The sequence below is a fragment of the Aedes albopictus genome, chromosome 3 (assembly GCF_035046485.1).
Source record: "Aedes albopictus strain Foshan chromosome 3, AalbF5, whole genome shotgun sequence".
NCBI classification, from domain to species: Eukaryota; Metazoa; Arthropoda; class Insecta; order Diptera; family Culicidae; genus Aedes; species Aedes albopictus.
This window is the reverse complement of record NC_085138.1, coordinates 436,438,672-436,510,760: the sequence shown is the minus strand read 5'-3', so window position 1 is coordinate 436,510,760 and position 72,089 is coordinate 436,438,672. Positions and strand designations below refer to the sequence as shown.

General features: G+C 40.3%; 3 protein-coding genes across 6 annotated transcripts; 1 reads left to right on the top strand and 2 right to left on the bottom strand.

Annotated features, from left to right (window-relative positions):
* Positions 1–33,921: 33,921 nt before the first annotated feature.
* Positions 33,922–50,135, bottom strand: LOC109426030 (protein pangolin, isoforms A/H/I/S-like). Of its 4 annotated transcripts, none has more exons than XM_062856566.1 (3): positions 49,995–50,135; positions 42,748–44,042; positions 33,922–36,044 (listed from the first exon to the last, which is right to left on the bottom strand). In XM_062856566.1, exons 2-3 carry the CDS (start codon positions 43,983–43,985, stop codon positions 35,948–35,950), a joined length of 1,335 nt encoding a protein of 444 aa, XP_062712550.1. In that variant the 5' UTR covers positions 43,986–44,042; positions 49,995–50,135; the 3' UTR covers positions 33,922–35,947. The 4 variants fall into 4 exon arrangements, with proteins under 4 accessions (XP_062712550.1, XP_019557013.3, XP_062712549.1 ...); XM_019701468.3 differs by having other exon boundaries at positions 33,923–36,044; positions 42,748–44,064; positions 49,995–50,127; XM_062856565.1 differs by having other exon boundaries at positions 33,923–36,044; positions 42,748–44,061; positions 49,995–50,127.
* A 5,032-nt stretch (positions 50,136–55,167) lies between these two features.
* Positions 55,168–56,124, top strand: LOC134291060 (uncharacterized). The gene has a single exon (XM_062858340.1). It carries the CDS (start codon positions 55,168–55,170, stop codon positions 56,122–56,124), a length of 957 nt encoding a protein of 318 aa, XP_062714324.1.
* Positions 56,125–57,486: 1,362 nt separating this feature from the next.
* LOC134291059 (uncharacterized) lies at positions 57,487–59,520 on the bottom strand. Its single transcript, XM_062858339.1, has one exon. It carries the CDS (start codon positions 59,518–59,520, stop codon positions 57,487–57,489), a length of 2,034 nt encoding a protein of 677 aa, XP_062714323.1.
* Between the last annotated feature and the right edge of the window lie 12,569 nt (positions 59,521–72,089).

The window sequence follows — 72,089 nt, the reverse complement described above, 5'->3', positions numbered from 1 at the left end:
CCCATAATCGCATAGTTGACGTAACCACTATTGACAATGTCAGCACTCACAAGCTAATATCTATCAAATGTGCATAATTGAGACTAGTTTTATTCAATAGATCACAAGATCTAATCACTAGCTAGATATCAACGTGAAAAAAAATCATAAACTTTTCATTAATCATTGTTCAATTTTAAAAGTGTGGTAAAAACTACAGTGGCGCTTACGTCAACTATGTAATTATGGGCAGTATACATATCAATCAAAATAACCTTACAAGTAGTAAAAAACAGTATGCTACAAATTAGAATCACTTAACGATAGGTCTTATCTGCAGAAGAAAGGCCATCTTCATTTCCCTTTTCTTTCATCGAAATCACACTAATTCATTCAGATTATGATTTGTTCCTTGCTGAAATTTTTTGTCAAATTTGTCGTTAATTATTTTGTTTTGCAAAAATGGCTTGACTTTGACATGCAATAATCGGGAGGGTAAATAATAACGAAAGTATTTCGTTTTTGTGATATGTTAGCTTTTAAAAGCAGGCTCAATTTTTTAAACAGTCTTGAGCGAAGCAGTTAGTTACATTTTTCATTGAGTTCTTAAAAGAGGTTTGTAATCTGTATTAACGAAATTTTAACCCTTCCGAAGAAAGAACTCACATTTTGCGAGTTTGTCAGGATTGGGATTCGATCCTATGTCCTCGGCGTAAGCGTCACGTGTTTCAACCATCACACTAGGTCCGTTTCACAAAAAAAAAATTAAAAAAAGTCTTACGAATCCTAACACACAAGTAGGTATTTGTATTAATCAATAGTTGACATGAATACTGAAAAAATGTGAGATTAGAAACTGCTGTAAAAACTATCAAGTGATGTATTAAGTAGACACAACTTAAGGCGAAACTGGATCCATTTCCTCACTTTTTGGATTTTGATTTTTTACAAAATAACGAAGCAATATTTTCAAAATCGGGTTTCGTGCACATGTAGAGTATGGATCAAGGTATCTCCTGAATTTTTTTTTTCAGATGGAAAATGTTTTTAGTTTTTGCCGAAACCATTTTTAAACAAAATTTCACAAAAAAATGGCCTTAACACAACAAGTTTCTCACTTCGTTAGAAAATTTGCCTACCTTTAGGTGTCAAGTATGGATTACAGAATTTAAATATTAAAAACTTCAAGAGTGTCAAACAGTATTTAATCGAAAAAAAAATAGAAAGAAATCAATATTTACAAGATTACTGTACTCTTTTGTACTCTTTTATCAGAATTCTTGAATGTACTCTTTTCATGTGTGAACAATATGGTAACCCTAATGTGACTGCTTCCTCGCCCTCCAATGGGTTTATCTCACGTTCGATTTCATAAGGGCGTCAACAAGTAAAAATGCTCTTGGTGAATGCTCGTCTGTTCTAAATAGTTGTGTCAAATAGACAGGTAACTATGAAATTGATATTTAGGACACAGGAATAGTCTTTCAGAAACTGTTTCTAAATTGTGTTCAGAAGACAACAATTACCCGAAAACAGATATAAGCGACTAACAGTCGATCATTGCAGTTATGCCCTTGTGATATCGAGCGATAGATGCACACAGAAATTGCTGAGTCAAGCTCAATGTAGAGGGCCAACATCGAAGGACAAGTTTATGTCAGACTCTACGTTTCGTCTCGTGAGGATACTCATTAGGAAGATTGGCATGTTGGAGTTATGCCCTGATGCCATACAAATTAGCACTTTTGCAAGTTGATGCGAATGTCACATTGTTGATCAATGTTTTACAATGTTAATGTTCATTTTGATATTTTTTTATTCAACAATTTACTAGAATGAGCTAATACTACTAAGAATATTAAGGATTTGGATATTTTTGTGTTACTGAACAATGTTTGCTTAAGGTCTGGAAGAACAACGCTTGTGAATCTCAGAAATTTTGTAAAATAGTAACAGTTTTAGTAAAGTTTTCAAATGCTGATTCAGGAAATCAATCATCACCAATTTTCGCAAGTTGGTATTCCCAATCATCGAACTATGCAATCTTCGCAATATTCCAATAGATTTTCATCGCCCGTCGTTCGTCGGTCGGTAGTGTTTATGACGAGGACGACCAAATAGTTGATGTATAGTCGAAACGAGACCCGACTTCGACCCAACCTTCCAGACGGAGGCGGCATGAAGCCGGGACGATCATGATGAGTGTGTTTGAGTGATACGCTTCCGGATAGATGAAACTGATGCTGCTGCTGTCGGCACGCTGTTGATGGATCGCCGCCACCACCCTGCAGCCGTACCACAAGCGCAGCATCTGCCTATCCGCCTGTCTGTCTGTCTGTCTGTGTGCTCTGTTCGGTCGGGGATTTGTTTACATGTTGATGATGGAAATCTGAAAGTCTGATGTGAAAAATCCCTTTTGGCACTTGACCGGAAGCGTTGTAACGATTTTCAAGTCGCGTTGATAATGAGCGATGGTGGAGGGATGTGGTGCTACGAATATGGGTATTATACGAAGAGGAACGAATTTGTTTGCGGGCTTCGGGATGAAAGGAATGGTAGGCAAATAGAAGAAAATTAACATTTACCCAAATCTATGCTTCATTTTTGAATACATTATTGAGGCCATATTCTTAGCCAATTGGTGTTTATGACGTGGAAATCCAGAAATTAAATTGTGTGGGTAATCTATAGTAGTAGCATTTATGAGAAACAAATTCTATTGAGAAATTGGAAATCCGTCCAGAAGGATTAGGCTTGTTTTATATTAGATTCTAAAGTAGTTTCAGGATTCCAAAATTGTTTAAATTCAAAGAATCGTCTTAAGAAGGATATGAAATGTCCTGGCCCTCAGAGAATAGGTTGATGCATCGAAGTTACTGACGTATTGTATAAACTTAACTAACTTTCTATTTTTGATATTATGAATCACATTCCCGTAAACTTCATATTTTGAGTTTTTCTACACAAAAACATTTCAATTCGTCAGCATTGTAAAGTAAAGTTATATGTGATTGTATCCTCGTGCTGGATTATGCCACATTTGAGCGTGGAAAAATAGCGGTGTACTTGGCCAACAAAAACAAACCCGACACAAACGTCGTCCTTTCTGACGAATGTATCAGTTTTCCCGGAAACAATCGAACATCTCTTTTGCGCTACGTTACAAAATCAAGAGAGCCATCCTTTCTTTTGGTCTGCGGCGGCGGCAAGTAGGTTACCCGTGCTTCAACACCATCAATGGTGGTCCACCATATGGTTGGCAGTTGGCACTGGTGGTAGGTTAGGTAGCACTCGGGTCCTCCTCATCAAGTTGGGTTTGTTTGGCCTTTTTCCGTTTCGGCTTTTCCAGCTGAACCTTGTTCGCTAGCTAGCTCCGCACCCAATTCAGTCTCATTTCGGTAAACTCAAAGACAACGACAACAGGGTGCGTCAAAATGAAATAGAATATGGATAACCCTAGGTTCTCGTTTTAGCCATATTTTGTTTTTAAATGCATTTACTTTTTAGTTTTTCAAATTTTTTTCTGGGCTGGACACTTTATATATTTCTATGATAGAGCTTGATTAACTAAACTATATATTTTTATCACGTAATGCAAAACCAAACTGTTTTATAACTTCCAAGTAAAACAAAACTAAGTAAACTCTTCGAATGAGTGTAATCAGTTTCGTACCTTTTAATTTCGCCCTAATTGACAGTTACGCGTATTTCGACTACCACTTGTAATCTTCCTCAGTGTCAGTTATCCACTGGATAAGCAATTAGGGCGGAATTAAAAGGTACGAAACTGATTACACTCATTCAAAGAGGGAATTCTGCTTAGAGGGTTCGAAAAGTCGGTACAAGAGAAGTAAACTCGTTTTTGCCTTTCTCGTACACCAAGGTGTACCGAAAGGCTATATGTTCACTCCAAAAACGAAAATTTGATAGAGCCCCCGGAGGGGTCAAGTGTTATATACCAATCGACTCAGCTCGACGAGTTGAGGTGATGTCTGTGTGTATGTATGTATGTGTGTGTGTGTGTATGTGTACAAAAAGGTCACCTCATTTTTAGATAGTAAATATGAACCGATTTCAACGACCGATGGTTCATTCGACGGGGTACATTGTCCCATTGTTTCCTATCGAAAATGGTTCAGATCGGTCCAGCCGTTCCGGAGTTATGGCCATTTAGGTGTTCCGGACCGGTACCCCAGGAAGGGGCCAGATATGAAAATGCAACAAACCCATGCATGCGACCCATCAAACTACGGCATTTTCGATTATCTGATGAACGGGAAGTAGGAAAATAGTCTCTGACTATATCTGAACCGGTAGTGTTCCGGAACCGGTTCCGGATGTCCTGTCGGAAGTGGCCAATTAAAAAAGTGAACCAAACCCAGGCATGCGACACATCAAAGAGCGGCTTTTTCGATAACCAAATGAACGTTAAGCAGGAAAATAGTTTCAAACCCCGTTTGAACAGGCAGTGTTCCGAAACCGGTTCCGGATGTCCTGCCGGAAGTGGCCAATTAAAAAAGTGAACCAAACCCAGGCATGCAACACATCAAAGAGCGGCTTTTTCGATAACCAGATGAACGGTAAGCAGGAAAATAGTTTCAGACCATATTTGATCCGGTTGTGTTCCGGAACCGGTTCCGGATGTCCTGCCGGAAGTGGCCAATTAAAAAAGTGTACCAAACCTAGGCATGCGACACATCAAAGAGCGGCTTTTTCGATAACCAGATGAACGGTAAGAAAGAAAATAGTTTCAGACCATATCTGAACTAATTGTTTTCCGGAACCGGTTCCGGATGTCCTGCCGGAAGAGGCCAATTAAAAAAGTGAACTAAACCCAAGCATGCGACACATCAAAAAGCAGCTTTTTCGTTAACCAGATGAACAGTAAGCAAGAAAACCGATTCCGGATGTCCTGCCGGAAGTGGCCAATTAAAAAGGTGAACCAAACCTAGGCATGTGACACATCGAAGAGCGGCTTTTTCGATAACCAGATGAACGGTAAGCAGGAAAATAGTATCATACCGTTTCTAAACCGGTTGTGTTCCGGAACCGGTTCCTGGTGTCCCGTCGGAAGTGACCTATTAAAAAACAAACCAAACCCATGCAGGCGAAACATCAAATCAACAAAAATGTTTGTTAACCAGATAAACGGACAGCAAGAAAATAGTCTCTGACCACACTTAAGATTACGGGCAGTGTTGCAGAATCAGGATAGGATCCATTGCTGAAATTACGTAGGTGAACAAAATCGATGCAAGCGATTAATATGTGTAAAAGAACAAAATCTTAATAAAAATATAAGCGATCTTGTCAAATTACACCATTTTAGATTCCTGAGGATCAACGTTGTAAGGAAAAATTTAAATTTTATAGCACCCATCCCCTTTTGCGAACAGTTTTGATGCACCTGGTTGAGCCCACGCGCTCTGTAACACGGTTGAAATTTGAATGGGCTTTAATATGGGAAATTTCGCTTGCTTGCACTTTTTTTGTTAAATTTCACATGAATCTTATAGGGGGATTAGGGGCATAATGGACACCCGGGGCGAAATGGACACCCCTGTTTTTGCCGAAACCGTTGACCTTTATGTTAAACTTTGAATGCATAAGTGTAAAGGAACAAGTTATTGTTCTATTTTCCAAAAGTACCATTTATATTGCTTCAAAATAACCAAAATATCATTGAAATTGAAGTATGTTTTTCATATGGTATGGTGAAATTCTTATAATTTCGAAGCAGCAGCAAATAAGGTATTACGAGTGTTTGAGTGTGTCCATCATACAAACAAGTAAATTGTTAGCTTATCTACATGTATACGCAGATTTGGAAATGGATGAAGTATTATATTTTTGATCAGAACTTACTCAAAATAGCAATTTCAATGTTGTAGTCGATTCGGGGCGAAATGAACACTCGCAATTATGAATGGATGTACGTCCATTGCATACTGTTAGGCGTTTTAGAGAGTTTGGAAAAAATCAATCCGATTATGTTAGCCTAAAATTTAGTTAATTAACTTTGATGTTATGTAAACTCGTCTAAGATGGAGTATTATATCTGTGGTATTGACCTCCGTAGGCAAATTACTTAACTGGTCGATATTATCAAAGATACAGCATAAAATATGCAGGGGTGTCCATTATGCCCCGATGGGTGTCCATTTCGCCCCGTACCTTTCCTGCCAGCCCCAAAAAACATACGGTTTACAATTCACTATTTCTTCACAATACCGACATTCTACGTGCTGTAAATTATTGAAATACGTAGGAAATAAGTTAAAGTTGTAAGCCAACTGATAATTTGTTAAGTTTTTGTCTGTTATACAGGCCTAACATACTCATTTGCTTAGGGTGTCCATTATGCCCCTAATCCCCCTAACTAATGATAATAAAATATAGGCTAAAGTGCGCAGAAAAAAAAATTGCCGAAATGTCTTGATACGGATCGGCATCCAGTGCTAGTGAAGGTGGTCAATCAGTCAACTGAGAGATTTGATATTTTTCAGCTCGGCCTATACGTTTAACATAGCGTCGGAATATGAGCCATCAATAAGTTTCCAAATTCAATTATGGCTTTGATAAAATTCTTGCTTTTCTGAATAAGGCTGACACAAATTTCGATTTTCTCTTATGTCCAGAGGGGTCCCCCTTGGAAATTTTGGTAGGAATTCAACATTTTGAAGAAGGGCACAAATAAATAAACCAATTTTTTTCAATTTTAAAGTGAAATTAGAGTCTTCCAGGAGTTTTTTTTTTATCAAAACCGATGAGTTAAGTGGTTTGGCTATTTTTTTAATTTTTTTTTTAATAATTACATTTATTAAATATCAACTCCACCCCCATTGACGAGTCAACCAGCACTGTGACAAAAGAAGAAAATGAGATTTATTCCGTTCTAGAGTATTCTCAGGATTCAGGAACACTTCGGCTTATGGCCGGAAAAAATGTTGAGTACATATTTGACGAGAAAGGCACTATCACCACTAGGTTGATTAATCTGGGTTTTTTTTGTACGTGTCGTCTTTTTACTGTAACCTAGTCAATTTTAAACAAATTTACTTGATTTTTCGTACAAGTACAGTACGGCAAACCGCCGTTAGAGCTATATATTGAACCCTTGACGTTTAGCCATAGGAGCCTAATGAAAAGGGTTCACTCCTCATATAACCAGGAGTCGCATACATTGGCGTAAATAGGGGGTGGCCAGGGGGGGCCTGGCCCCCTCCAGAATAATCCATTTCGGAAAAAAAATCATGCAATTCAGGCGAAAAGTATCGTTTTAGTATAAAAAACCTATACCGACATGGCTTTGGCCCCCCCTAGATCTATGGCCTAGTTACGCTTATGGTCGCATAAAGATACATGCATTAAATCTTATGAAATACTATTTTAAGCCACTATCGCATATATGTAGGGGTAGGCGGGGCAATATGGACACCCTCAATATTTTGAAATATGCGAACTTTTTTGAACTTTTAATGAATGGAGAATATAGTCCATTTGTCTAAAACGTAGTTTCAGGAAAGAATCATTCGAAATTAAAATTATACTTGATTATACACGAAAAAAATGCGTCCTCCGTTTTTTTGTGCATGGAATTTATAATTTTCACACCATCCAAAAAAAGATTTAGTGATTAATTTATTGCAGGTCGATTAAAACCTGATATTTCTAGAACACATGCAAGTAGTTTTGCTGTATCTACATGCTTAACATGTTTATATTTTCTTCTTTATTATATCAAAAATCAAGTTTGAAAATATCTTCTGCTACCGGGGCAAAATGGACACTCACCTTTTTGAAAGAAGCGGCAAGGAAAAAATATAACCTAAATCACAAACCAACCGAATTCTTCGATTTCAGTATATTTTCGGTTAAATGTTCACTATAGTAGACATAGGGTGAAACAAATTGGTCAAAAAAACGACAGCAGTGGAAAATAGTTGTTCTAGGCACAGCTGTACATGCCGACAAAAACGAAGCTTTATCCAAAACAGCATGAATTTAAATCAACTGTACAAAAATGAACTAGTTCGGCGTATTATTCATCCATAATAGTTGTTTTGTAATGAAATGACTTTATAGGTGTAAATAATGTACGAAATTCGTAAAAGTCTCATGGTGTCCATTCTGCCCCGTATGCTTGAAGACGGTCATGAAAAACTAACATTTTTCATAACATTTTTTGAAGTGGATAAATCATTTTTCTTCGTGAGCATTCTTATACAATAGATGCTAAATAGACTTTAAAAGGATACATGTAGCAAAAAACTAAACTTTTTTGACATCTTGCCAGGTAAAGTTGGCGAAAACCTTAGGGTGTCCATATTGCCCCGCCTACCCCTAAAGCGGATGGAAATGATCTAATTTTTTTGAACAGTAAGGAACGGGAGGTACAAAGTACCTCGCCTTAAAGAGAGCATTAGCTAGCTGGTAAATCATAGTGCAGGTAAAATAGTTAACGCCTAAAATGTGTTACAATTCAAGTTTTCAAATAAATTGGTTATTAATAATCAAGCAACAATTGGCGAATTTTTAGCCGTGCAACAATTGGAAAATTACCCTAGTTACATTCTGATTTGTAGAGATACAAGACAATTTTGAACGTATGAAAAAGATAACAACCACTAAAAAAAATGGAAAAATTACTGGTAGATTACATCACGGCTTACCAGAGAAATGTGTATCTAACTTCAACAGACAACTCTCTATTTTTTTTCTTACGCTTACACTCTTGTCTGATCTAATAAACTTACTTTTTTAGTGAGACCATGCTAATTGGCTTCTTAAACGGTGTTGAGATAATTCAATATTCTGAATCTGCATGTCAAACTGAGCCGAGATCTAAATTTTCATGAATTTTGATGCCGGGGAACCTATTTAAAAATCAATTTTAAGTTTGTATGGGAGCGATTTGATGGATCACCCCTCGTCGGATTTTTTACTGGGCGGAACTGTCACACAGTTGTCCAGCTGTCAAAAGGTGTTTTGAAAAAATCTCTTTGAAATTTATTTTAGGTGTCAAAATAAAGTTCTAAAAATCAGAAAAAATCATAGTGGCTCAGAAAAAGGTGCTTTCTCGTTTAAACATATAAAACCATTGAATTTTTCTAGATTTAAAAACCCAATTGTATCTGGGTTTAATCCCCTATCGGTCCAGGATCTTTTCGTAAGATAGAATTCAAAAATAACGATGCATTTTTCGTTAATTTTGACATTCTCTGCCCTTTGTAGCAAATTTTCCCGTATCTAACACAACACATAGTTCGTTGCACTATCGGAAAATCCTCTTCTCCTTCACATGGAGTAATCCTCGCAGGAGTCCCGGAAATATTATCTGGAGTAATCCAGTCTTAGAAAAAATATCGGGAAAAATCCTAGGAGGAATATCGCAAGGAATTACAGGAGAAATCCCTCAAAGATATTCGGAGAAATCCTTGGAAGAATTCCGGGAGGAATCATGAGAGGAATCTTGGGAGGAATCGCTGGAGTAATCCCTGAAAAAATTTCAAGAAAACCATCTGAGAGGACTTCTTGAAAGCATCCTGGGAGGAATTCCAGGGAAAGAAAGGATCCCTGTAGAATTCATTAGAAGAATCTAAAAAAATCCCTGAAGGAAAAAAAGATAAAAATACCTGTAGAAATTTTGGGTAAAATCTCTAAATGAAATTCGGGTAGAATCAATGAAGGATTCATGTAAGTCTAAAAGTCTCTAAAAGAATACAAAAAAAATCAAGAAAAATCATGGCAGGAATCCAACGGCGTAGCCAGCTTTTTCTTATTTCTTGCTCACTCTTCTAAACAAACACGAGAAAAAGAAGGATGTAGAGAAGGACCATTCGCTTCCTGGTTTCATACCGCTCTTTGTTTAGGAGAATGAGCAAGAAATAATAAAAAGCTGGCTACGCCGTTGAAGGAATCCCTAAATAAATCGCTGAACTAATTCAAGGAGAAATACTTGTAGGAATTCTATAAATGATTAATGCAGGAATGCTGGAAATAATCCTGAGGGAAATCTCGAGAAAAAATACCGAAGAAATCCATAAAACATTCTCGAGAGATATCAATAAAGAAATCCCGGGAGGAATTAAAGAAATCCAAAAAAACAGAAGGAATTACTAAATGAATCTTCAGAGATACGCTGGAAGGAGTTTTGGGAGGAGCCGCTGCAGAATTCAGGAAGAAATCAATGGAAAGTATCGGAAGAAATCTCTCAACTCTTTTGGACGAGCGCCGTACAACAGTACAACACTTGAAAAAAACCTCGCTCGTTGTATACAACGCGACCGCGGTGCAGTTTTAGGTATAATCAAATGGCACGCGTCCTGAAAGGTTAAGGAACCCCCGGAATAATCATTGAAAAAAAAAATGTATGAATGAATGTTGGGAGAAATTTATCAGGTAAACCTGATAAAAATCTGTGCAGAAATATCGGGAGGTATCAATGAAGAAGTTCTGAGCAAAATCCTAAAGGAGTCCTGGGAATATCCTGGGAGTAAACCTAAAAAGAATCCTAAAGAGATGCCTGGTTGAATCTCAGGAATATTCCATGAATGAATTCGGAAGCAATCCCGGGAACAATCGCCAAAGGAATCCCGGGAGGAATCAATAAAGGAATCCCTGATAGTGCCGGGAAATATCCCTGAATGATCTGGAGAAAACGTCTAAGTATTCCAGAAACTATGTCTTAACGGAATTTCAGAAACAAAAAGAATCATTGACAGAATCCTGCAGGAATCCCTAAAAGAATCTCAAGAGAAATTTCTTATGAAAACCCAGGAAGGACCAATGGAGGAGTCCCGGGGCAAATCGCAGTCGGAATCCCGGAAAAGTCCCAGAATAGGGGAGCGCCCTTGGATGAACCAAACGTCAAAACCACTTTTTCTTTTCATAGAGCCTCTATGAAAAGAAAAAGTGGATTTAACGTTTGGTTCATCCTAGGTGAACCACTTCCCCTCGAAAGAATCCCGGAAATAATCAGAGAAGAAATCCTTAAATAAATCCCGTTATAAATGAATGAAAGAATCGCGGATGTAATTCCTGTAAAACCTCGGGAAAAATACTTTCGGGAAATACCAGGATGAACTTCTGAAGGAATTCCGGCAGCGATAAAGTGTGACTAATAATTATTTGCGCGCCGCACACGCTGCTCTCGGTAAAAACGGGAAACAAGCACTTGAGATATGTATCAGTAGATCAGCTACAGAGGCACATTCTCCTCCATTTGAAACTTTTCGCAGCGCACTGTGCATGCCGACAATCTCTGAGTCCCGGTAGGAATTCCTGGAGGAATCATTAAAATAATACTTGAAGGTATGTCATCCTGAGTACAACACTGAAAGAATTTCCACCAGAAATTCTGGGATGGATCTTTACAGGGTTCTCAGAAAGAATTAAAAGATGAAACCTGGTATGCTCATGGAGAATCATTGGGTAGAATAACTGAATATTTTCTTAGATAAATCAATGGAAGTTTTGCGGTTTACCCCGGTTTTTCGTCTAAAGACGAATTTCGGCTTGGCAAAACTACGCCAATGGTCTCAGAATTTTGGCCTATCATGACGCCGTCCACAAATTACGTTACGCTTTAGGGGGAGGGGGAGTATAGTCGAGCGTTACGGCCCAAACAAAAATTTTAGGGTTTTCATACAAAAAAGCATTACGGAGGGGGAAGGGGGGGGTTATTTTAGCGTTACGTAATAAATGGATGCTGCCTATCAGAATTTTGGCTAGGATGGGACACAACCGGAGCATTATTGGTGGACTCGAGCTATTACGAACCTGCGCCGCGCTTGTCTACGGGCTATGGAACGGATTCAGCGAGCACGTTCCGATGAAGCCTGCAGTGTCGTGGTGGCTAAGATACGAGGTGTAATGGCTCCCACTGAGCAGTCTCAAGATACGCTGGAGATGATATCATCGAGGGATTTATGCCGCATCATGATCCCAATTCTTGGCCTTCTTCCGTAGGACCGCTGAGAACTGGAGTGGGCGATAAAGGGAGGGTCATTGATGATGAACTTGTGAAGATTGCAAAATTTAGCGTATGAAAGGCTCCAGCTCCGGACGGAGTATTTCTTTGGCATTTCATGTTCATAGACTTTAACATTTGCTAATTCATCAAACTTCGGACTGAGTTCCGAACCTGGCCTTGAAAGCAGTCATTGTAGAGGATCCCAAGACGTACTAACTCGAAATAACTCTGCAGCGTAAGAGCAGGGGAACTCGCTACTATGCAGTAGTTGCACTCGACATAACGAACGTGCTCAATAGCGGAAGTTGGCAGCTATTACCAGAGCGCTCCTAAGTCTGGGTATACCCGAGTACCTGTAGTATAAGATTATCGAAAACTGTATTCAGAATCGAGTAGTGATATACAACACAGAGGTGAAGCCACTTAGCAAGCTCTGTCAATATACCTTGGTGTCCTCCTAAAAGAGCGATTCTCATAGTCTGTATCTGAAAGACTAGGCAGTTAACAACGACGGTAGGAGCTGCATTAGATGCTCTTCGGAGAAATACCTTCTGGTGGTCCCTGGAGACTTGGCGGCAATGGGAATGGTTTAGCATTAGGTTGGGGGAGAAGTCCCTCCCCATTCGTAGACTAAGACTCTTAGTTGATGTCAGTCGGCCACTAAATCAGTTTTTTATATGATATCTTAGGTGTCTGTTGAGCAAATACTCCCCCACAATTGCTAATAGGAAAAATACATAACTATATCACAGTAAACGGTATTCTGAAGTTTATTGCGATGAACATTATTTAGTCGTAATAGCGTTCGAGTTCCACACAGCCACAGCTGTAAAGGCGTGGGTATTCAGCATGACTATGCTGTTGATGACGGATTCAATTCCATGTCGATTCAGGAAGTTTTTGTAATGGAAATTTCTTAGACATCCTTGGGTATAAAGTTTTTTCGTGCATGCCACACGATATAAAGTAAGTGTTCCAATTATGGCTATAGTACCAATTATTCTTTAACGATGTAAATCAACAAGAAAAAAATTGTGAACAGATCACGTACACAAAAGATGGTTGCACTCATTTAAACTTCACATTTTGCTCAAACTATTTATGGTAAAAATCTCGGTGAAAATAAATCATTTTCCTTGAAATTTCGGCTTCGTTGCACCCTTTTTCGCTATAGTGTACCAGTTATGGCTAATCCTATAAGGAATGCATGCAAATTGCAAATAGTGCGATAAGGAACCGAAGTTAAAAAATGTAACCATAACTGGTACAGGGTTCGTATCATTGGCACACATTGTAATACATAAATACTAAAAGTAGTTTTTTCTCCGTTTCAATATTTTTCCTGTAAAGTATGGAAACCAAGCTATCTTTTAACATGATGATGACATTCGTTGGTCTTCTCGTTATTTTTGTACAAATAGTATTCCTTAGGTAGTGCCATGATTGGTACGGGCACCCTACACATGCAAAATAGTCATTGGCAGAGGAAGCTTTCAGTTAATAACTGTGTAAATGTGTATATAGCATTAAGTTAAGAAGCAGGAATTGCCCCAGTGAGAACGTTACGCCAGGAAGACGAGAAAACGTTTGAGTGTCATGTGTAAAATGCGGCTCACCAAACCGAAAGTTATTAGTTCGATACTGAGGCGACAAAAATGTTTTTTTGCAGTCGCATAAGATCGTAATAGTGCACACCGTAAATAGCATAATATAACGCTTAAAGTCATCGTCCCAATGCACGTCAATGGACGTATATCATCTTCACTTATGTACGCATAAAAAACTTTTATTGCATTAGTTTCTACCGTGGAGGGCCCATATTCTGCGCATCTAAGACTTTTTCATTTTCAGTCAGCTGTAACAAATTCCAAATCGAACCGATTTGGCTGAATTTTTGACTGCACATAGTTATTAGCTTTGTAAATGAGGGAAAAATATGATTCTTATACAAAACACTCAATTTATATGTTCTAAAGTGTGTCTCTGTTCCCAACCCGTAACGTGGGTAGATCACCTTGGAATGGTGCGTTACGGTGTAAGATCTACCACATCAAGTTTTGATCTTGCTATTTTCCGGCCGTGTTTATTTAAATGCAGGAACATTCCAGGATCAAAATTTGGTGTACTTTTTTACACTATTTATTTATTTATTTTTTCTACTCTATTTATTTTTCACTGCTAATATACCGTTTGTTTCAGAGGTAAATTTAACATATATATAAATAATCATTTACAAAAATATAACAGTGGAGAACGTATCACAATTTAATACTATTTTCTATTTCAGATTTACAAGCAGGCAATCAGCAATCAAAGCGGCGAATTATCCTTTTCTTTAGAAAGGTCAAGATTACCGTACGATACAGTGACAAGTAGACCGCGTCGATTTATTCGTGCCGAGTTCCATAATTATGGTTTGTTTTTCGAACACTTACGATAATGTATTTTTGTTTTTCATCACATCTTCAACTTATATTACGCGTTGCGAACTTTTGCGGATAATAAATATGTACAACGGTTTTATTATAAGCAATCTTATTAACACGGGAACGCGAAAAAAAGTAATACAAGAACATAAGTGAAACTCAAAAGCAACGATTTTAGTTGTTTAGTCCAGTTTTCTCGTAAAGCTACGGCGCGGGTTTCGGTTTTTCAGCATTGGCAGTAACACTAAACGGAATTGCATACAGTTTATTTTCTGACTGAGAAACGATAAGCTTAAAGCGTGCGTTATTACGAGTTGATCCGATATAAGCGTGGTTTAAAAATTATTCATACCCGGTATATAATTAAATTCAATACACAAACATACAATAAAATTAGTGTATTCTTCCGACAGCCGGCTGGCGGAAGACTAAATTATATCAAGGGTTGCATAGTTCATATCACATACCAATGTGAATCCAGATCTATGTAACTTTCTATCCCTTCCCTTCCCACTAACAAACTTCCTTCCTGTGACAACCGTGGGGATGCGGAGGTACACACGGTCTCTAGTAGCAACGGATGTCACACAAACATTCCTTCCCTTCCCCGATGACCGTAAGGACGTGGCCGGCGCCGGTACTGACAATTTAAAGTTTTGAACCTTCAAAATTGCACATTGAGGATGGAAAGCTACACCCAGGCCCCACCCATTTGGTTCCCTGTGCAATGTTGACTGTTCTAGTCAGTAACGGAGTAGCAACTACGAATTGTACGGTCATCTCATGCTCATGCTCATGCTCATGCTCATGCTCTAAAGTGTGTCTCTGTTCCTAATTCTGCGCACCTTTTTTTGGAATGTTCCTTATTCTGCGCACTAATGTTCCTAATTCTGCGCACATAGGAAAAACTCTAAAAAGATAACATATTGTAATGAGAACATGATTCATAGATGAAATTCGATTGAATTCTTCATTTTCAACTTTTATACGACATTACGACCATATTGGAACTTTGCATGTCCTCAACATTGATACTACCTACTTTGATTACTAAGCAAAGGGAATTTTAATCATAATACACAAAAGGATTTTGTAGCATTATCGAATACTACTACGTGAAACTTTTTAGTTATTCGCATATGCACATTTTAGTAAAATTTACTTTCATTTCTAAAGGTAATATAAACTTTTTCGCCATGACAAGGTGGCACAATCTTTGTTTGCAAACTGAGACTTCTTTCTTGTCTAACTACGGGGTTTCTACTGTTTAAGAAAATTCCATGTAAACTCACATCATATATCGCATTTGACGAATGCTTGCATGAATACATAAAATTTCCCCCGAGGCTGATAGCAAATGTTTAAAACCAGTGGTTAGTCCGGTCGAACAATCAGATCAAAAATTCAAAAATCGTAAATTAGCCTTCAAAGTTCATTAACTAACTTTTTGAGCCGTAATTACATTCACCGGATTGCTAGAAACATAGAATATCCTAGTTATAACTATGGTGGCATTTATATGATGTTTGTTTATTAATTATATGTTCAAAACTTAGTGTTGAAATGTCTGCGCAGAATTAGGACCACCATTTAATACCGGTTCCTAATTCTGCGCACCTAAGAAGAACAGGAAGATTGGAAAAAGAAGAAGAAAACTCAATTGTTTTTCGCCGATTCTGATTCCTCGAAGACAGCAATACAGGATGCGCATGGAAAAGCAGGCATTCTCTTCATTATTTATGTCGCAAAATGCTTCAACTCATGAAGCAACTTTTTAGCAGTTTCGCAAACGGACACAGATTTCAGGCAATTTACAGTACTTGCAACATCATTTTATTTTTTTACAAAATAATGATTGTTGATTTGAAAAATTTTTCTTCACAAACTTTTCCATTACTATTGAAGCAATATTCAAAAAATATATTTGAAGCTAATATTGAGCTAGCGTTCGTGATTTTGAGGTATATTCGAGAAAGTGCGCCGAATTAGGGACTGCGCAGAATTAGGGCCGGTCACGGTATTTTCTTTTTTTATAAGGACACGCCCTGTACGCCAAAACTCCACGTCGCGGGACCCACCCGGTGGTTGTGCGGAAGGAGCGATATTGTTTACATTTCTATTTACATCTTCAAACCGACAGTTGTTGTTAGCTTCGCTCGATCCTCATCACCTCCCGTGTGTGTCTTTCTCTGTTTTTGTGTATGTGTGTGTATGTTCATGTGTTGTTGCTGTTGAGTTGATGCTTCTGCAGAGCTACCGCGCGCCAGCGATGGCTGTTGGCGGGTCGGGTTGTTTGCATTTGAATTGTACAAATACGCGACCTCCCTCTCGGTCCACCCAACCAATCCAGTCACGAGGCGCCCTCCCTCTCTAGTAGTATGACAGAATGTAGAGGGAGCGGGGAAGCGCTGTGTGTGTATAGTAAATTCATCAAAATAATAATAATGATAATATCCTCCTCTTGTGGAAGCAAATCCTAATGGGGAGCGCTCGCCTGCTACTAGCTAGGTATGTAGCTACCGACAAACAACGACGGGCCAGAAGATATCTCCCAGCAGCATCTCGTTTTTGGTTGGCCGGAGAACGATATGGTAGAATGGGACCTGGGAGTCTCGGTTCCATAAAAATAAGATTCAGGAATAATAGGGAGTTCATGCATTGCTTCACACAATGGCGCACTATATTCCGCCGATGGAGAATCGGGTCTAGGTGCGGTTGAAGAATAACTGTGGGAACTTTTAGGGGCGAGGGCTAAGGTGTGCATGTAGGGAAGTTTAGGGTTAAATGCGCCGCTTCAGGAAAGAGTTGATCTCAGATATGTACAATTGTGTGTAGTGTCATTAGTCAAGAAACGTAGCTGCATTTTTGATTAAAAAAAATGAAATGGCGGTCGAATCCAAGGAGACAGACCTTTTTTTTATCAATTCAATTCCATAGAAATATTTTCAAGTCCAAAAGTCCGGAATTCTTACAAATAATCATCAAGTTTCTATGACAATCTAAGAATCTTTTCAAATTTAAATGAACTTCTAGATCCTGCTAGAGATGGAAGGCCTTCATAGAAATGTCAGTTTTTTTTTAATATTCCAACGGCTTCTTAGAATATTAGGATACGAATATGACAAACACCTTTTTTGTCCTCATGGCAGTCCCTAGACAAGCGAGACGTTCATCAATTTTATCCAATTAATTAATTAATTTGTGCGCGGTGCAGTTTTGGGCTCACACAGGTGCGCGTCCTGAAAGGTTATGGTGGTTGTTCATTTTTATCATATTTAACCCTAAAAGGGATACCTGGGGTCCAATTGGACCCCAGGCGCCTTTCAGAGCTCGTCTTTGTTCCAACACACTCAGCGAGGTGACGAAACTGAGGCCATGAAGGTATCCCTTTTAGGGTTAAACAATCAAGCAACATCTTGAAATTCAAAACTCAATATAAAAGGCGGCCTGATGTCAACAACAATTAGTTTACTCAAGTATACAGTAGAATAACACAGAGCAATTGATTGAGCCTCTTCTACATCAACGGAAACTTTTACACCGATTCCTCTTAGCTACAACAAATCGAGAGAAACAGTATCCTTTTCATTCGGGACGCCACCCAAGATGCTTCCCCCTAGGTTTTTTGGACGAAAGCTTGCGCTGGCTGAGGATGATGGTAAGGTTTGGTTCGGGCAGAACTCCAACATTCATCATATTGTGTATACACTTGAGTAGACTCGTAATATTCATTCCTCCAGTGTGCAAAAGTTCGCTCTCTGTTCTGCATATACGCCCGTCATCTGACAGGGTGCACATCGTTGATGGACTGTGGGTGAGTTTATGTGCCACTGGATAGGATCAATTCCAACGAACTCTTGGAATTTACAAATATATTATTGGAAAACAGCTTCAGCACTGATACTGCCATTACAAGAAGCCCGCTGCAACATTGGAAGCTAAAATTGTAATCTATAATAGTTTTCTAGGTGAAACCTCAAACTTTCTATATGAAAAATTTAAAACTTACTGCTTTAATTCACAACCCCAAACCGTCTGTGACAATGAAGTTGCTGACCCACTGTGTGGCCATCTAACTGACTGAATGCAAATACTATTCTCGTTTTTCTTTCATTCATTCATCTTGCACACAATTCAGTACACACCGCATCACAGCCAGGACCCGACCGGCCGAGGGGTGGAAAGCGATGGAATGGCGTTTTCATAAGCAATAGCAGTAGCAGCAGAGAGCATCAATATAGCATTCACAAGTATCATCACTCATGCAGCCAGCCAGCCAGTCAGCACACAGGAATATAGGATAAGCAAGCAGCACACGGGAGGAGAGCGAGCAAGCGAACAAACGAGGCGACCTGGCAGCAGCAGCAAAAAGAGGATATTCCTCCCCTCAATTCTAATTTAGAAGATTAAAATTATTCATTCGAAACACATGAAGCGATTTCTTGTTCTCGTTGTTTTCCCTTCGCATTGGAAATTGAACTCGGGAAATGTGTATAAGAAAGAGGCGAACAGTGCCGGATGGAAGTCTGTGGATATGATTTAGTTTTCATCTTGAAGCTTTCAAAAAGGTGATCCAATCGTAGCTGTTGTGTAATGAAATTCTGTTAGAATGAGCTTGAGCTTGATTGACCGATTCTGCAAAACCCCCCTGTCACTGGCGTAGCCACGGGGGGGGGTTTTAGGGTTAAAACCCCCCCCAGAGCCAAAAATTTTGGAACAAATTTTCAGTATAAAGCGCTTTGCGACGAAAAAATTTTTCGGCTGCGCCGCTATTTTCAAACTACGAATACAAATGCTCATTACTGTTTACAAAATGTAAGTGGCAAATCAAAAAAGGTATCATTGACCGTTGAAATCCCCTCCCAGAGACAATTTCTGGCTACGCCACTGCCCCCTGTTCCTGAAAGTGTGACGTAATTTGTGCACGACTCCTAAGGAACTAATAAGATAGCTTCTTGTGACTAACAGTCATTTTAGTGTGTTATTGTTCGTGATCTTCTGTTGTAAGGCAAGAATGGCGTTAGGGATTGCAGTCATCGACTTTCTGCAAAAGAAATCTGGCAATGTATCAATTAATTGGCAATATCAATCGCCAGGTAGCGGAAGTGATCGAGTAAACTCTATAACTGCTCTATCACGGGTCCAAAGCAGATAGAAACAAAAGTATCATGGGGGAAGTGCTTCAGGAGGTCAAGATCAACAGCAGTCTAATGGTGCAATCGTACGTTAGCTGTACAGGTCGTTCTCGATTATCTGGAGCCGAGTTCTGAAGCTTCCCAAACATATATCTGGCGAACGGAATGCTGTTTAAAGCAACAATTTTAACTAATTACAAACCTTTCCATTTTAACCCCCTAGCGATTGTGAGCGGTTCCATATCATTTCAGCAACGAGTAATTTTCATATATGTTTATTTGGATGAAACCTTGCATACAAGTCTTTGGGGAACAAAAACGCCGTTTTGCATACTTGGTTCGCCATTTTGAATCTAGCGTTACTTATGAGAAGGGCCTATGAAAAATGCACATGATATCTTTAAAAAAAATCTATCTCGAAAACGGTTTGTCCGATCGGTTTGGTGTCTTCGGCGAAGTTTTAGACAATTGTTGGTGCTATATGGAGAAAATAAGCACGGTAAAAAAAATTGTTTGGTTTTTGTGATTTGAACTAAAATATAGGTTTTCCCTCAAAAGTGACATGTCAATTTTTTTTAAATTATACTTATGTTATAGCCGACTGAAAATGCTATCTAGTGCACAGTGGGTTGTTCTGGAGAAAAATAGGTTACAATGATAAAAAACGTTTTAAAAAATTACGGTTTTCAAAAAATGCTATTAACAAAAGTCAAAAAAGTTTGTCTTCCTAATTTTATGAAAGTACATCAAATTTGCAAGAAAAAAGTACTTCGGTAACATTTTTCTAAGATGCACCGTTTAGAAGATATTACTAATTTAATATTGATTTTTTTGATAACTTAATAAGTTTTAGCCCTTTTCGGATGTACTCCGTGTTTCTCCAGTTTCAAAAGTATTTTTTTCGGAAAGATTGGAAAATTTTGAGTTAAAATGACACTGACAGCTTAAGGACAAGGTATTTGGAGTACATTGCTCAAAATTTGTAGAGCACCGTTTTTTAGAACCGTTGAACGGATTTAGATTAAAATGCATCACGCTGTTGACAACCACTGAACAATTAGCGTGATGCATTTTCATCCAAATCCGTTCAACGGTTCCAAAAAACGGTGCTCTAGAAATTTTGAGCTATGTACTCCAAATACCTTGTCCTTAAAGATTTGAGTGAAATTCTCTGCCTTAAAAGTATTTTGAAAAACAAGTTACAAAATCCCACTATCAGGAACAATGATTTCTTCCAGTTATTTTTGGTGCCTTCTGCTGAAAACGTGCTAATAAGTATTAGATACAGGTAATTACATACCAGTTAGCTGTACTTCGTACAGTTGGTGATTGTGAACATGGTCTTTGTTGGAACTAGTCCACCATGGCCACGCTGGCCCAGGCTTGTAAACATTCGACACTTTTCACTACCTTCGTTTCGTTGTCGCGGTCGGGTGACAGCTGAAAATTAAATTTTTAAATTCAGCCACAAGGCAAGAAAAACTATCAATTTTATCATTGTTACCAAAATCATGGTCAGTACAAAAAATTGTAGACGAATTTAAAACTAGTAGAAATATGGCATCAGATGCAAGAAAGGAAAGAGATAATGTATTAGATTCATCTCAAGGATCAAGCTCTGGAAAAGCTTTGAGTAATGAAACAAAAGAACTGGTTTTGATTTTTTTTGAGGACGATGATATAAGCCGTGCAATGCCAGGACAAAGAGATGTTGTTAGCGTAAAGACAGGAAATAAGAGATTGCCTGTTCAGAAAAGATTGTTAATGATGACATTAAGAGAAGCTTTTAATCGCTTTAATGAAATGTACGTCAATGTAAAAATAGGGTTTTCATCATTTGCAAGCCTCCGGCCAAGGCAATGTAAACTATTGACTATCACAGGAACACATAATGTTTGCGTTTGCACTACGCATGAAAATGTCAATTTAATTCTACATAGCTTAAAAAAATACAATGTCTTGAATGATCTAAAAACATTAACGAATAGATTACTTTGCGAAAATAAGACAACTCATTGCCATCTACGAAGATGTAAAAACTGCCCAGATACCTCAGTTTTAGAAGACAGTTTATTGAAACAACTGGAATAAAACTTTGTTGAAAAGCTTTCATTCGAACAATGGGTTACCACTGACAGATGGGATTTAGAAACTATTGTAAAGCAAACCGATGACTTTGTTACATTTTTCAGCACAAAATTAGAAAGTTTGATTCCGCATGATTTTGTAAAAACCGAACACTCCAATTTTTTGAAAACTACAAAACAAAACTAGCAAGATGGTGAATTTTTAGCTATTTGTGACTTTTCTGAAAATTACAGCTTCGTTTTGCAGGATGAAGTTCAATCACACCATTGGAACGTGCAACAGGCCACAATCCATCCTTTCGTAATATATTATACTGAAAATATGCAAATTAAACATTTTAGCTTCATTATAATTTCAGAAGAACTAAGACATGATTCAGTCGCTGTTAATTTGTTTATTGATAAAATGATAAACTTTTTACAAATTGATCAAAATAAAAACATGAAAAAAAATTATTTTATGTCAGATGGTGCTGCTTCACAGTGTAAAAACCGAAAAAACTTTTCTAGCCTTTGTAAGTTTAAGTCTAAGTATGGTATTGACGCTGAATGGCATTTCTTCGCAACATCGCACGGAAAAGGTTTATGGGATGCTATTGGAGGTATGATAAAACGCATGGCTACCAGAGCAAGTTTAGCCAAAGAACGCGAACACCCGATAAAGACTGCAAGAGAGTTGTTTAATTGGACAAACAAATGAAAAGAAGAAGAACTTACAAAGTTGTCATTTTGTTATTCTACTACAGAAGAATACGAAAATATGTCTTTGCAGCTAAATAATCAATATATTAATGCAAAAACAATTCAAGGAACTCAAAAATTCCATTTATTTCTTCCTCTATCAGAAAATACAATAAAGGCAAAGTTTTATTCAAACTGTCCTAACAATGATGCCAAAATATTCGATATTGTTAAGAAAGTTGTGTAAACAATAATTTGATAAAAATACAGGATTAAAAATAAACTGATGTACAAAATATAATGTAATATTGCGCACAAATACCATCCCTGAAAAATAAGCCTTATTCGCTCTTTTGAATCTTGCTAATTGAGGATCTTGCGATATGCAAGAGTTGAATGTACATTTTCAACACAATACACCAAAAACCACTTTTTTGACTTTTCTTAATAGCATTTTTTGAAAACCGTAATTTTTTAAAACATTTTTTTTTCATTGTAACCTATTTTTCTCCAGAACAACCCACTGTGCACTAGATAGCATTTTCAGTCAGCTATAACATAAGGATAACAAAAAAAAAATTGACATGTCACTTTTGAAGGAAAATCTATATTTTAGTTCAAATCACAAAAACCAAACATTTTTTTTACCGTGCATATTTTCTCCATATAGCACCAACAATTGTCTAAAACTTCGCCGAAGACACCAAACCGATCGGACAAACCGTTTTCGAGATACAATTTTTTGAAGATATCATGTCCATTTTTTATAGGCCCTTCTCATAAATAAGGCTAAATTCAAAATGGCGAACCAAGTATGCAAAACGGTGTTTTTGTTCCCCAAAAACTTGTATGCAAGGTTTCATGCAAATCAAAAAATACAAAAAATAAAAACTGGAAAAATTTCCCACTTGTTCGTGGAATCGCTCTTGTGCGAAAAACACTCTTTTCGCTATAACTTTTTTTCGTTTTTCAACATTTTTCAAGCCAAATTTTGATACAAGAAGCACATATCCTTCTAATTTAGGGATTTTTTAAATGGCCACCTGATTCCAGAGATATTCCGGAATCAAAATAGGTCATTGGAATTGGTCATATTGGAAAAGTGAATTTTCGATATGAGAACAGTTTAGTGTTCAGACATAAATGGACTAGGATAATAGAAAAATATGTCTAAAAGTCCATCGCGGTCACTAAGTGCTTTGGAAACAGTTTTACGGATGTTCCGGGTAACCGATTCCGTGGGTCAATTCTTGAATATGATCCAATACCATCATGCGACACCTCAAACTTCGTGATTTTTCAAGATACATCATTCTAAGCTGTTTTTGTGTTATCCGAAATACTGTCGGCCATTTTGGAATCGATAGGCGGATTTCACGGGAATAGGTTCCGGTGGTCCCGGGGTCCAGTTTTCTTAAATGATTAAACACCATTATACGACGCACATTGGAGTAAATCATATCAAAACCTGATCATAAGTGGAAAAACTCAAAATGAAGTATTTGGGTTTCCCGTTGTGTTTTTGTTAAGTGTAGTGTCCAAATGTTTTGTTTACGCTTATCAGAAGAGGTTTAGTGAAGCTGAATTTTAGCCGTTTTCTTTGATATAACTCACAGCGTGTGCAAGTTTTGACCGTACAAAGTGAATAAATTTGATAGTCAATCAATTCAACGATACAGTTTGTTGATGAAGGTTAACCTTCATCCAGCCAACGTACATTTTCCACCTTCGGAAAAGCACAAAAATGGTCATAACTTTTTTGTTTTTCGATGGATTTTGATGAAATTTTCACAACTTCCCGAAAAACTCTTCTTGTTTATTATGCCGGGGACATGGGTGCCTGGTCCACATGGTTCCGGAGTTATTCCGGATTGTCTTGGGGTACCAAAATTGGCCACATACTTTGCGCAACATATATCTCAAGATTCCGATGAGATAGAAGTATAGTGTCTTCGGCGAATTTGTTCAGCAGGTTAAGAACTAACTGGCAACGGCGACTTTGGTTCGCGATTCGGCCGCTAGGCGGCGCCAGTGGCAAAAATGTTCAAACCCTCATATCTCAGAAACCTGATAAGATAGAATGATGCTGTCTTCGGCAAAAATCTTCAGCAAGCTCCGAACTATCTGATAGTGAAGTCTTTGGTTTGGGATTTATTCGCTAGGTGGCGCATTGTGTCTGAAAAATTCAAACACGTTTATCTCGATACCCTAATGAGGTACAACCATGCCGTTTTCAGCAAAATTGTTCAGCAGGCTAAGAACTATCTGGAAATGGCGTCTTTGGTTCGAAAATCGTCTGCAAGGTGGCGCCAGGGTAAAAAATCGCCAAACTTTTATATCTCAGAATCTTGATAAGATAGAATGATGCCGTCTTCAACAAAGCTCTTCAGTAAACTAAAAACTATCTGATAGTTGAGTCTTTGATTCGTGATTTATTCGCTAGGTTATTCGCTACACCGTCTTTGACACCCTGCAGACACATTTTGTCACCCCACAATATTGCTCCGTTTTTACTTCCGGAAATGCCTCCGGGAATTTCTACAGGAACTCTTACGGGAGTTTTTCCAGGAATTTCTGCGGGAATTTCTCTAGAAATTTCTCTGGAAATGTCCTAGGGAATTCCTTCGGATTTTTTTCCAAGGTTTCCTCTAGGACCCACATCAGGAACTTCTGCGGAGATCCCTTCTGGCTTTTCTTAGGTAATTTCCCCAGGAATTCTTTTGGGAATTTATCCAGGAATTCTTTCAAGAATTTCTCCAGGCTGAATTTCTCCAAGATTTTTTTTTTTTAAGAGTTCCTCCAGGAATGTCTCCGGGAATTCCCTCGGGAATTTCTTCAGGAAATCCGCCAGGAATTGCTTCGAAAATTTCTTCAAGAAATTGCCCGGGAAATCCTCCAGAAATTCTTCCAGGAATTCATCCGGGAATTCCCCCAAAAATTCCTCCGGAAATTTCTTCAGGAATATTTCCGGTTTATTTTTTCATAAAAGTCCACCGGGAATTACTCCAGGAAGTCTTCCGTGACTTTTTTTTTTCAGAAAACCCTCTGAGAATTTCTCCAGGAATTCCTCTGGGAATTTCTCTAAGTATTCCTCCATTGTTTTCTCCATGAATTCCGTCGGGAATGTCTCTGGAAATTCTCCCTGGAATTTCTCCAGAAATTCCACTAAAAATTTCTGCAGGAAATCCTTCCAAATTTTTTCCTGGAATTCCACTAGGAATTTTTTTTGCGATTCTCTCCAGGAATTTCTTCGGGAATTCTTCTATAAAACTCCCTCCGGTTATTCCTTCAGTAATTTCTCCAGGAATTTTTCCGGGATTATCTCCAGGAATTCTTTCGGGTATTTCTCCAGGAATTCTGCCGGGGATTCCCTCTGGAATTCCCTCAGGGGTTTCCTGCAGTGATTCTTCCAGAAATTCTCTTCGGGGAATCCCCCAGGAAGGAGGATTTCCTGAAGAATTTACCAGAGGGATTGCTGGAGAAATTATCGAAGGAATTCCTAGAAACATTTCCTGAGGAATTCCTGGATGAAATCCTCGAGGGTTTCGCAGAGGAATACATGATGAAATTCCCAGAGAATTTCTTGAGCAAATCCTGTAGATTTCCTTTAAAAATTCCCGGAGGAATTCCTGATAGAATTCCTGGAGGATTTTTTGGAAGATTTCCAAAAGAAATTCCCAAAATTACTCCTGGAGCTGAATTTTAGTATGGTGAGAAGGACAATTCTCCGTTTCTGCAGGGAAATGGTGCAAAAAGCGTGGGTATTATGATTCCTTGCCTAATTTGATGCTGTTTGAGCAAAACTTTGGGCAACAGTGCAGTGTTGTTGTTTTCTCTATTTATTGCAACATAAACAACATAGTTATCCGAAGCTTTGCCCAAACAGCATCAAATAAGGCAAGAAATCATAATACCAACGCTTTTTGTACCACTTAATTGTAGAAACAGAGAACTGACCTTCTCTCCATACTAAAATTCAGTTCAATTCTACAAATTTAGTACTACACCGAACGTGCCCCATTCCGGGAGAAATTTTCGAGGGTTTTGTGAGAAAAAATAAATCACGGAAGACTTCCTGAAGAGATTCCTGGAGAAATTACCTGAGGATTTTCTTGAAAAAAAACCGACAGTTTTCCCTAGAAAATTCCCGGATATGTTCCTGGATAAACTCCTGGAAAAATTCCCGGAGAAATTCCTAGAGAAATTCTTGGAGAAATTCATATAGAACATCCCGGAAGAATTCCTGAAGAAATTTTCAGAGGAGTTCCCGGAGGCACTCATGGACGAATTCCTGGGAAAATTTCCAGTGAAATTCCCGAAGAAAATCTTGGAAAAAAAAAGATCGGAGGAATTTCTGGAAAAAATCCCAGAAGAATTTCCGCAGAAATTGCCGAAGGAATTCCTGAAGGAGTTCCTGATGGGAGTCCTAGAAGAAATCCTGTGGGAATTTCCGGAGAAATCCCCGGAGGAATTCCTGGAGTATTTCCTAGAGGATTTCCCGGAGGAACTTCTGAAGGATTCACGGCAGATTTCCTGAAGAAATTCCTGAAGGAAATTCTTGAGGAATTCCCAGTAGAATTCTTGGATAAATTCCCGGTGGAACTCCCGGAGAAATTCCTGGGAAATTTCCCGGAAGAGTTCCTGTAGAAATTTCCGGAGACATACCCGGAAGACAAAACAGAGTAAAAGAAGCAATATTGTAGGGCGACAAAATTTGTCTGCAGGGTGTCAAAGACGGTGTTAAAGTATTGCCTCTTGTACCACCGTACTCGACAGTCTACTATCCTGCCAAATGGCTCTTAGCTTGCTGGACAATTATGCTGAAAATGGAATACTTTTTGGTAATTAGGGTGTTCACACAAATATTTTCTTAATACTAGACGGAACCTATCGAATAATATCAGAACCAAGGACACCAGATACGTCTTACTTCCTTTTAACTTTTGGAAAAGTTTGCTGGACGTTTTCCGATTTTTGAGATAAAGAGTTTTTAGCTTGCTGAAGAACTTTGTTGAAGACGGCATCATTCTATCTTATCAGGATTTTGAAATATATAAGTTTGAAGATTTTTGACCATGGCGGCACCTAGCGGACGATTCTCGAACCAAAGACGCCATTGCCAGATAGTTCTTAGCCTGCTGAACAACTTTGCTGAAAACGGCATGCTTGTACCTCATTAGGGTATCGAGATAAACGTGTTTGAATTTTTCAGACACAATGCGCCACCTAGCGGATAAATCCCAAACCAAAGACTTCACTATCAGATAGTTCGGAGCTTGCTGAAGATTTTTGCCGAAGACAGCATCATTCTATCTTATCAGGTTTCTGAGATATGAGGGTTTGAACATTTTTGCCACTGGCGCCGCCTAGCGGCCGAATCGCGAACCAAAGTCGCCGTTGCCAGTTAGTTCTTAACCTGCTGAACAAATTCGCCGAAGACACTATACTTCTATCTCATCGGAATCTTGAGATATATGTTGCGCAAAGTATGTGGCCAATTTTGGTACCCCAAGGCAATCCGGAATAACTCCGGAACCATGTGGACCAGGCACCCATGTCCCCGGCATAATAAACTAGAAGAGTTTTTCGGGAAGTTGTGAAAATTTCATCAAAATCCATCGAAAAACAAAAAAGTTATGACCATTTGTGTGCTTTTCCGAAGGTGGAAAATGTACGTTGGCTGGATGAAGGTTAATGTTGTTATACTGTTAATTTGAAACCAAAATAAATTGACCTTAAATTTACATACAATATAAGAAAATGTTGAAAAAAAAATGATGAAATTCTTTATCATACATTCTAAATGAAATATGTTGTTTTTCCGGCTGTTTCCGGAAAATCTTCTTTTAGTATATGTTAAAACTATTGCTCCTCTTTCAAATGCAGAAAGAAAACCTTCCGGATGTTTCCGATTTCAAAAGTTGCAACATTTTGAAAAAATCGTGATAATTATATTATTTTATGATATTAGGGCCTAAAACCACTATTTGACCCTCTGAACGTTTTTTTTTGCTGAAAACTAGAATTCAACAGCTTTCAAGCAAAAAAAAGAAGTTTAAAATCGGTCAACTGGTTCAAAAGCAGTGATTTTTTGCAAAATTTTAGTTTCGAAAAATCTTGATTTTTACAATCATAAAATTGATTACCCTAATGATGAAATAAAAAAATACGTGTCTAATTATTTTCGATAAACTACAAAACCACCAAGTATCACGATGTTCGGAGACACACTATATCGATTTTCTATGGAATGGTTGTATTATTAAAAAAAAATCTTATTGAAGTCGGTTAGATTGGTTGTTTCTCACTGCTAGGTGAATTTATTGTTATTAAATTCATTGAAAACTATGAAATACGTTCCATTACAAATTTGAGTTGAATTTGGGTTGCGAAAATACGTCAAAATAATTTTAATCAGTTTTGATGTACTAGGTGCTTCACTGTGGCGACGGATCAAGCTGCTATAAAGACGAACCAGCCAAGGGCTGAAAGTCTCTTTAATAAAGACAAACCAATCAATCAACGGATCAAGCTTCATGATTTTAAAAGTTACAGCATATTATCACGATGATTGGTCACTTAGAATACATTTGGCCATTCTGGAATCGGTTTACCGATTTTCCGTATCCAGTTCGGGGGCAAAGTTTTGAAAGTATAACAACAAACTTCGCAGTTTTCGAAATACACCATTCTGTGTTAGTTTTACGTTGTCTGAAATACTTCTGGCTTTATTGGACCCGATACACGGATTTCGCTGAAACCGGTTCCAGTGGTTCCAGGATTTATTTTTCAAATGTAATCAAATATCGTCAAGCGAAATTTCAAATTTCGTGTTTTCTCAAGATACATCATTCTGAGTTGTTTTGCGTTATCCGAAGTATTTGCTCCTGCGATTCATTCAGGGGCTCTTCCAAGAATTCCTCTAGCAATACCTCTGTCGATCCTTCCATGGATTTCTCCAGGTATTCCTTTATAGATTCTTCGAGATATTTCTTCAATGAATTTCTCTTGGGATTTCTCTAGGCAGTCCTGATAGGGTTACACTAGAATTTTCTGCAGACATTCCTGCAGCAATTCCCGCGAGGATTTCTCTAGAAATTCATAGCATGAGACTTCTCGAAATTATTCTAGGGATTCCTCCAGAAATTTATATTGGGATTCCTCCTGGAATTCCTGATGGGATTCTTCCAGAAGTTCATCCGACGTTTCTTCCAGGAATTGTTTCATAGATTTTTCCATATACATTCCTCAAGGAACTCCTAATGGCCTTCCCCGGGAACTCTAGCTGGGATTCCTCCAGCTGCGGTTCTTCCAACAATTCCTTCAGAAATTCTAACTGTGGTACCTTCTGGAATTCTACTAGGGATTTCTCTAGAAATTTCTTCAAGCATTCTTGCTAGGACTGTTCCGGGAAATCTTCCTGGGATGCTTCCAGAAACCCTTTCGGTGATTTTCCTAGGGATTTTTTCAAGGATTTATCCAGGACTTCTTCTTGAGATTTCATCCAGGGGTTCTTCCAGAAATTCTTCAAGGGATAGGAACTACTAATGGCCTTCCTCCCTGAATTCTAGCTGGGATTTCAAAATCAATTTCTATTAGGACTCCTCCAGTTATTCTAACTGTGATTCTACCTGGAATATTTCAAGGGATTTCTGCTGGCATACTTTCTTGCTGCAATACTTTCGGGAAATTTTTCTGAGATTCCTCCAGAAATGCCTCCTTCCATGGATTCCTCCAGAATACCTCTGCCGATTTTTCCAAGGAGAACAAGGTATTCATTCAAGGATTCATTCTCTTAGGATTCCCCTGGCATGCCTTCAACAACTCCTACTAGTTTTCTTTATAAATTCCTTGCTCCCGGAATTGTAGTAATTCCTACAGAAATTCTTTCAAGAACTCTTGGTGAGACCATTTAAGGCAATCTTCCATGGATTATTTAAAAAGTTCTTCCGGTGATTCCTCTCTAGGAACATCTTCAGAGATTTTATCCAATAATTCCAGTTGGGATCACTCAAGCATAGGTTCTACCAACAATACTTCCTAGGAATCCTTCAGAAGTTCAAACCATCATTAGTACCTTCAGGAGATCTTCTAGGAATTTCTCTAGAGTTTTTTTGCGAGATTAATTCAGGAATCTTTACTGGGATCGTTCATGGTAAAATTTTGGACATTCTCCAAGAAGTTCCTCTGGTGAGTCCTCCAGGAATTACTTTAAGGGTTTAATCCCGGGATTCCTCCAGTGATTTCTCATGAGATTCCTCCAGGAGCTCCTAGTTACCTTCCTCCAGGAATTTCAGCTAAGATTCAAGGAACAATTCTTCCTGCGGTTCTTCTAGCTATTCTGGCTAGGGCTGATTTCACGTAGTGTTCCCCCAACCCCTCCTACAATGTGACGACGAACAGAGATCACTCACGCAATTCTTCATCATCAAGCACCCGGATTGAATAGATGGTTTCACGATATTGGTCATACATTCCCACATCATCAAAATATGGAAACGTTCGGTAACAATAAATATTCGTCACATAGTTTTTGAGAATTTTCTGAGAATCTCTCCAGTGCAATTTAAAATATTGCTTAACTCTGAGTGTTAAACTGAAAACTTTCTAGAAACTCGGCGAGAAATTCCCTCATGCAGTAAAACCACGTGAGGTTTCCAGTTAGCCTAGTGATTAAAACTATGGATCGCCAATCCGGAAACGGCGGGTTCGATTCCCGTTCCGGTCGGGAAAATTTTCACGACATTCGGGGCATAGTGTATAATTGTACTTGCCTCACAATAATAAAATTTCATGCAGTGGCAGGCAAAGGAAGCCCTTCAATTAATAACTGTGGAAATGCTCAAAGAAAACTAAATGACGGGCTGCAACTCACATGTGTGCCGAAAATGTTGAAAAAGTTCTAGATGTGGTTTACATGTGAGTGGTCGAACTTGAAATTTTATTATCCCGAAATAAAGTTTTTGTCGCTTAGTTGGGTTTAGAAGAACCCTGGACATTTAAAAACAATACGACTGTTCAAACTCAAAACCTGCTGCTTGCGTATTTTGTTCGGTACTGTATCTGGTTTCCCAACTGCTAGACGAACAACAGCAAACAACATAGGCGTATGTTGCACCAATAATAAAAGGTTGATATCGATGATCGATGATATTGAAATAACAATGCATTTGAAATGCAACGTTTAACTGCTCTGACATTCATGCACACAACAGAAACATGTGCTTGATGAACAAATTGAGACTTGATTAACGAAAAGAAATCCGTGCTCCAGTGAGAGTCGAACCCACGACTGCCAATTCGCTGGACGGGCGGAAGAAGCTACGGAGTCTCTTGGTCATCTCCATTCCTTGAAGGCTCAGAACTGTAATCGATTCCACTTATGCACATGTTTTGTTCCTTTTCATGTCTTTGAAATAGCTTTTTGCCAAAATGCCAATAGTAAAAAAGTTAACTTTACAACTAGCGAAAGAACAATAAGATGACCTATTTTTTTTCCTATGGGTGCTTGTACACATGACACAAATTCGACCGAAGAAGTCGAACATTAAATGAAGGAAAAGAAAAGCGAAATTTCCTCAACACAAATCGTGGCATAGTAATAACTTATGCAAATGTTTTTTATCTGCATTAACGAGATTTTCATCTCGGTACCCACGCTTTACTTCCCTTCCGAAGGAAAACCTCACATTTTGCGAGTTTGTCGAGAGTGGGATTCGATCCCAGGTCCTCGGCGTGATAGTCAAATGTTCTAACCATAACACCAGGTCCGCTCCACTTATGCAAATGTTTAGAATTTAATCTTGAATATCCTTTCTTCTAGCAGACGCCTCTGGCAACAACAACACCGGTAGCAACAGCAATCAACGACCTGATCATCGAAAACAGGCAAAAGCATCATCTTGGCAATAAGTAAGAAAACAAAAAATCTATCACAACCGTGTCGTTGCAGGCAGGACTGCCTGCCGATGGAGCAGGTATCGAGATTTCCTTTTCTCGGTAATTAGAGAATTTCACTCTCCCGCAGCTTCAAGCAAGCAAGTGCAATGCTGAGGGTAGATGGAGACGGCGGCCGTCGACGTCGCCATCATCATCGTCCTCGTCGATATGGTTGTTCTGTTTCTGTTTCTGAAGGTTAGCAGGATTATCGAGTTCAAATTATAGTAGACGGCCACACAGACAGCTTCGGCTAGCTAGGGCGAATCCATGGGTCGCGGAAGCGTTGTTGGTTGAGGAAAACGCAAAACGAGAGCAAAATCAAACCCCAGGTTAGGGTAGCACGGGAACGCAGAACGACAGGCAAATAGGGAAATTTCGATCCGATTTAAAGCAAATTATATCCTTGAAGCGTGGCATCGATGGTGCTGATGCTGCTGCTGCTGCTTGCTGCTGTTACTGATTTTCCCTCCCCCAGTTTCATCAAAATCAACTCAGGTCCTCTAGGCAACTGCTTCCGTGTGGCGTGTGTATTTTAATAATCATTTTCCCGGTTGATGGTCGGGTCGGGCCATGGCAGGCAGACAGGCAGTGAAGGAGGCAGAGCGTGGTTGCCATTGACAAGGGGTCGACAAGAAAGGTTTATGCGCTGACAAGAAACGTCAACATAAGAAGTTGAAGCCGTTTTGCGATGATCATTTGCAGGACTTGCTATACACCAATTAGGAGTTTCCCGGACAAAAAAAAAATGTGTAACTCGATTCATTGAAGCTGCGACCGCGAAAAGGAGGGAATTGAACCCCATTCTATATTTAAATCAATAAAATTGATCCAATTTAAGTGCTTTTGAACGGGTTTTAGAGATAGAAATCTGCTCAACACTAAGTTGATATACCAAATTATGAATCTCGTCGTTATCAGTGTACAATCCGAGTGGCTACTTTGAGCACTTAAGACGCGTATCTTCAGAAAGTTACGTTTGTTACGCACTAATTAAATCGAGAAATCCTCTGCATCTTTGTAAGTATGACGGAAAAGAAAAAGTTTGTGAAAAACAACGAATTTTGTCATAGGTTCCATGTCACGCAGAAAAAAGCATGGTAAAATCAAAAATATTTTAGGTAAACTCAAATAAATTGCCAATTTGTTCTGGTAACAAAAATTAAACTGTTTGGAGCAAATCGAACTTCACATTTGAAGCTAATTCAACCCATTTTTGAAACAAACATGCATCTTCTGACAGGTTATGTTAGAAACAAATGTAATTTTTTTTGTTTTTTGTGGCAGGTAATATATGTTTTCCAATTAAATTTACAAAAACATTTCTTTCTCTAGGAAAACTCACTTCCCGCTTGGCACTTTTAATGCCAACATCATGTAGATAACATACGCTCCTGAAATCAATGGGATTTCGTGGAAACTTTTGGTGAAACTTGCCTTTTTTGTAAGAGGAAATCTTGTTTGGTGCTGCAGCTGGAACTTGAGAGTTTTGTTTATGTTCTCGACGGCGGGCGGAACGGGGGGTTCTTCAATGGGTATTGTAGAAATGAATATGTAATTGAGTTAGTTTTAAAATTTTTATCAGTTTACCAAATAAACATGAATATTTTTGTTTCAAGCGAACGAAATTTGTCTCCGTGGTGGACGTCGCTAAAAATTGTTGGCTATATCATGGGGGTTTTCAGATTTTTTTCTGAAGAATGCCAGGAAAAACTTTGGAAGAATGTTTTCCAAACTTTTTCCTAACTTTTCGAAAATAACTTGCAGCGTAAGTTTTGAGAACCTTTCAATATACTATCTCCGATCGAAACTGCAAAACACCGCCCCCCCCTTATTCAAACACCGGAAAATTATGGAGGGAATTTAACCCCATTACATATTTTGATCAATAAAATTGAACCAATTTGAATCATTTTGAACAATACGTGAGCGGTCACTTCGTGTACCCTCTAATTGAATCCAGAAATCCTCTGCATCTTTGTATTGTAAGTGTAACGGAAGAAGGAAAAGTGTGTGATGGGTACTTAAATAAAAAAGACGACGAATTTTGTCACATATTCCATGTGGACGTCGCTAAAGATTTTTGGCGAAATCATTGGCTTTTGCAGAGTTTTTCTGCAGAATGCCAGGAAAACTTTGGAAGAATTATATCCTAAAGACTTGTGGTGAAAATTTTGGAAACTCTTCAATATACCATCTCTACGATCGAACCTGGAAGTGCCCTCCCCCTTTGTCAAACACCGGAAAATTATAGATGGATTTACAGGATTTCCATTCCATCAGAACGTCTCAATCAAGCAATGCTAGCAATGGCAGCAGTAGTACAACAACGAAATGAGCACTTCACTCACTCTAATGATGATGATGGCAGCTGCTAAGAATACGCAAAATGACGCATATAGGGTAAAGCAAGGCAAGGTGGGTGGACCCAAAACAATGAAAGCACCGATACGCTTCCCCAGACGAAAAATTACATGCGACCTCGACTTGTTTTCCTTGTCTTCATCTCTCGCCCTCGTTATGTGCCCTAAACCTAATGCGTTCAAGAGTGATAAAATAACAATTCATTTCCGCTCAAGTAGTACCATAATTTTCCTATAAGCTCGTTGGTGAAGGAAGATTATAAACTTCCCTGAAAATAAGTCAAATAAATTACTTCCCCTTCCCGGTATTGTATTTTTACGACTCGTGCATTTTCGTTTTCATCTTACAGAGTATCAACAGCATCATCGTCGTGTTTTCCATGATTTCCTTTCGCCTCAAAAGAGATCCTAATTGTTTCAGCGGAAACGAATTGCCATTCAAAAAAATGAAAAAAAAAATCCGACCGGCGAACAATGCCACCAGTGTTCTGTTTCCTTTTTTTCCCTGTTTCTTCGTTCTTCCTATTATTCTTGCTTTGCGCATTTTATAACAATAATTATCATTTCTTTTCGAATGACACGATTATTGCTGTGTACTTTCTGTTATCATTGTTATCCACCAGAATTAATGCTAACACATACTTACACCTGTAGTTTAAATGTAGTTACCCTCTAAATACCCAATATACCTATATCTATGTACCTTTTAAATTTGGTTTCTTTTCTAAACTTACGCAACTAAAGACTTGTCATACTCAATCTTTTCATTCTCATCACTACTTCACCTTTATCGCATATTAAATTACATTTTTTTAAAACACCACAGATTGTTATCTTTTGCTTTATCTACTAAGTATTTTGTCACTGTTTTACGCGATTTTTCCCATTCACGGAAAATCGCCACTATCGTCAAGTGACGACGGTGCTTCTTCGCATCAACGAACAATAGCGCTGGTATTTCGGTATAGTACGGTCCTAAACAATACGATTGATAAAATTAAGTACGGAAAAGTTGCCTCCAAACAGGGGAAGAATTATTTCTTACAACAGAAATTCGATAGTTCAATTTCTTGGTTTGACGCAGTTCAATAAATTAGCTAAAATTAAAATAACGATTTGAGATTTGTGTGTTCACTTTGTATACATTGCATTATCGGCTGTCCGATAACTAGAACATTTGGTTTCGGTTTTGGCTTTGTAAACTTTGGGTCTTCTGCTACAACGGTATATAGCGCGAAATCTGATGGCGAAATAATGGCTATGAAAATATTCTCGTCCTGTACCGTCGCGGGTACGTTCAAGTCTTATAGGCGTGGGATTTGTTGCTGTGTTTGTGTTGCTGGTTGCGCTGCAGTCCAATCCAATATTACACTACGGTACCGTAATTGCTCATGTAATCGTCCGACATACGCGTCCCGTCGTAGTTGTCGGATTCTTCGTTTCGTATACAAATTTTCTTTCGCCTGCAGGATATGAGAGAATTACTTCGTTGGAGGAAGCCAAGCAGCGTTGGCTTGTGTGATAACGAGCTTGGAGGAGATGAGTGAGATTGTGATATTACTTGAGAGGGTGATAAGGCACATGAAATTTAATGCAAGCATCCATTTTCATCAGCTTTTCAAATCAGCATTAATAATAAAGCCATTTATATTTTATTATTATTGCTGATTTAAAAAGATTTAATAATTTTAATTTTTGTTATCATATAAAAATACACATAATTTTTCCAAAATGAAATGGCACACACGCGTGTCATGCCTCGAGCCTGTGTGCTTGTCAACAACGCAATCGTTGCTACACTTGTCTCTGAATTAACCACCAGAGATGCATGTGATGTCACAATTGATGTATCTGTTGGAAACCTCAACAGGAAAAACGTCTATTGTTCGGTTTATTTACCGCATGATGAACCATTCCTTACGGATGCTTTCAAGCAAGTCATTGCGTACTGCACTACAAAAGGCCTTCCGCTTATTGTTGGCAGTGATGCTAATGCTCACCACATCATCTGGGGCAGCTCAGACATTAACTTGAAGAAACGCTATATCGCGACAGCGATCCGTTGGCTAGCTCCACCAACGCGATGTAGACAACGCGACCCCGGTAAGGTAGCCTATTGACCTATTGAAGCCTTTTTGAGGCTGCTCGAGCCCGTATGATGGTAATCATCAATCTCGATCTTTGTTGTGTTGTGATTGTAAAAAAAATAATCTTGCCTAGTTTGGGTAGTGGCTACACCGGCTTTTCGGGCCCGTATGAAGTTGTTCACCAATATTAACTACTTTTCCCGATCTTCCCGTAACGTGGGTAGATCACCTTAGAACGGTGCGTTACGGTGTAAGATCTACCACATTGCATCAAATTTTAATCTTGCTATTTTACTGGCTAAAGTGGTAGCACACCAGATTAAAATTTGATGTATTTTTGAAATGATTATGTTTTAATTTATGTTTTGTTTTTAACTGCTAATAAACCTTTTTGTTTTAGGAGGATTCAGGTAATTTTATTGTATAATAATACCATGTTTTAGAAAAAAGTTACTGTAACGAGCGTATCACTTATGTTTTATTCAATATATTACTTAATCCTTTATTCTCTTTTCAGTGAAGAATCTTACCATAATTCCTGGCGCACTAATCAATATTTTTTAGCAAATCACCGTATCCATCACCATATTAATACATCCGAACATGTTTAAATATCTATAACGTTATCTGGAAGCGTTTGGTACGGGAGGTCCACGCTTCCATCTTTCCCCTCGATTTCAAGGTGTAGAATGTTTTCAAATATTGACTATGTTGAAATCTTTCTATCCCTTGAATTCTTCTCAGCGGTACATGCTGCGCAGTTGGCCTGGCCGTTAGACAAGAAAAATGATAGACTCGAAAAGTCTTCATTTTCCAGGATGCATTCAAGTAATGGCTGCGTTAGTGTGAGATTAGATTAGATTAGATTAGAATATTAACTACTTTTCCCGATCAGCCTAGATAGCTGTGTAGTGTCGGTAGCGGTTAGTTCAAGTAGTAAAGAATAGCACTACGGAACGCCTGTTCCAGTGGTCACCTAATCAGGTGACCCCTAATTCAAGGTGTTATGCGGCTTTACGCTTACCGTGCCTACAAATAAATGGTTAGGGGAGTCTTATAAAAACCTAATCGCGAACGGAGCCTGTGGAGTACCAGGGCCAGTCCTGCAAAATATCTGTCTCAGTGTCTGTTTTTCAGCCGAAAATGAATGACTGCGGCGGTCGTTTTCAGTTCCTCGATGTGAGAACTGACAGAGTCCGAGAGCTCCATTCGTGAGCGACCCAACACGATCAATTCCCAATCATCCACACACTACTCATGCTGAAAGGCCATTCGTCTCAAGCGGTGGCTTGTGAGAGTGAGTGCCCAATACGTTAGCACGGATGAAAACACTCAACTACAGAAAATTGAATGGAAATTTAGCCCTGTCAGCTCTCGCTTTCAGCACGCTGCGTGCGAGTGTGAGTACCTATTTCATTTCGCTCCCGTGTTGCTGATCGGAAAGCAACTTTGACAGGAAAACCAAAACAGAGAAAATGAAAAAAGCAAAATATCGCTATCATAAAGGCCTGTCGAAAAATTGCAGCACTGACCAGGGCACCCTCCACAGTATTTGCCCTTACTGTGCTAACCGGTGTGTTTCTCCGAGACAATCGGCTGCCCTTCTTCAATTTCATACTTGAGGCTGAATAAGGGCGGGATTATGAAGATGTTATTAATTAGCTAAAATTTTCACCTATATGGTTTCGCATTATGCGTTTTATACAGTATATTCTGTGCATCCTCGCCTTTGGCGCACTCAAATCGATACCGATCTGGCTTTATTGTTGCTGTTCTTTTTTGTGCTGTGATTGTTAAGAGTTTAATCTTGCCTAGTTTGGGTAGTGGCTACGGTTAGGATAGCTCAGATCAATCTTCAGCACAAAAGAACAGCAACGATCAATCTTTGCAGACTTTTGCAAAATGGTACAGCCCAAGTGGCGTTAGTTCAGGAACCTTACTTTCGTAAGGGGAATTTATATCTAGGAAACCTTGGTGTTTGCTACTTTCAGTAAAATGAAATGGCAAACTCATGTGTCATGCCTCGAGTATGTGTGCTTGTCAACAACGCAATCGATGCTACATTCATCTCTGAACTAACTACTAGAGATGTGTGTGCTATCACAATCGATGTATCTGTTGGAAAGCCATTACATACTGCACTTCAAAAGGCCTTCCGCTAATAGGAAGCAATCAGTGAAGTACTAGATTGAAAGTAGTGAGCTGGATTTTTGTATGGTGAGATGATCAATTCTCCGTTTCTGCAATGAAATGGTGCAAACAGCTTGGGTTATTTGATTTCTTGCCTTATTTGATGCTGTTTGAGCAAAAGTTTGGGTAACTGTGTTGTTGAAGTTGTAAGAAATAAATAATACAACAACACAGTTAACCAAACTTTTGCTCAAACATCATCAAATTAGGCAAGAAATCATATAACCCACGCTGTTTGCAGCATTTCTTTGCAGAAACGGAGAATTGATCATCTCACCATACAAAAATCCAGCTCACTACTTTCAATCTAGTACTTCACTGATTGCTTCCTATTGTTGGTAGTGATGCTAATGCTCACCACATAATCTGGGGCAGCTCAGACATCAATTTGAGAGGCTCCAGTTTGATGGAATACTTAAGTAGTACAGATCTTGGATTACTTAGCATAGGCAACCGCCCAACCTTCATGGTATTTGCTAGAGAGGAAGTGTTAAATAGACATAACGCTTAGCACTAGTAGAATTAGTCACGAGCTGACCAATTGGCATGTGTCAGGTGAAAAATGTTTATCTGTCCATCGCTACATCTTTTTTCAACATTTAAATGTTACTTCGCAAACTTTGCGTTTCAGGAACCCCCGATCAACCAACTGAGATCTCTTTACTGATTTGATTGCGGCCAAATTTCATGGATACTGACTATCCATCGACACTCCAGCAAGTGATTTAGATGATGATGCCGTTGATACTGATGAAGGACGTTGCATCATGGAAGCTTTTGAAGAAGCTTGCGCTCTACGGTCTGTGAAGACCACAAGAGGAACCCCTTGGTGAAACTCTAATCTGGCGAAGCTCAGGATACAATGTAGGTAGAGTTGGAACAGACGACGTTTGGCTGGATCGGAGGCTTTTAGGTTGGCTCGCAAGGCCTACCAGAAAGCTCTTCGATCAGCTGAACGATCCGGCTGGAAAAACCTTTGTACAACTGTTTCCAGTCTGAGTGAAGCCAGTCGGTTGAACAAAATCCATGCGAAAACTAAGGATTTTCAAGTGAACGAACTTCGTTTGCCAAATGGTGATTTCACTTCCTCTGATGAGGAAGTTTTGGAATGTTTATTCAGTACACACTTCCCTGGATGTGTGGATATAACGTCTTCGGATGAACCAGATGTCTTTTCTTGTAGTTATGATTCTTTAGCTTCGGCTCGGAGTATTATAACTTTAGAATCGATTGAATGGGCACTATACTGCCCCTCTTCGCATGTCAGTCCCATGTTGTTTTTCAAAGCGCCTACATTTTGCACTATAACTCCAATTATTTTCAAAACATTGTATTCACTTCATGCATACCCTTTTCATGGTATATTGAGTTGTGAAATGAGGCGTGAAAGATATCAAATTTGTTTTAAATGACCTCATGAGTGACAAAAATATGATTCACATTAGAAACGACATGGGACTTACATGCCAAGAGGGGCAGTATATAGCTTTGCTCCTTTCAAATCTCCTGAGGCAGATGAGATTTATCCTATTTTGCTTCAGAAGGGGTTCGATCATTTCAAACATGTTTTGAAACAACTACTTGTTTGCAGTTTTGCTACAGGGTATATTTCCAAATCCTGGCCGGATATTACTGTAAAGTGGGTCGTGCGTCGTATGAAGAAGCAAAAAGTTTCAGACCTGTCAGTTTGATCTATTTTTTTTTCTAAAATGCTTAGAACACATTGTCGATCATCACATCCGTGATATTCATCTGGCTAACATGTCTCTTCATGTGAACCAACATGCTTATCAATCTGGAAAGTCCTCTGTGACTCTTCTACACAAGGTTGTTTACGATATCGAGTAGGTATTCGCTAATAAGCAATCCTGCTTGGAGGTTTTCTTAGTTATCGAGATTGCCTTTGACAACGTGCCTTTCAATGGCATTTTGGAAGTTGCACGGAGTCATGGTATGTTTCCAATGTTTTGCAATTGGAATCACCAAATGCTCAATAATCGACATCTCTTTTCGACTTTGCGTCAAGCAGCGATTAGGAAATTGAGTGTTTGTGGATGCCCCCAAGGGGGAGTCTTGTCACCACTTTTGTGTGATCTCGTAGTAGATACACTATTAAGGCAATTCAATAATAGTGGTTTTCTTGTTTATAACTTTACTGACGACTACCTAACATTGTTAGTTGGTATGTGCATCAGCACCCTTTTCGACCTGATTCAAAGCACCCTTCAGTTAGTTGAGGGTTGGCGTCACCAATATGGCCTTTCGATTAATCCGAGTAAAACATCTATTGCTCTTTTCACGGAATGGCGAAACCGTAATGGCGGCATTCGACCTTTGGCGCCACTTTGATTCTGAAAACAATGTGACTGATCAGGTACAGTTCGTTGGAGTCATGCTTGATTCCAATCCAAGCTTTGTTGGATACCTCACATTGAGTTCAGAAGTAAGAAAGCTTGCGCGGCCTTCGGGCAATGCCGGTGTTCCTTTGGTAAAACTTCGAGTCTAAAACCCAAGCATATCAAATGGACTTACCCAATTGTTGATCGACTAATAGTCTTGTGTAGTGGCAAAAGGGCGAACCAACCCAATCAAAATAAGGCCATATCCAAAGGATGTGCTTAAAAGCGATTTTTGGGCGTTCTCTTCAACTCCCACGGCAGCGTTCGAAGTTCTCTTTGACGTTACCCCACTACACATTCATTTCAAACAAGAAGCACTTTTTTGCGCTTAGCATCTACGGGTACTCGTTCTACTATAGGAAACTTCTGTGAACCGTAGATCAACGCACATCTTGTTGTTTCCACTTTTGGTGCACTGTTATTAGGTTGTCCTTGCTCCAAGGGAGCTTACCATTGCTTATAATTACCCATACAGGACATTTTCCACGAAATCCCCTTCCCGGGAAGAGTCCACATCTGGTTATCTGGAGAGAAGTATTTCATACGGCATCGTGTGTTGCACTGATGGTTCCCTTCTCGAAAGTCGAGCTGCTACTGGTGTCTACTCTCGTGAGCTAAGGCTACATCAGTCTTACTCACTTGGTAGATATTTTTGAAACCTGGACTGTCAATTAGCACAAGCAATACTGGATTCGCCATATAAAAGCTGCATCAGCAGTGACAAGTCAACGATTTGGCCGCCATGCTGTAAATCTGCTTATTCAGATTAGTGATAATTCGCCACCGCTGCAGATGGCTTAGTATAATGCAATGACGGCCAAACCGTTGACTTGTCACTGCTGACTCAGCTACCACATGGCGAATAGGTACTCAGCAAGTTGATTCATATGCCATCTTAAAGTATCAAATTTTCCTAAGATCCTCTAAACTTTTAGGAGCATTTCTGGATATTGTTTTTGGATTTTGCTCATCAGTAGTTGTTCTATGACCCGGATACGGATATTATGTACAGGATTGCTTTAACATGTTTATGCTCGAATCTCGAAAAGGTTGAATGGATTGCTAGAAAAACAATTTCATATCAAAGATACATTCTCCGTTCATCTAAAAACATCAACTTAACATAATTCAAGAAGGCACGACATTCTTATACCCATTGCCTCCTTCAAATTTGAAAGGCGCTCCTTTTTCGTATCATTCGCTAAAAAAGTGGCACTTCCATCACGAGAGACACTCACGTCTAAAGTACACACGAAAACCGCCCAAGCCGAAAAAGCCACGGCCAGAATTCAACAGGTCCCTCATCAAACTCCCACCCTCTCTATTTTGGCAAACTCACTCACTTCTCACTTCCTGCAGCAAGCTCGTTATCACACTTCACTGCCACCCCGCCCCCGAACCCTAGAGAAGAGCCCAACACAACAACAATAGCATAAAATAGAGGAACAGCACAACAGCAGCAAAAAAAAAAGACATGTTTTGACACTCACCTGCTCGCCGCTTCCGTCCCCAGTTGGTCCTTCTTTTTCGCTTTCCGCTTCTTCTTCGCCCCGTAGCCGTAGTTGTCCCGCGCCGTCCAGCCCGGGTACATTTCCATGTGCAGTTGCCGCTCCTGCCGGGCCTTGTCGTAGTAGACGCTCTGTTCCTCCCGGGTCAGCGAGTGCCACTTTCGGCCCAGGATCTGATTGATGGCGGCCGATTCCTTGAGGGTGCATTCGGCCACCACCTTGGCGCGCATCTCCTTCATGTAGAGCATGAACGCGTTCAGCGGCTTTTTGATATGTGGTTTGATGTTCTGCGGCTGCTGCCGGTCAGCGCTGGAGCACTTCTTTTTCGAGGTTCCGGTGGAGGAGCTGGTTGATCCTGATCCGCCGGATGAGCTGCCGCCGAGCGAAGGCCGGGAGTAGCGGGCGGTCAGTTCCTGGGGCATGTCGTTGCTAGATTTCGATGGGGACCCGTGGTGGTTGGTTTGCCGTATGCTGTAGTTGTGGGTGATTTCTTGGGAGGGTGACACTTCCTGTTTCACCTGATTTAGCACATTGTGGGAGTGTACGGAATTGAGAAGCGAGGAGGACTGATAGCGTGAGTAAAGGTCGCTAGCTAAGGTGGTGTAAATTTGTAAGGACGATGGGTAAGAATTGCGGAAACTAGGGGCGGTGGAATACATTGACGGAGTGTGCCAGGATGGTGGGACCGGTAACATATTCGAGGATAGTATAGGATAAGGGTACTGACTAGTGGAAAAGGAATACAGCGATTGTCGTGCGGATAGTCCGATCGCTTTTGAGTCTAATTGGTAGGGAATGATTCCACAATGCGCTGGAGGTGGGTTCGAAAGCGGGTCTTCATTGCAGAAAAACTGCGATAGACCTATCTTTCCCATGGAGCCCTGTATTGCACTGGCCGTTCCGCTGGAATATTGATAAGGCGGCAGGTAGCCCATATTGAACCCGGGTGAATGATCGGGAGAATTAAGCTTTCCGGCACTGCTGCCACCGCTGGCACCACCGGCATACGGCGGGCTCAGGTCCTGGCGGGAGGAATTCTTCACCAGGTTCTCCGCACTTTCCGTCAGATCGATCAGGTTGAACTTCTCCTCCAACAGATTCTCGGACGAAGCTTTCTCATCTTCACGGTCGCCTTCGTCTTTGAATACTTTCACCTCATCGGTGCTGCCGAGATCGTCGCCGGAGGAGCCGGAATGTGTATTTTCGTTTGTGTTTGGCATGCTGCGGCCATCAACAGCACAAAACTACGCGTGGTGAGAATGATGCTGCTACTGGCACTGAACATAAATTATTTCACTGCTGAACAGAAAGGTGGTGTGAGACGTTGCACTATGGTCCGAAATCACGATTTAGCAGGGAAAATGTTTTCTTTGATCTTGTTCAGTTTTCAGAGCTACTTAAACAATTCAACAATTAGGATATCACAGAAAAGTAATTTGTTATTTAACCCCTGGGCTTCATCTTGTAGCACAAACTTTATGTTGCTACAATGGAGACAGATATCTCCATATTTCCATAAAAATATAAACATTTCAGTTTTAATTAAAAAAAAACATGTGTCAGCCACGTCGATTTCTCAAGAAAAAGGACATGTTTAAGTGTTCGTAGCTTGAACTCATCGAAATATAAAAAATACGCAATTTTTTCAATGTCTCTATTTTTGCTGCGATTATTTTTTTCAAATATTGAATAACTTATAATTAGAAGGCACAGGTGAAAAAATCGCGTTCTTGTGAGATTCAAACCAACGATTCAGTATTCGTTAGACCGGCGCTTTAACCAGCTAAGCCACAGATAGCTGCAGCGGTAAACGCGCGGTTATTCAGAAGGATCGTGCTGAGGGTGACGGGTACGATTCCCGGTCAGTCAAGGAACTTTTCGTAATGAAATGGTGCCTGTCACACGATATACACATGCAAAATAATCATTTGCAGAGGAAGCTCTCAGTTAATAAAAGTGTAGCAGTGCTCATAGTACGCTAAGCTGAGAAGCGTCGTAGTGAGGGCGTTACAAAAAGAAGGAAAAGAAGAGCCCCTACCTAACCTATTCTAAAGTACACAGACTTACAACGTGAAACATGAGGTGACCAAACTCGTTCAATAACATAAAGTTTTACCTAACCTATTTTCATATCTTTATTATCGAGGCTTTCAGCCTGAGGCTGGTTCGTCTCCGAATTTTCTGCAGATTTACCTTTGACATTTTTTTCGGGAAATTTCTGTTGGAATTTACAAAAGAAACTACTTTGTTAAGTAAGTTATCAAAGCCGGGGCCCGTGGCGTAGTTGGTCACACGTTCGCTTCATATGCGGATGGTCATGGGTTTGATTCCCAGCCCCGGCGCTTGCAATTTTTCGTCAGTTGCTTTCCCCCGAGAGCAACTGACACTGACCCTCTTCTGAGCCCCATGGCTCAAACGAACCCGGATACCTGGACATCGGCGAACTGCTACTCATAATGGACCCCCAATCGGACTGGAAAGGAACAACGGCCATCCATCATCATCCTTGTGCTCATCATTCTACTAGGTATAAAGTAGAAAAAGTGAAAGCAGCAGAAAGGCAACCAGTTCGATGAAGTAGAATAGAATCTGGGGCTAGATCTAGGCGCTGTACAAAATGTAAGTGCAACTGTCAATTGAAATTGCTCACGTAGTGCCCCAGTGGACAATAGAGCTGTAAATTAGGTTAAGTGATTGAGAATAAAAAAAAAGTAAGTTATCAGAAATCTCTCAGAAGTTTCCTACCTTTTTAAAATTCCCTAATAATTGTCACAATAGATCTAAAAGCTGGTCGCAGTGACATATATACCCAACAAGGAATAAAAAAAATATAATAATTGTTTACCGAACTTTGGTGAACAGTTTTGTATAAAACTAAATCAAACTTCAGTGAAGCGTTACAGTTTTTCAGAAAATATATTAAAAAATGTTTAATGTTTGCCGGAATGGTCCACATTTTACTGAACAAATCCGGCTGCAATTATAAATTCTCGAACAATTTTTCAAAAACATCTACCAGGACATACAAGAATGCGATCGAAAACTTGACGATTATTCATGTTCACTTCTCTGCAAGTAGCTCTAGACAAAAATGCTGTCACATTACAGGGTGTGTACTCATAACTCAAAATAAATTCCCTGAGTTTTCCAGGTATTTCCTGGGGAAATTTTAGAAGTTTATAATTAAAAAAAATAACCTTAATTTTCTAGAAATGAATATATACTTTTCAAAAACTATACAAAAATATCCCCAAAGCTTAAGCAAATATTTTTCACGATTTTTGAGAGTTGCTCCTCGGATTTCTACCAGAGTTCCTTCCTGGATTTCCACAAAAGTTTTTCACGAGGTATCTGTTGGAGTACCTCCCGATATTTCCAGAGGTTTTGCGATATGCGTCCAGAGTTTCAGGCTAGATTCCCCCGAAGATCCATCCAAAATTAATCCGGGTTTTTCCGGGATAGCCTGCCAACAGTTTTTCTCGGGATTTTTACCGATAGTTTTCCGAATATCTCTTGAATTTCCTTACGGAATTTAGCCATTAGCTGCCCGAGGATTCCATGAAGTTTTCAGAGTTTTTGGATGTCCTTAATTCTTAATATTTCTTCTCGGGATTACTAAAGTTTCTGTCGAGGTTCATTCAATTAGGCTTTGCGGAGTTTCTCGCAAGATTTGACTGATATCAAAAATTCACCGGGAATTTCTTAGAAGGGATTTCGTAAGTTATCCCAGGAGACATTCTCAGGAAAACCAGTGCAAGAACTCTGGGAGTACGCATCAAAGAAATCCCTAAAGGAATATCCAGACCCTCGGGACAATTTCCGGTTATCATGGAGCGGACCTGGTGTGATGGTTAGAACACTTGACTATCACGCCGAGGACCTGGGATCGAATCCCACTCCCGACAAACTTACAAAATGTGAGTTCTTCCTTCAGAAGGGAAGTAAAGTGTGGGTCCCGAGATGAACTAGCCTAGGGCTAAAAATCTCGTTAATACAGATAAAAAAAAATCCGGTTATGTTCCGAGAAGAGTTCTGGGAATCATGCAGAGAAAATCTGTAAAAAATGTCACGTGGATCACTGCAAGAAATTCAGTTCGCAGTTTTACTGAGACAGCCTGGCTCTGATAGAGATCACGAAAATTCAATGAAAAATATCATCAAAAGCTCCTGTGAAAATCCCAGATTGCACTCCGGAAAAAAATCTTAGGAGAAATACCAGGGTAAATTTGAAAAAAAAAACTCCCAGGCATCCCAGAAGCAACACCGGAAGGAATCGTCTGAGAGAAGTTCCAGGGAGAAACTTAGAGAGAAATCTCAGGTAAAACATCAAAATAAACCTTGCGAGAATCTTTAATATCCCAGCTGAAACTCCTGTAGAAAAACAGGAAGGAAATCTAGAAGAAAGTTCATGGAAATTTCTTAAGAAATTCTTGAAGGAACTCTAGTAGAAATCCTAGGAATAACCCCTGTAGCAACTCTGAGGGAAATTCCTAGAAAATCTTCTGGGAAAGTCCCAAGAGGAAAACAGAAAGGAATCGCGTAAAATCTCCAAGAGGAATCCCGAGAGTAACTCTATGAGAAATTCTGCGACAACTTCTACGAACAATCCCGATAGAAATTCTTATGGAAAATTTGGGATAAATCATAAAAGAAATTCTTTGAGCAAAACGCAGGAGAAACTCCGGAGAAAAAATCCCACCAGGGGCTCTGCGAGCAATACCGAGAGAAAATTATGTAGCATCCTGCAAAATTGCTGGAAGGAATCCGAAAGTCCTGGAATTTCAAAAGAAATGCCAAGAAAAAAGGCATGAAAATACGGAAGGAATTTTGTGAGAAATCCTGGGATGCATTCTAGGAGGTATTTCTAAAGAAGTTTCAGAAAAAAATCTTTGTAGCGGAATTTCTATATGGACTTCCAGTATCACCAACTTCAACGTGGAATTTGCAGCATCTTATAGGAATCGTCGGCTTGTCGGAAATATCCTTGTGTTCCACGTTTATCCAGATTCCTTCTTGATTTAAGTTGCTTTGCAAATAACACTAATTTACAGCATTTTTGAACTCGGTAAGCTGATGATCATTTTTGGTGTAGAATCATGCCCTGAGTTCAAAAACGTGAAGGAAAAAAAATTACAGTAGAGCGGAAATTTTTTCGACTTTCCATACAAGGATGATGATTTGAAATAGATTTTTGTTCTGTTTTTAAGCAAAGTCACTAACTTCACACATCTCATTCTCCGTAATAAATGCTCCGATTGAGCTGAATTTTTTACTGTAACTCGCCTACATATGAAATGTCAAATAAACGTTGAGAAAGAATTTTTAGATTGTTTTTTTCTTATTGAAAAAATACATTCCTTCAAATATTTTTGGAAATTTTGCTAAAATTTAAGGAGATTGTCCCAAAAACTCGCCAATATCTTGAATTTCATCAATCTGACGCAAAACCTGCATTCAGATGATCGAATTATATTGTATTCAGCTTTTAATTTACGGAAAAAGATTTGAAATTGGTTGAACAAAACGCAAGATATTTGAATTTTTGTAAATTCCATATTTTAAAAAATTGTAAAACTCGATATTGAGCTAAAACTGAAAAACTGCTCTACTTCAATTTTTTTGAAGCGCGGTTTCGAAATCAGCGCTAAATTGTGCTTCAAAAATTTTGGTCGATGACAGAAGTTCACGACTTTCGTTTTATTTTGTAAACTAGTGTAATCAATCAGAAAATTTTTTAACATATTTACGGACCCACAAGATACCAGTGTAAAAACCAGCAACATTACGGGAAAATTTCTGTTTCAATAGTTTGTTCTTACTACAAACATGTAGTAAAGACGCATGATCGAAAGAAGAGAACAGTACACACACGAAAACTTTGTTATTCACACCAAAAATTCAGTAATCTCTATGGACTCTACTTTTTTTTATCGGAGTAAAATTCCTCTGTATACTCAAAATATTTCCTGAGGTTAAAAGTTTCCTGTTAAATTAAATTCCCTGAGGATTCCTAGTTTTCCAGGTTTTTTCAGGTATTAGCCACCCTGATTCAATTTCTTCAAGCAATTTCCCAAAAAAATCTATAAAAACAACTTTCCCGAATATTGCTTTTCTCACTGAAAATTTTCCTTGCTTCGCTGAACAACATGACGTTTTCTTCCAGCGAAGGCTTACGCGATACAGAAAACCGCTGAATTTCACACTAACACTGCAGAAAATCTGTCAACAATAACTCAATACACATGCATTTTCAGCGAAAAGATCTAGGGTGCCTGTACCAGTTATCGCGCTACCTAAGGAAAACTACTTCTACAAAAATAAGAAGAAGACCGACGAATGTCGGCGACATGTCAAATGATAGGTTTGTTTTCATACTTTACAGGAAAAATATAAGATCTGAGCCAAACCCACTTTTACTATTTATTACGGCATGTGCCAATGATAGGAACCCTGTACCAGTTATGGATATACTTTTTAATTTCGGTTCCACTTCGCATTATTTACATGCATTTCTTATGGGATTTGCCATAACTGGTACACTATGGCGAAATAGGGTGCAGGGAGGCCGAAATTTTAAGGAAAATGATTTATTTCTATCATAATTTAAGCAAAATGTAAAATTTGAATGAGTGCAATCATCTTTTATGAACGTGATCGATTGTTCACATATTTTTTCTTGATGATTTGCATCGTTAAAGGTTGAAAATCAACTATGGCGAATTTGAGGTACTATAGCCATAACTGGTACACTGAGCCTATTTGCGTGACAATCCACTCCCATGACTACCGGGCGGCCGCCGTCAAATATCAGGATTGCCAACTGTCCGGCGACTGCTGCCAGTTTTCTTTGTCGCCGAATCTGGCGCTGGGTCTTCGGCGCGGAAACCCAAAGGTGGGAATAAAATTTTGGGGTTTGCGCGCAATACTACTCTTCAGAAACTTTTGAATTGAAATTTTACTAGCATTTATCGAAAGATTTCGCTATAAATTCGTTTTTGGTAAAATTGGTGGTCAATAGTTTGACCATAAAAAGCACATCAAAAGATACTATACGCAATAAAGATGTTTTATAAGAACAAACACAAAGAAATCAGGGTTTTTTTCTGCTAAATCGTCGATTCGGACCACAGTGCACCGGGATTGAAAATACACAGAATCTTCATCACTGTGTGAGCTTGTGTTTTTCTTGTTTCGTTAGAGCTGCTTGCTGCTCTACCACTCTCACTTACTTCCAGGCAAATCCACTTTCTTTGTGTGACACGAAACTTTTCCTTGCGCGAACTGTCGCCTCCTTCAAGGAGAATTGTAATAAAAATTCTGCAACTCTCTATTATTTATGGCACTATGGCAAATGACTTTTCTTCTTCGCGTATGCGACCCAGCCGCGGAGGAAGCATTGGCTGTTGGCAGAACACACTACACACACTATATCCGTTCGTACAGCGGAGTGAGATTTTTGCACAACTTCTCTCAGACTTGCTCTTACGAACTAAACAAACAATTTCGTAAAAACATATTTCTCTTCTTGCGTTTGCTATGAGCTGCTGCAGTTGTAGTGCTGTAGTTGTCGTCGCCGTTGCAAAACTGAATGACGTCGTTGATGACTAGAACTTGGTTGCGATATTGCACTTTTCTCTCTTCTGCTCCTAGACTAGATAGGTGGCACTACATCGAAATGTACGATATTCTTCTCTTTTTCGAGTCACTTCTTTTTCGGCATAACATCCATCATGTTCACATTCTATATGTTTCTAGCGTGTCACATCAGAAGAACGAACCGCGATTACCGGAACCTGCCACCGTGCGGCAAATCATTATACGATTCCACGAAAGGCGATGAAGACGACCTGGGATGAGCCTGCAACGAAGCAGAGAAAATGGAATAATTAGGACGTGTTGGCAATTTTAGGTACATTAGAAGTAATACAATTGCGTTGTGAAACATCAGTAGTTATGTATAATTCAAAAACAATAATGATGCTAAACGTAGAGTAGAACATTTCCAAAAGCGTTTCCTGTTTGGATACGTATAAAATATAATCAGAATATTTTGATATTACTATGGCAAAGAGATGGTAAAGTAACTGCTGTTTCCTGGGGTGATTGTTATCTGATGAATATGTCGTCGAAACATTTAATCAGTCACGCTCAATCTGCCTAACAACTGACTCAAGATGAATCATTACAGGCGTGCTAAAGCGTAGTAAAGGTACTGATTTACTGATAGATATTACTTTGTAAGGAATATGATAAACCACACCTTTACAGACAATAAGTTTGAGAAAACCAAGTTATATCGCTTTTTTCTCATATATCGTAACATCACCTAATTCCAATCACATTTTTTCGGTTCCTAATTCCGTACATACCATGAAAAAAAAAAACAAATGGGGTGAACGAAATTAGGAACCGAAAAAAAAAGTGATTGAAATTAGGGCATTATGCTTTTACGCACTTACCATTTGGACTCAATATAAGCCCAAATAGTTTCCAGCGCATGATGACGATTGCCATGGCAGGTTTAACACCTGAATGTGCATTCGTATACATTGATGATATAGTTGTCATAGGATGCTCTATAAATCATCATCTTAACAATTTTAAGCGAGTTTTTGAAAGATTGAGATAGTATAATTTGAAACTCAATCCCGAAAAATGACCATTTTTTAAGGCAGAAGTAACTTACTTAGGCTATAAAATTTCAGATAATGGAATTCTCCCAGATGATTCAAAATTTGATGTAATAAAAAATATCCCAAACCAACTAACGCAGATGACGTTCGTAGGTTTGTGGCCTTTTGTAATTATTATAGGAAGTTTGTTCCAAATTTTGTGCAACTAGCTAGGCCGTTAAACAATTTATTAAAGACGGATATAAAGTTTATGTGGTCAAATGATTCTCAGGCAGCTTTTGAAGCTCTCAAAGAAAAAATATTAAACACACCAATTCTTAAATATCCTAATTTTACAAAACCATTCGTATTGACAACAGATGCTTCAAACATTGGATGCGGTGCGGTGTTGTCACAAAATTTTGATGGAAATGACTTACCCATTGCTTATGCCAGCAAAGAATTTAGCAATGCAGACACGAAAAAACTTACAATAATACAAGAAATAATTGCCATACACTGGGCTATCGATCATTTCAAACCATATCTGTATGGAAGAAGATTCATGATCAGAACAGATCATCGCCCTCTAGTGTATCTCTTTGGTATGAAAGAACCAACCAAAAAGTTAACCCAGATGCGTTTAGATCTTGAAGATTATGACTTCGAAATACAATATATCAAAGGAAGTAATAATGTTGGTGCAGATGCATTATCCAGAATTATGGCTTCAGATGATATTAAATCAAAATCAATTCTCATGGTCCATACTAGATCTATGACCAAAAATCAACACGAAATTGACAAAACGAAAACTGTTTCACAAAAAAAAAAGAAGCTTGATCTTCTTGTCTATGAAACAGAATCGCCGGCAGACATTAAAAAATTGAATAAAATGAAAATATGCATGCAAAATGAAATGATTATTATAAAATTAATGAATGAAAATATGCGCAAAACTTAAATAATACTTGAAAGAGATATTATTCACGAAAATGAAAATCAGACGATAGAGTTTGCTCTTTCAGAGATGAATAAAATATTGGAAAATAGAAAAATTGCAATGTCGACACAAGAAGATATTTTAAAACATATACTGCCCCCACTCGCATAACAGTCCCATTTGCAAAAAGTAGGAATTGAGAAAACGACATTTAAAGTTTGAAAACTTGTTTCCATATAAAACTTTGAAAAATCGCCAAAATTTGAAAAATATTTCGATCATCTCGAAACTTTCACAGATTGCTTTGCACATGAATATATAACTGTAAAAAATATTACAATCACTACAAAGTTGTTCAGTTTTGTGTTGCGTAACACAAAAATTCATGATGGGACTGTTATGCGGGTACTTTTGATATGGGACGCTCATAACTTGGTATTTTTTTCACACATTGACATACAAATTCGTAATTTTCATTGTTGTTTTTGGAAGTACATAAAAAATGATGACTATTCATAACGTTAACTCAAAAGTGATGAAAAGTCAAATGGGACTGTTATGCGAGTGGGGGCAGTATACCACTACAAGATTTTAAACGGATCGCTCTAGACGTCATCCGTAAATTCAAACTAATACTATATCGCCCTCCGAAACAATTGACGAATTCTGAAGAGATCAATAACATCCTACATGACTTCCATGTGACTCTAACAGGTGATCATATTGGACAAAACCGGCTTTATCTCAAACTCAGAGACCTTTACTTTTGGAAAGGAATGAGAAGTTCGATTACGAAGTTTGTAAAGGCCTGCAAACTTTGTAAAATGAACAAAGTGACGAAACGAACAAAAGAAGAATCTTTGGTAACAACTACACCTTGTAAACCATTCGATATTATCTCGATTGACACAGTAGGTCCGTTACCAAGAACTGCGAAAAACAATCGTTATTGCATAACATTGCAAGACGATTTAACCAAATATGTTGTAATTATACCATTAGAAAATAAGGAAGCCAATGCGAAAGCTTTGATGCAGAATTTTATACTTATCTATGGATCATTTTTAGAGTTAAAATCTGACCAAGGTACAGAGTTCAAGAACGAAGTACTTAAGCAGATTAGTAAAATACTTAATTTTAAGCAAACATTCTCAACTGCCTACCATTTACAATCCATTGGAGCACTAGAAAGAAATCATAGGTTGTTGTTTGTTTATTACCAGGGATTTTGTCCTTTTATGAGTCATTCATCCCGTAGAAATCATAGGTGTTTAAACGAATACCTACGAAATTTTTCCAACGTGCACCACAATGATTGGGATGAGTGGACTTAATTTTACAAATTTACCTATAACACTACTGCTCACATCGATACCGAATACACACCTTTTGAACTTGTTACCGAATAAAAACTTCCTCAGGATATGCAAAAAGTTACACCAGAACCGATATATAATTCGGACGAAAACTACACAGGTAAAATTCAAACTTCAAAAATCAAGCGAAATAGCTAGGAAAATTTTAATAGAGAAAAAAAAATCAAACGAACACAAAATTTGAATAATAACTTTAATCCAATAGATGTTTCTGTAGGACATTTGGTGTATTTAACAAACGAAAATAGGAAAAAGCTTGAGCCACATTTTATATGTCCATTCAAAATTAAAGAAGTTGACAATATACATTGTAAAATAATAAATATTTCCAACAAAAAAGAAATACAAGTACATAAAAACCGAATCATAAAAAATGTAACAAAATATATTGTAAAAGATTCCTTGAGTGATGCTTTATCAGAATAGCTACGCCATTCTTCTGAAAAAGGGGAAAGGTATAGTGCAAAACGAGCCAATTCTATATACGCGACGAACGTGCTATCGTTCGTATCCCAACGCTTACATTTGCAAATAGATCGACATTCCAAGCTGAAAATATCACAGATGGCTCTTTTTTGTGTAATAGTAAAATCAAATTTTCTCGGTGAAGAAACTGTTCCGGAACATGAAGTAAACACAAAACGTTGCATTTTCAAACAATTCTTGATTTCAATTCACTAAATTTTCACAAAACTATCCCGTTTTCTAACAATCAACGTTTTTTCGCGATTTTTCCATACGATTTGACAGTTCTTGACTACCATGCTTCCGTGAGCTTGATGTGAAAATTTGAGAAAGTTGATAACCGAGAGTAGCACAGACGATGCATTGAATACAAGAGATGGTGTCGCCACCGGGCTCTCAGCGCTGGAAACTAGATGCTATAAATGTTCTTGTATGCAATTTTTACTACTGGCGCCAACTGGAAGCATTCAATGGAAAAGTAAACAGCTTTTACCCTATTGATTACAACAATGTATCGCTCGCCAAATCGATATGAGCATACGACGGTTCGATCGAGACGAAGACGATGCGTCGTCCGCTGACCTAAGCATAAATCACTCCAGGAAACTTCCATAAGGTTCTATGTAAACACACTGTATGATATGCTTTTGGAAGTCTGGCTGGCCCTATAAAAGGGGTCTTCCCAGGCCGAATAAATCAGTTCAATTTGGTCTTCGGACCTCAACGCACAATGTGGTTCTTAATCGATATCACTGCCGAGTGTTGTTCAATAAGGCACAGCATTACACACCAGACCGATTATTTTTTACAGTCATCAACTTCCATTGGCGAATGAACCGTGGGAAATAAAGACTGCCCCAGAAAGTATGGACGCACCTAGTCTTCAATTGTCTGGGCTTGATCGATGGTTCTTGTTGAGGCTTATCTTTTGGTGGCAGAAGTTTGTATGAACCAGAACTATTTCTCATTTAGAGGGAAGTTCTACAAGCAGACTTTCGGCCTCAGCATGGGGAGCAAACTCTCTCCACTCCTGGCGAACCTCTTTTTGAGTGACTTCGAAGATGGATTAGAGAAAGAAAGGTGTTTTCCTCGAGTCTGGAGACGCTATGTTGACGATGTCTTCGCAGTAGTCAAAGAGCGGTATTTGTCGCAGACGCTTGAACTATTGAATTCACGACATAGAACTATCAAGTTTACGGTAGAGCAAGAAGCAGAGGGTAAACTGCCCTTCCTTGACTTGATGATCTCGAGGAGGGAAGATAATAAACTGAAGTTTGGAATATATCGAAAACCAACCTCCACGGATCGGTATATAACATCAGACTCCAATCACTTCGGAGCCCAGCAAAAAGCAGCTTTCCACTCCATGGCCCATCGTCTCTACAACATTCCCATGGAAAGAGATGATTTTGTCGAGGAGAGGAACAGGATCCACAAAGCTGCTGAGTTGAATGGGTACGAAAGAGAGTTTGTGGACAAAATTTTAAGAAAGCACGAGAGGAAGAAACACAGGAGTAATGCTACGACACTGCGGCCAGAAAAGAAGGATGTGAAAAGGATTAGCCTTCCCTTTTACCCAAAGCTGACCAACCCAATCCAAAGGGCCCTCAACCATCACGGATTTCAGGTGGTATACAAGAGCAGCAACACCTTGAAGGATGCGTTGTGCAATCTGAAAGACAGAGTCCCAGCCGACGAAAAATCCGGAGTTTACCAGATACCGTGCCAAAACTGCCCAGCGGTATACATTGGGCAAACACGCCGTAAGTTTAAAACTCGTCTACGCGAACACAAGAATGCGGTGGAACATGGAAGGACTTGTGATTCGAGTGTGGCAATGCACACCACGACGCTGGGACATACTGTAGATTGGGAGCAAGCGAAACTGCTTAAAAATGTCCGAAAAGTTACACAACTGAACGCATGGGAATCCATGTATATAGCTACTGCTGACCGCCCATAATGAATGAAGACGATGCCCCAATTACGTCCTCCCTTTTCCACTTGACCAAGCTGAGAATTCAGTAAAATACAAAGCTTCACGACGAATACTGCATACAGTAGGATTGTAGTATTAGTTTTCTACGTAGTCAGTCGGACATCGTCCTGTCGATGGGCAACAACGAGCCCGAAACCGGTCGACTCAAAAAGGTAATTTTATCTCCTTTTTAACGTTGTAAGAATAATAAGTGTTGTGTTCCGTCTCGCGTCGCGTCTTATTAGTGTTGTCGAGGTTCTTACGTTAGCGCAAATCCCAAGAATTGAAGTTCTTGTTTAGGGATTTGTTTTGGCTGTTTCTGCTTACTATAGGATCGATAGGGTAACCAATATAATTTGGACCCCTGTTGAAAGTCGTTTCAACGGGAATCAATCTCCGAAAAGTTATTCTCCAACAGGCACTGAATTAAAAACACGATCAGCTCGTTTTTGGGAGAATATAATTTTCCTGCGGGCAACATATTGATAGAGAACAGATATAAACAAAACTTATGAAATAGAAGGCACGATATTTTAAGCTATAGAGTTTTTCAGAAGTGATCCGTGGGATTCGTTAGGCGAACCCCTATACAACATATTTTTGTTATGCAGCTATGGTTTTTAACTCACGTTTAGTTCCTCTTAGGTAGCAATCAGTCTCTCGTACGGTGGATGTTTTCGAGGTTGTTACGGGTCTATGCGAGTGCCTATTATAGTATCAGTTAGCGCATTTCTACGAGAGTATAATAATATCGGCTCATCTCACCTTATATGTAGCTCAGATGGTAGCGTTTTCTTAGCTTAAACTTTACCTCGGCCCGATGTCGTGGAACCTACATTTCATTATATGATTTTGAGGCACTTAGAAGCAATGTGAAGTATATTTGCAATTTTTCTCACCAATCAATAACGCATTTGATGCAAAACTGTATGCTCTTATATGTGCCGATTGTAGCTAACCTAAATGATGAAGATTCTAGTTCAGTTGATTTTTTGCATATATAAATTAGTTTTTGCTTACCAGCCTTGAAGAGTGTTGTATCTAAGTTATCTACTAGCGCAATATTAAACAAACTACGGCTTTTATAAAACTAATCGAATGGCAAAAAAACTAGATTTTCGATGCAAGGGAATTTACTATAGCGTGCTGTAATTCACTGTTGTTGTCACTTTTTCTATTGAAGGTCGATGTCTATTCATACTTACGCGTTTTCGACAGATCGATACCTACATGTGTATGACAAACGGTCTGTAGAATTTGATCAGCCAAGGTGATCATACAGGATGAGGTGCGCTATTCATAATTGAATAACACTCCCCCCGGGTACGACGATCGTAAATCGACTTACTATCCGCCGCACCGAACGTCCAGAATCGCCAACTTCGTCGCCGGGCGATCGTAGACACCACTAGATGTTCTGACAGTCGCCGATCGGACCTGGCCATCTGCGCTGACTCTTGTGCCGATGATTTTTCCCTTCGGCCAATAGTTACGGGGCATCTTTGGATCAGCAATGACGACTATATCACCGACAGTAATTGGTTTCACCTGTTGAAACCACTTGGACCTGCGGGTGATCTCTGGAAGGTAGTCCGATACCCAACGTTTCCAGTACTGATTTGCTAAAACTTGGGACGTTAGCCAGTTCTGCTTTAAGGCTGCACCGCTGTCGTCGAGGTTGCTCAACGGCTTCAACCCACCGGACGAGCCAAGCAAAAAATGGTTCGGTGTTAGTGCTGGAGCCGAATCGTCATCTATCGGAACATGGGATAAAGGTCCTGAGTTTACAATATTCTCAACTTCGGTCAGCACATTTCGGAGAATTTCGTCGGAGGGTCTTTTCGTCGAGCACACCAGCATCAGGTTGTTCTTCACGGTACGAATCAGCCGCTCCCAACTTCCACCCATGTGTGGGGCAAGAGGCGGGTTGAAGATCCACTCGAATCCAGAATTCCCTAGTTCTCTCATGAAATCGTCCTGGATGATCTCTTTGTTTAGTCGCCGTAACTCGCGATCCGCGCCCACAAAGTTCGTTCCACGATCACTGTAGACTTTCTGAGGGGTGCCACGACGTGCTATGAAGTTGCGAAGGGCCATGACGCAGGAACTCGTGTTGAGGGAGTGCACGACCTCCAAGTGGATCGCTCGGATGGTCAAACAGGTGGCGAGCATGACCCACCGCTTTTCTACTCTTCTGCCGACGCTGACCTCTATCGGACCGAAGTAGTCGACTCCGACGTGCGTGAACGGTCGTGAAAACGCTGCAAGGCGAGCGGGTGGAAGATCGGCCATGAACGGTGGATTTGGAACTGCGTGCTGGTTCTTGCATTGCTGGCAGTTCTTGCGCACTTGTTGGTAGCACACACGCAAGCGGGGAATGCGAAATTTTTGTCGAATTTCATTTATCACCGTTTCGTGGTTGTGGTGATGATATTTGCAGTGGTAATGTGCAACGATCAGACGGGTGGTTTGGTGTTTTTGTGGAAGGATGATTGGTTTCTTGGAATCATCTGTGGCGTAGTGACATGCAGCTATACGGGTTCGCATGCGCATAATGCCGTTATCGTCCAGCCAGGGTGTCAGCTGGTATAGGGAGCTGGATTTCGGTACACCCGTAGTTCTCTTTGGATTTTGCAGCGTTGCTATCTCGTCAGGGTAGGATTCCCGTTGACAAAGTCGAATCAGGGAATGCTCCGCTGTCAGCAGCTCCTTCGTCGCTAGGGGACCTGTAGCCGTCGCCATTCCTCGATGTCTTTGGCGACAGTTGTCGACAAATCGGTGAACGAATGCGACTGTTCTGCGTAGTCTCTCCCATGACGAGAAGTCGTCGAGTCGGAGTACTGGCTCCGAAGAAGCATGGTGTGCTAGAAGCGACGGACGTAATTCGTTATCGGTCGTATCCTTGCGGTTAGTCGACTTCGGCCAGTCCTCTTCAGGGCGCCAGAGAAAATCTGCACCTTTGAACCACCTATCTTTAGATGTCAGTTCTGGTAGAGTATTCCACTTCGTGGCATCGTCGGCAGGATTTTGCTTGCCCGGAACCCTTCGCCATTCGTTCATTTCGGATGTTTCCAGTATTTCACTAATCCTATGGTCTACATACTGACTGTAACGCCGGTGGTCCGAGTTGATCCAGCAGAGAACATCTCTGGAATCTGACCAGTACAGCTTCCGATGGATCTTGAAGCTTAGCGCCTTTTGGACGGTATGCGACAGTCGGGCGCCAAGTAAAGCGGCTTCGAGTTCCAGTCGTGGTATCGACGTAAACTTGAGCGGAGCAACTCGAGATTTGGCTGCGACTATGGAGCAGAAAGCGGATCCTTCGTAGACAAAACGAAGGTAGCAAACGGCAGCCGTACCGTTCTCGCTAGCATCCACCATCGTATGCAGCTGAACTTAATCGGCTTCGTTCGTAAGGTATTTGGAGTTGTAGCACCGAGGAATCTGCACATGTTCGACACGTGGCAACACCTTCAACCAAGTAAGCCATTTGTCGTAGGCGTCATCGTCGATTTCGTCATCCCACTGTACGCCGGATCGCCAGATTTGCTGTAGCAGAATCTTTAGGTACGACAGGAAGTGGGAAATTAGACCAAGCGGGTCGAAGATGGTCATCAAAACGCGAAGAACTTCCCGTTTCGTTGGCCTGCGTTCACCTCCTAGCAAACCCGGATCGTATCGGTTCCATCCCACTTTGTAGGTGAAGACGTCGTCGGTCGTGTTCCACCACATGCCTAAAACCTTCTCTGTGGCCAATTCGGAAGACAGGTCGAGACATTTCTCATCGGTATCCACTCCTTGCAGCGCCGCCAGTACCACACTTGAGTTACTGATCCAGTTCCGAATCTCGAACCCGCCTTGTTGGTGGACGTGTCTAACATCCTTAGCCAGCTGGATGGCCTGCTCTTCAGAGTCTACACTGACCAGCATATCGTCGACATAGTGGGACTTCGTGATGGCTCGATGTGCTGCTGGATAATCGCATGCGAAACGGTCGGCATTTACGTTCTTCACGAACTGTGCAGTTGTTGGGGAGCAGCATGCTCCGAAGGTCATAACCTGCATGGCATACACCTCGGTTTCTCCCCGTTCGTTCACCCAGTAGAAGCACTGGCTAAATTGGTCTTCGGCACGGATCAACACCTGGTGAAACATTTCACGTATATCGCCGGTGAGTCCGATGCGACGTTCTCGAAACTGGAGCAGAATTGTGAGGAGGGAGCAAAGTAGGTCTGGTCCTTTGAGAAGAGCCGAGTTGAGCGAAGTGCCGTGGGCGCATGCCGCTGCGTCCCACACTACCCGTACTTTGCCGGGTTTGTTGGGATTAGTTACGGGGAAAACCGGTAGATACCACCGGCGCAGTACTTTCTGGTTAACTTCATCATCACTAAGCAACCTGATGTAGCCTTTTGGGGGCCGTCCATATACCACGTGGACAACTTAGAGGGGGGAGGGGGTTTGAGTAAAGTCCACGATTGTCCACGGAGAGGGGGGTGGGGGTCTGTCAAATGTCCACGTGGACAAAATTGATTTCTGGAAAAATAGATTCATCAACGAAACAAATTATTATATTGATGTGATTCTCCTTCGCGACAGTTCTTTATAATTTTCAATAAATCATTTGTACGTAGTTAGCGATGGCTACTCAAAGGATAAAATCATAGCATTGCATATCAATTTTGAAATTTAAAATGCCAAATTCCTTGAAAAATCGTCTAGTAAAAAATACTAAACAAAATTCTGGAGTATCAGAATGAAGCGTTGATCGTAACAGCAACGGAGTTTTTTTTTTATCAGAATTTACGATAAAATTCTGTATGGATTTCTAGAAGTTTTATATCAATTTTTTAAACTACTTCAAAGTTTTTAAATACAAATCTATAGATACTTTCACGTCAAAAAACTTTACAAGTAATTTCGTCTTAAATATAAAATATTTTATAGTACATTAAAGTCAAAATCATATCACTATGAGCGAGTTGCTGTAATTATCGTTTTTCGGCAAAGATCTAAAAAAAACAATCTTTGTTAGTTTTCATAATATCTCAGCATATTGTCGCGCTTATCTTTTATTAGAGTCCAGCGGCGGTCGTACGCTCGCAAGGCTTACTGTCGCAGTGACACTCGCAAGGAAAAACAAAAGAATTATGTTCCCGCCCAAAACAAAAGTACGTGGGTTTCGCAAAGTGACAGATGTTTTTGATTGTATTTGTGATGAACGGCAAGAGTGGCTCACTGAGATTAGTGTGCTTGCTGTCAAATCCCATATAATGGGATAGAATTCTATTGAGATCGGGTGACGCTGTTATGGTTAGTAACTGTCGCGCGTATATCAGAAGCCGAACACAGATAATCGCCATATTCTGATTTTTCTCGAGAGGCATAATAAAAGTTATCAAAAATATGGTACAATCATAAGTTGAACAAACATTCAGAAAGCCAGGTAACATTTTATGGCACAAATTTCCCGAACGTGCCTCTAGAGCCGACCTACTGATACCAGGTAACATTTAGATAGTTTGTAGTACGAAAATATCGTAATACATTATATTATATAATACAGTGGTGTTTCGGTTTTATCACTAGTCGTTTTAATCACTACTCGCCCAAATTCACGGTTTTTAATTCGATTATATCACGATTTTCATTTCGTTTTTATCACACTTGTTTTTAAACATTCCGAAAACAATATAAAATAAATACTGCATTGTCCAGTCCACCAAAACAGCTGAAAAATATAAGCTACGACTTGTATATTTTGCAGCTGAACGATTTTGGATAAAAAATTTACATTTATTTCTCGTTTCGCTAAATTCACGGTTTCGTTTTTATCACGGTAAAAAATTTTTTGACCGTGATAAAACCGAAAAACCACTGTATAATATATTACGAATATTTTCGTATTACAAATTATCTAAATATGTTACCTGGCTCTTTGAATGTTTGTTTAACCTATGATTGTCGCATATTTTATTTATATTTTATTATTTACATTATAAAAATTAAGAATTATATTTATTTAATGCATCATTATCTGAAAAAAAAAAATGAAAACCACATTTTTTTATAAAAAAAATCGATATTTTTTACAGAAGTCCACGTGGACATTAGGGGAGGGGGGTAGGGGTCAGTGGAAAGTCCATGCTTGTCCACGGGGAGGGGGGAGGGGGTCAAAAATCATGATTTTTCTGTCCACGTGGTATATGGACGGCCCCTTGCCAGGTACTCGTCGATTTTTCCCTGCATGGTTGTTCGCAGCTCTGGCTCTTTATCCATCCGCTTTTTCAGGCATTGAAACCGTTGCAGCGCCATGGATCGACTATCCGGTAGACGGGTATCGTCATATCTCCAGAGTAGGCCGGATTCGTATCGATCCTCTCGGCGGTGCGTAAGTGATTGTAACAGCGTGAGAGCCCGTTCATCTTCGACGGATAACAGCAACTTGTCCGGTTTGATGACTCCTAGGCTGTCGAGAGAAAAGTAGTCCTTCATTACTTGGTGTAGGTCCTTGTCTGCTTCGGTGTTACACGGACAGATGTGAAAGCTGTAGTGGTGAAGGTTTGCTCCACGATCACTGACTTGTCCTCAACAGATGGTCCAGCCCAGCCGCGACTTAACTGCTATCGGCTGCCCGAATTCTCCCTCTCGACTTTTCAACACGAGGCCAAGATGGGCGTGTTTAGTTCCGATCAGTATGCGTGGTCGTACATCTCGGTAGGAGTCGATCGGCAGATCTCGGAGATGTGAATACTCCTGGGACAGTTTGCTCATATCCAATGTTTGCGATGGTAGCTTAAGCTCCTTCACCGTTCGTACATCGTTGATGTCGAACCGCTTACTTCTCTCTTTAGCTCCAGCGATTTGAAGATTGTATACTCGGGAATCCGGTTCACAGCGTTCCGTTCCTCCCGTCCAACGCAGGCATAGCGGTCGTTCGGCACCATCCAGCTCTAGCAGATCAGCCAGCTCTTGATCAAGCAGGGTAAGTTCGGAGCCCTGCAAAACGGTGAGTCGATAAGGAGAGCGTCCAATATAGCTCTGGTCCTCACAAGTTCCTACCTCATGCTTCCACGGGTCAAGCGATGACAAAGACCGCCAGCTAAGAGTTGTGTGCTTAGCTGGTAGTGCAGCCTGGGCACTGTTGTCCTTCTGACTTCAGCTAGATTGAGGAGGTACGATCCGAGTGTCTGTTCACCAAGGAGGTGCGGCTCAAACAGCGTCTGTTCTGGCATCCAGCGGCTGAGTAAGAAACGCTGCACCACGCCCAGCTAGATCCAAGGTGGTAGCCCCATCAGCGTGGTCGTCCCAGTGTTGGTTGGGACGTTAAACAGAACTGGCACGATGGCCCTCCGGCGAGACAGGAGTGTTGGCGTAGGCCCAATAAGCCACCCGTAAAAATCCCCATTGCGAATAACATAGGAGAAAATACGACTCGATACAATCGGCAAAGACCCACGCGACGAAATAAGGACTACGATTGGAAACTTGGAACATGGAATTGCAAGTCACTCGGTTTCGCAGGATGTGACAGGATAATCTACGACGAACTAAATCCCCGCAACTTCGACATCGTGGCGTTGCAGGAACTTTGTTGGACTGGACAGAAAGTGTGGAAAAGCGGGCATCGAGCGGCTACTTTCTACCAAAGCTGTGGCACCACCAATGAACTGGGAACAGGATTTATAGTGTTGGGCAAGATGCGACAACGTGTGATCGGGTGGCAGCCGATCAACGCAAGGATGTGCATGTTGAGAGTTAAGGGCCGTTTCTTCAACTACAGCATCATCAACGTCCACTGCCCACACGAAGGGAGACCCGATGACGAGAAAGAAGCGTTCTACGCGCAGTTAGAGCAAACATACGATGGGTGCTCGCCGCGTGACGTGAAAATCGTTGTCGGCGACATGAACGCGCAGGTAGGAAGGGAGGAAATGTACAGACCGGTAATCGGGCGAAATAGCCTGCACGCCGTATCGAATGATAACGGCCAGCGATGCGTAAACTTTGCAGCCTCCCGTGGTATGGTAGTCCGAAGCACCTTCTTCCCCCGCAAAGATATCCACAAAGCCACCTGGAGATCACCCGACCAACAAACAGAAAATCAAATCGACCACGTTCTAATCGACGGTAAATTCTTCTCGGATATAACCAACGTCCGCACATACCGCAGTGCGAATATAGATTCAGATCACTACTTAGTCGCTGTATGCATGCGCTCAAAACTTTCGACAGTTATCACCACGCGTCGAATTCGAACGCCGCGGCTCAACATCGAGCAACTTCGTAACGTAGAAGTGGCTCAAGACTACGCGCAGCAGTTAGCAGTGGCCCTACCAACGGAAGAGCAGCTTGGCGCAGCTACACTTGAAGATGGCTGGAGGGACATCCGATCCGCCATAGGTAGTACCTCGGCTACAGCACTAGGCCTCGCGACTCCGAATCACAGAAACGACTGGTACGACGGCGAATGTGAACAGTTGAAAAACGAGAAGAATGCAGCATGGGCGAGAATGCTGCAACACCGTACGAGAGCGAATGAGGCACGTTACAAACAGGCGCGGAACAGGCAGAACTCAGTCTTCCGGATGAAGAAGCGCCAGCAGGAAGAACGAGATCGCGAAGCGATGGAAGAGCTGTACCGCGCTAAGGACACACGAAAGTTCTACGAGAAGCTGAACCGCTCGCGCAGAGGCTTTGTGCCACAAGCCGACATGTGCCGAGATAATCACGGGAATATTCTCACGAGCGAGCGTGAGGTGGTCGAGAGGTGGCGGCAGCATTACGATGAGCACCTCAATGGCGACGTTGCAAGTACCGAAGGTGGCGTGGTAACAGATCTAGGAGTATGTGCACAGGACGGAAGACTTCCGGCCCCTGACCTTCAAGAGATTGAGGAGGAGGTTGGCCGGTTGAAAAACAACAAAGCCGCTGGAGCAGATCAACTACCAAGCGAGCTTCTAAAATACGGTGGAGAAGCACTGGTGAGAGCACTACACTGGGTCATTACCAAGATTTGGGAGGAGGAAGTATTACCGGAGGAATGGATGGAAGGTATCGTGTGTCCCATCTACAAAAAGGGCGACAAGTTGGATTGCGGGAATTACCGCGCGATCACACTACTGAGCGCTGCCTACAAGATACTCTCTCAAATCTTATGCCGCCGTCTATCACCGATTGCAAGAGAGTTCGTGGGGCAATATCAGGCTGGATTTATGGGTGAACGCGCTACAACGGACCAGATGTTCGCCATCCGCCAGGTGTTGCAGAAATGCCGCGAATACAACGTGCCCACACATCACTTGTTCATCGATTTCAAATCGGCGTATGATACAATCGATCGAGAACAGCTATGGCAGATTGTGCACGAATACGGATTCCCGGATAAACTGATACGGTTGATCAAGGCGACGATGGATCGAGTGATGTGCGTAGTTCGAGTATCAGGGACACTCTCGAGTCCCTTTGAATCTCGCAGAGGGCTACGGCAAGGTGATGGTCTTTCGTGCTTGCTGTTCAACATTGCTTTGGAGGGTGTAATAAGAAGAGCGGGGATAAACACGAGTGGGACGATTTTCACGAAATCCGTTCAGCTGCTTGGTTTCGCCGATGATATTGATATTATTGCTCGTAAATGTGAGACGATGGCGGAAACGTACATCCGACTAAAGAGTGAAGCCAGGCGAATCGGACTAGTCATTAATGTGTCGAAGACAAAGTACATGCTGGCAAAGGGCTCCAGGGAGGAATCACCGCGCCCGCCACCCCGAATTCATATCGACGGTGATGAAATCGAGGCGGTTGGAGAATTCGTGTACTTGGGCTCACTGGTGACCGCCGACAACGACACCAGCAGAGAAATTCAGAGGCGCATTGTGGCAGGAAATCGTTCTTACTTTGGACTTCGCAGAACTCTACGATCGAATAAAGTTCGCCGTAACACGAAGTTAACCATCTACAAAACGCTGATTAGACCGGTCGTCCTCTATGGGCACGAAACATGGACCCTACGTGCAGAGGACCAACGCGCCCTTGGAGTTTTCGAACGGAAGGTGTTGCGTACCATCTACGGCGGAGTGCAGATGTAAGACGGGACTTGGAGAAGGCGAATGAACCACGAGCTGCATCAGCTGCTGAGAGAACCAACCATCGTCCATACCGCGAAAATCGGGAGGCTACGGTGGGCGGGTCACGTCATCAGGATGTCGGATAGCAACCCGACTAAAATGGTTCTCGAGAGTCATCCGACCGGTACAAGAAGACGTGGAGCGCAGCGAGCTAGGTGGATCGACCAAGTGGAGGACGATCTGCGGACCCTACGCAGAGTGCGGAACTGGAGACAAGCAACCATGGACCGAGTGGAATGGAGGCGGCTACTATGTACAGCAGAGGCCACCCCGGCCTTAGCCTGACCGGTAAGTAAGTAAGTTCGGAGCCCTCTTCCAAGAAGGCGTACGTGTGAACTACAGTCGTTTTTCCGTACAGAACGACAGGGAGGTAGCGAAACAGCGCAGAGTTGGTGGCTGTTTGATGAGTATTGCATCCAGATGAATTTGTGCAGGGTGTAGCTGATGGCTTGCTTTCGTTTCCGGCTGTAGCTGTGGTTGCGGTATTCTGAGGCCTCTCCTTCGAATCGTTATGCAGCAGCTCGTGGTGCCGATATGTGCACCCATTTTTACCGCACGGTTTGGCGTTGCAGTTTCCCTTGTGCATTCGCAGACAGGTTCTGCACAGACTCCCTAATAGCAGCCCAACGTGATTCTCTGGATAACTCGACGAAGCGCTTACACTTGTCGGCGGATTTGCAGGTGTCCTTACAGATTGGACAAACCTGTTTTGCCGGCGCTGGTTTAGTGTGTTCCTCCGACGAAGCATTCTTGCTCTCCTCAGAGGCGTCAGAGTGGGCGTTGAGATACGCATTTCCCTTTTTTGAACCGCGAGCCTCATTTCGGGGAGGGTTTTCATACTGCACCGGTGGCGAGAAGGTGACGATGCTTGCCGCTTCTGCCAAGGTGTATATCCAATTGCTGAATGTCGCCAGGTTGGCCGTGGGTTCGGTTAGACGATGCTGGGCCCAATTAAGTTTGAGCGAGGATGGAAGCTTGCTGACTAACTGATGTAGCAACGTAACGTTGTACATATACTCCTGCAGGCCACACGCGTCTACGGTGGCACAGAAGTTCTGCACATGTACGGCGAAGTCAACCAGCGCATCCAACTTGTCTTCCCTGATGGTCGGTAGAGAGCTCACTTTCTCAATTAGCGACTGAATAATGACTTCGGGTTGCCCGAACAGCATTTTCAGGGTCGACAGAATACCTGAAACGTTTCCAGGGAACATCAGACGACTTTTTACCGCTTCATAGGCCTTGCCTTTCAGGCTCTTCTGCAGTCGAACTAGGTTCTCCTCCTCGGTGAACCCGCACATCGTGGTCGTTCGGTTGTACATCGACAGAAATATCGGCCATTCTTCTGGGTTACCGGAAAACGTTGCAAATCCCTCGGTATTGCTTGTCTGGCTGCCACTTGGGATCTAGAGAGCTGAAATTCATCCTGAGACTCCTCCTGAGACAGTCCGTGGAAGCCTTGGAGGCCACTCTGAGGGTTTTGATGGTGGACACCGGTAGAGCAGGCCGGTGGAGCCAGGACCTGTCCATCAAATATAGTGGAATTGAATGGGGGTCTGGATGACCAGGTGAATGGATCACCGATAAGATTTGGTGGCATTCCTCCCTGACGGAAGTGATTGGACTGCGATGGCTGCCTCACAGCTGCGGTCGTTGCTGCTGCTGTGTGAGTCGGCTGCATCCTTGAACGCAGGTCGAATTGTTGACCAGTTTGTGTATTACTGGCGAAGCCATTATGGGCGTTTGGTTCGAAACGAATTCGTGGCTGTACGAACCGCCCAGTGGTTTGCGTTGGCTCCATGGTGTCAACGGGGAGTTGTGGTCTATCCCTACTATGACCACTCACATCTGGTACGATCTGCTGTATCTGACTGGTTTTCTGTACCCAGTCGATCACTCGGCTTGAAGCTTCACTGCGGCTCTTCGATCCGTTTTCACTTCTCCTCGAACTTCTCTCGCTCAACGCCTCTTCGAGCAACCGATACTTCTCCTCCAGATACTTTCGATGTTCTTGTGTAGCTTTTTCTTCGGCGATTCTTCGGCGCTCTTCTTGCTGCTGCTGGAATTCCCTTTCCTCCTGTAGCCGCATCAGCTGAAGCCTTGCACGACTAACCGCTGACTTCTGCGACGAAGAAAAGGAAACCTCTGATAAGGCTTTCGCTGCGTCCTCGACCGGAATATCTGCTTCCCCATTATCTCTGTTAGACAACTGCTTCTGTTGATCGGCCTTCGTTTGATAGGTCACCACTTTTGAAGAGGGTTTTCGAACGCTGCTGACGAGATCCTCAGAAGCAGCTTTATGGACTTCATTTCCTGGAGGAATCACTAGATTGGTGCGCGTGCTAGTAACGATGTGGCCAATCGGCTGGCTCCTGGTTGACTTGCGCTCCAAGTTGTCATCGTCCCGTTTGGTGCCGTTGTCTAAAGCTGCCTTAGTTCGCTGGATCCATGTCGCGGTAACGCAGTTTGTACAGCTCCAGCTCTTGTCGGCAATATCTTCAGAAACACCCACACAGGAAAAATGAAACCACCCATCGCATTTGTCACACTGAACCATCGTCTTGGTGTCCGCTTCTTTGCACGTCTTACACGAATGTCCTTCCAACGTTTCGTCCACAACTACCACATTTGGAATCTCACCACCACCAGCACTTTGACCACCAACCGCACCACCTTCATCTGGCATTTTTCGCGCGCCTTTATCGCCCTTCGCACCCGACTTGATACACCCGCGACTCGGCATCACGCTCAACTCGTCCGATAAACGAAAATTATATGCTGTTGAAAGTCGTTTCAACGGGAATCAATCTCCGAAAAGTTATTCTCCAACAGGCACTGAATTAAAAACACGATCAGCTCGTTTTTGGGAGAATATAATTTTCCTGCGGGCAACATATTGATAGAGAACAGATATAAACAAAACTTATGAAATAGAAGGCACGATATTTTAAGCTATAGAGTTTTTCAGAAGTGATCCGTGGGATTCGTTAGGCGAACCCCTATACAACATATTTTTGTTATGCAGCTATGGTTTTTAACTCACGTTTAGTTCCTCTTAGGTAGCAATCAGTCTCTCGTACGGTGGATGTTTTCGAGGTTGTTACGGGTCTATGCGAGTGCCTATTATAGTATCAGTTAGCGCATTTCTACGAGAGTATAATAATATCGGCTCATCTCACCTTATATGTAGCTCAGATGGTAGCGTTTTCTTAGCTTAAACTTTACCTCGGCCCGATGTCGTGGAACCAGAGCGTTAATGATTAATCATAAATTTAATCATGATTAATGATTAATGATTAAGATTAATCAAAAATCAGTAATCATAATCACCAAAATTTTTCATTTAATCATTAATCATTAATCTTAATCACACTGATTTCGCAATTTAATCATTAATCAGTAATCATAATCATAAGAAAAAAAAATTAATCAATCATTAATCATTCATCACCAAAAATTTTTCCCCATATAAAATATATGATCCAATTTGAATTGGTTCAAATGCTGTTCTTCTTGATTATTTTTTCAATAATCTCCCAGACAGAGTTACCTTTTACTTTTGGAACTTCAAAAATATTTTAAACAATAATTATATTTTAATCATTTCCTGTTTTTTGTGATTGATTAATCATGATTAATCATGATTTTTAATCAATGAGCCATTTTTAATCATTAATCATAATCAATAATCACAGATAAAATCAATTTTAATCATTAATCATAATCATTAATCATCCCAAAAATCAAATTAATCATTAATCATAATCAATAATCACCGAAATTTGAATTTTAATCACCAATGATTAATCATGATTAAAATATTTGTTAATCATGAACGCTCTGCGTGGAACCTACATTTCATTATATGATTTTGAGGCACTTAGAAGCAATGTGAAGTATATTTGCAATTTTTCTCACCAATCAATAACGCATTTGATGCAAAACTGTATGCTCTTATATGTGCCGATTGTAGCTAACCTAAATGATGAAGATTCTAGTTCAGTTGATTTTTTGCATATATAAATTAGTTTTTGCTTACCAGCCTTGAAGAGTGTTGTATCTAAGTTATCTACTAGCGCAATATTAAACAAACTACGGCTTTTATAAAACTAATCGAATGGCAAAAAAACTAGATTTTCGATGCAAGGGAATTTACTATAGCGTGCTGTAATTCACTGTTGTTGTCACTTTTTCTATTGAAGGTCGATGTCTATTCATACTTACGCGTTTTCGACAGATCGATACCTACATGTGTATGACAAACGGTCTGTAGAATTTGATCAGCCAAGGTGATCATACAGGATGAGGTGCGCTATTCATAATTGAATAACAACCCCCATATATTTTGAACCCCCTGGATCGTATTATCACAATTTTCACAGATTTAATAAAAAGATGACTCAAATTTTTAGAATCATTCGCTAAATTACATTGCTCTGCACGGAATGCAATCATTTCCCCACTGGAAATATCATTATTTGCCTTAAAATTAATTTTCGTCAATCTCGTCATTCGCGCGAGTGTCGCAACATGTTTACGAAAAGAGAATGTGGTGCTGAGGAAACTTGCATATGCAAACAAAAACGTTTATCATTCTAGCACATTCAATTCGCAAAGTTCGTCTTATCAGCCTTTGTCAATCAAGTAATTACAATGTGAACCAGCATATTTAAGAGGCAGATTCTTAGAAAATAGTTTCATACGGGCTTAAACATCGGGTGTCCAAAATATATACTTAAAGGGGTCCAAAATACATTGGGGTGTCCAAAACAGTGAAAACTGATGCTTCAAAAATCAATTATTTTCATGAAATTTTCAGCCAGAAACAACCTTGTGGATATTTTTAACGGATAGTGGAGGCTTTTACGATCATACTAACATCATCGTTATGTATAACACATTCGGAATCTGTTTGATTTTCGCTTAAATTGAAACTAATGTCCTCTTGGGGTCAAAAACTCGACTGTTACCCTAATTCAAATGCTTTCTGCCACAATGATTATTGGAATTCGAAATGGTAACTTTTTTGGTCATATGCTGCTCTCTGTAAGTTAGAAGGTATTTTCTTATGCTCAAATACCTTCATTATACGTTTATTCAAACGAAGGTTAGCAGGATCTCCATTTTTGACCCAATTTTTGCATATGTTTAAACGTGTTATCCCTACCGTGTATTATGATTGAAGCTTTTTAAGTGTAGAATTAGCTATAAGTTAAAATACACATAAATAAAAAAAAAAAAAATTGAAGCTTGCACGGTTTTCTCACTTACTCCCTACATATTTTGATCATTTCCTAAGTGACCTTTCAAGCTCTGTACAGTATTTGTGCACATTTTTTCGATGATGTTCCGCTGAAAGCTCATGTATTTTGAAACAAACTGTTGGCATCGCGTAAACCACTATACAAATGCTGATAGAATAGGTTGATCAACAGGATATAGCCTTTAAAAAGAACTAGCCATACTTTCTGGGGCGGTCTTTAGGGTGCTACTTATATTCAAAAGTTGTTGTAACCTGGATTTCTTATTCTCTTCCAGATCTAAATCACATAAAAGGAAAAACCACCGAGTTTGAGCCAAACAATAGAGATTTAGTTGTGGCGCATGCTCCTCAAAGTTTCGAGTCATACTTTTTTTTGGTGTCATAACTTTCTCAATTTCACAACGTAACAAAAATTGACTTTTGATCTGTCTCAAAAGCAAACTTTGTACCTCTGATAAATTTTTGATCGCTGATTCATCAATTTTTCTGATGTGCCGCGAAAATGATGTGATATCACTGGATTTTTTTTTTGCTATGTAGGATTCCTCCAAAAATTTGTGCTG

Excerpts from the sequence above, each read along its gene's own strand:
- LOC109426030 (XM_062856566.1), bottom strand. The coding sequence starts at position 43,985 with ATGCCAAACACAAACGAAAATACACATTCCGGCTCCTCCGGCGACGAT. Across the intron at positions 36,045-42,747 it reads GGGACGGAAGCGGCGAGCAG|GCGAAAGAAAATTTGTATAC; the intron begins GTGAGTGTCAAA and ends CATATCCTGCAG.
- LOC134291060 (XM_062858340.1), top strand. The coding sequence starts at position 55,168 with ATGGGGAGCAAACTCTCTCCACTCCTGGCGAACCTCTTTTTGAGTGAC.
- LOC134291059 (XM_062858339.1), bottom strand. The coding sequence starts at position 59,520 with ATGGTGGATGCTAGCGAGAACGGTACGGCTGCCGTTTGCTACCTTCGT.